This window comes from Pipra filicauda, unplaced genomic scaffold (assembly GCF_003945595.2).
Source record: "Pipra filicauda isolate LSUMZ 115617 unplaced genomic scaffold, ASM394559v2 scaffold435_size564288_pilon, whole genome shotgun sequence".
Lineage (NCBI taxonomy): Eukaryota > Metazoa > Chordata > Aves > Passeriformes > Pipridae > Pipra > Pipra filicauda.
Genome location: NW_024104571.1, coordinates 1 through 69047, shown reverse-complemented (window position 1 = coordinate 69047; position 69047 = coordinate 1). Strand labels below are relative to the sequence as shown.

The 69047-nt window shown below is 51.9% G+C and overlaps 2 protein-coding genes across 5 annotated transcripts; both read left to right on the top strand.

Annotated features, from left to right (window-relative positions):
* The first annotated feature begins 27840 nt into the window (after positions 1-27840).
* On the top strand, positions 27841-57512 carry KIZ (kizuna centrosomal protein). Of its 4 annotated transcripts, none has more exons than XM_039385786.1 (13): positions 27841-28374; positions 30886-30907; positions 31467-31529; positions 32108-32261; positions 34186-34278; positions 36262-36345; positions 37513-37846; positions 38329-38545; positions 42904-43033; positions 43660-43819; positions 48756-48855; positions 55623-55666; positions 57264-57512. In XM_039385786.1, exons 1-13 carry the CDS (start codon positions 28032-28034, stop codon positions 57365-57367), a joined length of 1848 nt encoding a protein of 615 aa, XP_039241720.1. In that variant the 5' UTR covers positions 27841-28031; the 3' UTR covers positions 57368-57512. The 4 variants fall into 4 exon arrangements, with proteins under 4 accessions (XP_039241720.1, XP_039241719.1, XP_039241721.1 ...); XM_039385785.1 differs by having other exon boundaries at positions 32108-32264; XM_039385787.1 differs by lacking the exon at positions 36262-36345 and having other exon boundaries at positions 27843-28374; positions 32108-32264.
* Positions 57513-60806: 3294 nt separating this feature from the next.
* XRN2 (5'-3' exoribonuclease 2) lies at positions 60807-69040 on the top strand. The gene is made up of 8 exons (XM_039385791.1): positions 60807-60933; positions 65577-65704; positions 65789-65900; positions 66377-66488; positions 67244-67302; positions 67382-67471; positions 68572-68644; positions 68747-69040. Exons 1-8 carry the CDS (start codon positions 60859-60861, stop codon positions 68830-68832), a joined length of 735 nt encoding a protein of 244 aa, XP_039241725.1. The 5' UTR covers positions 60807-60858; the 3' UTR covers positions 68833-69040.
* The last annotated feature ends 7 nt before the right edge of the window (positions 69041-69047 follow it).

The following is a 69047-nucleotide window of genomic DNA, read 5'->3' as shown; positions in this document are numbered from 1 at the left end:
CCAGGCAGTCGTTGGTTCTGCAGGTCAGGGATGAATTTCCCTGCAGAGCCTGGGAGCAGCTCTCCCTGGGCAGGTGTGTGAGCACCTGTCCTTGTGCTTCCCTGAGCAACAGCCTGCGCGGGGGAAAAGTGTCAGGGGGCATTATTCCCTGGAGCTACCCCAGGAGAGGTACTGTTTTCCTAAAATGAGATTTTTTTTTTTCTCCCCTCTGTTACAGTGAGTGGCTCCAGGTGTCAACTGAGCAAACTCAGGATCAGCTGCAGCTCTTCCAGAGTGCGTGTCCACGTGCAGAATATTCCGGAACAGGTATTTCACTTTAAATTCATGCCCCGTCTTATTCCAGAATATTTTCCCTGTGTAGAGGAGCACTTGGCTGGGGTCTCTGCTTGCTGCCGTACTAGTGATAAGATGGATTGGCTGATCTAATAGGTCTTTTCAATCTCTGATTTTGAAAGCTAAGATTGGGAAATTAATTTCAGAAAGGTCAAAACAGAGCAAGGCTATCCTGCCGCTGTGTGATGGATCCTATTTTTTTTTAAATCTGCCTATTGAAGGAAAGGTTAGTTATTCAGCATCCTGCAAAAGAAAGAAATAAATAAAGCGAGCCGAGGAACACAAAAGTGTATAGATCTGCTGACCCATCCGCAATCTTCAGTTAATGAAAACGCCGGGAGCGGGAGCGCTGAGAGCCTGCCGAGCTGGGGGGCACCGACCCCGCGGGGATGCTCCCCCCATTCCCGCCCGGCATTCCCGCCCCGCCCCGCACGCCGCGCGTGTCCGCCGCTGCCCAGGGGGCTCCGGAGCGGCTCCCGCGGTGGCCCGAGCGTGGGAGGTCTGCTCTGCTCCCACCCCGGCCCGGGGGGGCTGGGGGGTCAAGGGCAGTTTGTGGAAGCGCCGAGTAAATCCCGGTGGTGTTAAGGAAAAGTCCAGCCCGAGGCACCGAGGGGGAGGAGAGGGGCGGCAGCGTCGCTCCGGGATGGTCATGGGGAGGTCTGGGGAGTCGTACCGTGGGTTGGGGGAAAGCTGGTCGTGGTTTGCTGGGAAAAGAAACAGAAAACTCGGAGGAAGAGGGGACAAATAATGAAAACAAAGGCTTCACGTAGGTATTTCCCTGCTTTTCATTTCTTCTGTTCCAATGCACAAGCCCAACAGTAAAATGGAAGGTAAATTGCTCCAGTCATTTTAAAAAACAGGGAATCAGGGAGAGCAAAGGGGGGAATCACTTCTTAATTAAAAAGAAAATAGATTTCTTTTGTTTGTTTACTTTTTTTTTGCCTCTCCACCTGGTATATTCAGTAACCTGCCGAGCTGCCCTTCCTCTTTTCCCTTCTCTTATTACAGATCAATATGTTGAATTTTGGGAAGTGGGGAGAAATCAATTGGTTTAGGTAGCACTGATTAAACCCCTGCCCTGCCCTGCCAGTGCCGGGGATATTGTGCCATTCCTGGAGTCTGACACACGGGGAGAGTCCTGGACTAAACCAGGAGGCTGCTGTGCCTGGGATTGCTGTGCAGCCCCACATCCCAGTGGGATACTGTTGGGAAAAGCCAGGGGCTGTTGCAGGGAGGGTTGGTGTGTGGGACAGGCCAAGTGAACTGCAGCCAGTCCAGAACTCATGGAGCACCTTTCCTTGTTCTGTTAAGGACAGAATTCCTCGTGAGCACTAACTTGGGTCTCCAAGGAATTCCGCTGAATGCTCTGGAGGTAGGATCCTGACTGGAATACCTAGCCACAGCAATGTTAATTAACACACTCATCTTGGATTTAATTCACCCTTGAACCTGTATGAGTCAATCTCACTTTACAGTTCCCTCTTTACGGAGAAATACTAAGCCTGTATGGATCTGGGGCTGTTCCGTGTGGAAGCGTGCTTCCCAGCCATTCCTGAAGCTCTCCACTTCTTGCTTCTCCTGTTGCTTTCTGCAGTCAGTTATACAAAACCAAAACAGGAAAAATGGGCAAAACAAATATCTCCAGTTGAGGATTATGCTCACAAGTTCAGTAATAAATAGCAATTATTAGTCAATATATACAAACAGCTGAATTATTTTAACACATCAGGCCACACTGGAGATAAAGGATAACTTGGGAAATGGATTGTTGCATTTATCATTCTGAACAGAAGATACCAAGGAAAATGCTGGAGCACAGAAACACATCTGGCTCCTTGGCAGGGTTATCTTTTCCCAGTAAAGATCCCGAGCAGGTTTGACCGGACACCAGAGCACCCCATAAATCAGATTGAGCTCCCCACAGCAAGGGCTGGGGAAGCTGCCAGGTGTCACTTAACCTGTCCTTTCTGAGGCTTCCCTCACTGCTAATTCCAGAAAGATTGGAGCAATTCAAAGGTAAAGAGGTTTCCATACTCGCAAATATGTCCTGCTCCCCAAAGCTGATGCTGGAATTAGGCATGGATTAATCTCCTAGCATCCAGTGGAAAAAATAGGAACTTAAATCTCTGTGAGTAGAAACATAGATATTTTTAGGGTGAATGTTGGCTTAGCTGGAGGAATCCGTGCAGTGGGGGCATGGGGGGCCCGTGGGTGCCGTGTCACACACGTGATGTGACGTGACGTGGGTCCTGGAGTGACCCGGGAGCTGCTGCTGGATCGGGAGCTGCTCCGGCTGCCGGGGGAGGGCCGTGCGTGGGGCCGGGGGGCCCCCGGGGCCGGGGTTTGTTGTCAGTGTGTACACACGGAGCTGCAGCTCAGCAGGCTCTGGGAAAGGCTTTTGTAGGGACGTGTGTGTGGTCCCTCGACACGGAAAAGGCAGTGAAGAGCCACCGGCTCCGGGAGCACCTCCCCATCCCGCAGGGTCCTGCCGTGCAGCGGCTTTCCCGCGGGATGCTGTTACCCCCGGGAGCTGTGGCTTTCCCTCCAAAGCAGGAACTCAGAGGAGGTGCTGCAGGTGGGGGGCAGGAGGCTTTTTTCACAAGAATCAGAGATTCTGGCTCTTTACTGGCACGTAGGTGGGGCTCATTTCTCCCTTGCTACAGAGACAGGGACAGGGCTGCCACAAAGCAGGATTTTCCCAATGTTTTCTGTGCTTTTGCCTTTTTTTCAAGCCCTTATATGACACAGAAGCTGAGCGGCATTCGTGTATCTTGGGATTCCTTCCCGTAACTTCCAGGGAGTTTTTCCCAAGTCCTCACTTTCCTCCCCTATGAAAGTGCACCTTTACCTGCGAGAGGATCCAGGTGTGCCAGACTCAGGCTTAGGGTGACAAAGGCATTTAGGGCTTTGTAGTCCTCTGGTTATTTTTATTCACGTGTTGTGGATTTTTTTCAAATTCAACCCCCGCTTAACCACAGCATCTCTGTAGCAGTTTGAATGTTTTATTATTATTAATGTAATAACTTCACATCAAGTGTGCACTTGCAGCAGATTGGCATGGGAAAACAGTAATTCTTGGTGAGGGTGCACGAGTGAGATGCCACACAGGGCGTAACTCTGTCAGAGGGTGAGCAGCTGTGGGGCACGAGGCCCCTGAGCACTGTCCCTGCCCCAGCACGTGCTGCTCCTCAGGTGCAGCCCCGAGTGACTGTGCCAGCTCCATCGCAGTCCCACACCACCCTCCCAGCTTTCCTGGGTGCTTTGCCCTGGCCGAGGGTCCCAGCCTGGCACTGCTGTGTAAGCTGTGGGTCCTCAACCTCCACAGATCCCGGGAACACCGGGGGAATAGCTCTAAACCCCATTTAAATAGGGAGTGGGAGGGAGGGAGAGGGGAACATTTATTACCATCTAATCCTGCTCAGATTTTCTACACCATATGTCTGAGCAGCAGAACATGTGAAATGTGTACTAATTACTCTGCCTGTGTCATGTGTGTATATTTTATATGCAGTCCCTGACCTTTTTGTTAATAACTTCACATTATATTCATTGACCTGAAACAAATTGAATTCAGTGGCACTCACTCTAGAATTGAATTACATAGTCTTCTTAATTGGTCTCTTATTTAAATGTGGAAAAGTAACAGTTTACCACCTGTAATTATTTTTTTGCTTAAGAAATTCCTGCAGAGAGTGTGCATGTGCGTGTCCGTGTTGGGCTCGTGTCCGGGGGGAATTATCACAGAAACCCCAAGCCCATCTTGTACTGTGGGGTGGAAAAAAACCCAGAAGTTTTGTTCTTCTGAAGCAAAACCACTTGTAAAAGTGTGTGAAAGCCCCAGAACAATCTCTCCTCCTCGGTGGGAAGGGCAGTCCCGGGTGAGCATCTCCGTTCAGCCCCCACGAGCCGGCTGTTCCCCCCCTTTGCCAGGTCCCATCCCAGCTTCTCCATCCAGTCCCGAGCAGGGAGAGCTGAGGTGGGAGTGCAGGAGGTGCTCTGGGAGTGCCGACCCAGCCAGGGCCTCTCCCGCCGCGCAGGAGAGCGGAGAGCGCGGGGCTGGAACCTCCGCTTCGCTTCTATCCTTCCAAGGCCCAGTTAATTGCCGGAGCCGGAGGAGGAGACTTACTCTTTACTTACTATATTTAACTTAAAAATGCAAATGTTATTAGTGTCCCGATCAGTGATAAGAGTGCCTTTGTGCCAGGCTTTAACCTCCATTAGGGGGGATTAGGAGAACGTATCCACATTGGCATTTTCCAAGTGTCACTGTGACAGCACTTGCTGCACAAATGCCTGGCTGTCACACTGAGGTTTATCACCAGGTTTTTTCCTGCGAATGCAGACTAATAAGCCCAGAAATTACAATTGCCTCCCTGCCGAATCTGTGATAGGCGGAAATAATGATATCAGTGCCCTGCTAATCTCCTGCCTCCGCGCTTGGCACCAGCCTATTGAGTCACCTGTCATACGCCGCTTTGATGAGGCGAATTCAATCTCTCAGCTATAATGACAATGGAGCCATTTTAATGTTTGGAAATGATTATGTGAAGGTTTCTCTTTGCTCTGTCTTGGCAAGCAAACCAGGTCAGCGTTCCGGCTGTGTCTCCTGCCGCCGCTAACGACTTGGAAGGAGCCGGGCTGTATTAAGTGAATATGCCAAGTTATTAGAAAGGAGACACTGAAGGCAGAGGGAGGGGGGGCCGAGATTCTTTTTATTTCCTTTTCCACAGCAAAGCACGAGCCTGAGAAGATGCTTCATACACGTGAGCATCTCGCCCACGCCCACGGTGCCCGCCGGGGTGTGAGGGCTCTGCGTGCCGGCCACCGCAGCCACCTGCCCCCAGATCCACTCGGGAATCGCTGGGTCTGCACAACGGGCTGCAGGCAGCTCACTGAGCAAACCAAGAGCCCAAACCTGTTCCAAGGCAGGGCCAGTCCTTCCAGCCTGCTCGAGTGTTGGGAAGGGGCTGGTGGGGAGCTGCACGCCGGAGCCTGGCTGGGCGCTGAGGGAGAGGATCTCATGCACCTGATTCCTGCAGGGGTGTCGGTTTCAGTTCACTTTGCTGTAAACAAACTGATTCATTTGTTGAAACCAGGTGACACTCCAGCCTTTAAACTGCAGCTGAAACGCTTGGTTTGTTTATTTGTATGTAAAAGGGAAATAACTACATTTCCTCACACTGCCAGAGGCCCCAGATTCATGGAGGAAGGCACCTCCGGGATGAATGAGGGCTTAAGTCGTCTTGGAGAAGTGCAGGGTCTGTCAGTGCCCACAGCTGGAATTCCATAGGCTGTGTACGTTTTGGGGGCTCTCCGTGCTGCCAGGGCTGCTGGCTGGATGGCCTCCCAAGGTGCTGTGGGATGTGTGTGACGTGGCCATGGCCCAGTCCTGCAGACAGGCACGAGTCCCTGCTGGAAGTGATGCTCCTCGGGCAGTTCCCATCGCCACTGCCCCGTGGGAGCCTCTGGCACTGAGGTGTGGTACCCTCGGGGAGGGAGAGGGGAATTCCTCACCCTCCCTCTTGCCCTCCCTGCCGGGGCATGAGTATTTATTGACTTGACACTAATTTTCTGAAGTCTTGACCAACCCTTTGCTGAGGGAGGGACAAAGCAGCGGAATTTCAGATGTCAAGCTTTTATTAGTGCGAGTGTTGGAGGGCACCCCTGGATGGGTGTTCCGGGCTGCCGTCGTTCCGGCTCTCCAGCGGGTGGGAAGCAATTGTGGGGCTGGAGAGAGAGAATAGAGCAGAAGCCAATTGACCCAGCGGTGCAGGAAGTACCACTGAGCCCATTTCACCGAGGGCCCTCTGGAAGAAATCTTTTTTATTAGAGATGAGTGCTGGAATTATTTCAAGGAAGTGATTATCTATCTAATAATTGTACCCACATGAGTGAGTGCCACGGATGAAATTAAGGCAGCAGATTTGGAGATGGGCTGAGCAGGCGATGATGCCGACACGCAGGGCTGTCACCTGGCACCTGTGCTGAGGGATGCTCGTGGCAGGAGCTCGGCTCTGCGCGGTCACTCCGGTGGGATGGGTTGGGTGGCGGGACACACGCCTGGATGTCTGTGTTGGGTTTCGGGTACAGCCTCGCCGGGCCTGGCTCGGGGCTGGCATCGCCCCTCTCCTCCGGGCAGCCTCGTGCCTGCGTGGCAGGGGGCTGGGTGCCACCCCCCCACGCACCCCCACGTCTCCCCTAATTAAGGCAGCCAATCTAATTAGGGCGGCGTGGGGTGCAGCCGCCCCGTGGGGGCGCATCAAAGCCGGCGTGGGGCGCGAGCGCGGGCAGCGCAATTACCCAAGTTAAGAAAACATCCCTGTAATTAGCGAGGCAACTCTAAGCACAAGGAATGGAAATTAGTCACAGCGCAATAAATTAGTCGGTGCATATATTATGTGCCGGGAGCGCCCCGGGGGCCTCCTGTTTGCAAGGCTTTGGTTTGCAGCCCCATGCCTCTCAATAAAGCATTCATCCCTAGGTGATTATGTGCCAGCAAAAGGAGTTTTTAACTGAATTACAAATTTTCTTTTCTAATTCTTTTGTAGGCAGAATTGGGATCCCTCACTTTTTTCTCTCTTTTTCATTTTTATTTTTTTTTTTTGAAGGTCCGGGGAGCAAAGCCACTTCCCTCCCCCTTCAGCTAATAATTAATTTTCAGCTTTTCAGGGTGCTTCAAGACCCTGCATTGTTTGCTTTAATTAGGAGCGGTAGTTAAGGAACTATTTCAAAATCCCTCCCCAATTTTGAACTATTTTAGCTGTCGTTTCTTTCCTGGGGGAAGAAAAGGGGAGGGCAAAGCAGGAAATTGGACTGTAGCAGCACATAACATTTGCATCAAAATAATACAGCCGGCAACAGAAAATCACAATCACATCACTCAGAAGGAAGGAACAGAATACAAATTAAAGGAATAATGTAAATTTTTTGCCATTAAGCTTCAATGACCATTTGAAATGGTGCAAGGCACAAAGGTTTTGATGAGCATCATCCAGTTTGATTATTCATACTTGTGCTTCTGCTTGAATTAAAGTAGGAGTGCTAGAGCCTGTTAGAGCAAAATATTTGAATTGGTAGTGAACTCTCACCTTTACTTGCATCCATTTACTTTTCAAATGAATACCAGATAAGTTAGTGCATTTTATAATCGGCCTGTTTTCCAGTGAGTGCTGTCATTACATACCAATTTCTTTTAGAAGTGCTTCCTAAGAAACATTAAATACTTACAAATAAGGATCTGTCGATCACTGGCAGCAGCCCTCTCTGAGCAGTGCTGGGTGATGCAGGCAGGCTGTGTGTCCTCCCTTCCAGGGCTGTGTGTGTGACTTCTCCGACCTGGCGTGCGGCTGCCAACGGTGTCCGACCCCGCTCGCGAGCTCCAGGCTCCGCTTCCCGCTGGAATCCGCTTCCCACCGGGCACCCGGCCCCTTTGCCAACACCCTGCCTGGCCAGCGCCTGCCCTGGCCTTGCTGCTTTGCAGGAGTGATGTGATTTCCTCCCCTACTCCACTCGTGTCACCACCCTCTCTGACAAAACTGCCCAGGTGTTTGTGTGCCAGGAACTGAGGAGGTACAGCAGGATTTTGAAATGGAGGACGTTGATTAATGGCCTCAAAACTTGCAGTTGGTTTGGATATTAGGAAAAATTTCTTCCCCAGAAGGGCTGCCAGGCATTGGAACAGGGTGCCTGGGGTAGTGGTGGAGTCATCATTCCTGGAGGGATTTCACAGATGTGTAAATGTGGCACTTGGGGACTTGTGTTAGTGGTTGCCTTGGCAGTGCTGGGGGAACGGATGGACTCGATGGTCTTAGAGGGCTTTTCCAACCTAAATGATTCCATTAAAAAAGAAAAGCCAAAAGGCAGCCTCAAAGTCACCACACAGAATGCCAAAAGGGTTTGAGTTGGAAGGACCTAAAAGTCCACCTTGTTCCACCCCCTGCCACAGACAGGGACACCTTCTGCTAGATCAGGTTGCTCCAAACCCCGTCCAACCTGGCCTTTGACACTTCCAGGGATGGGGCAGCCACAGCTTCTCTGGGCAGCCTGATCTGCTAAATAGTAATTAGGTTATTCCTAATGAGCAATGAGCTGGTGATGCCACTCCTTCAACTCCATCCGCTTGGAGATGTCAGCAGAGCTCCTGCCCCTCCGAGGGTTGGCAAACACCCGCTGCTGGAGCAGCCGGAGCTGCGGGATCCCTCACCCTGCCCCACTCGGGAGCTCTATAAAATGCCTTTTATTAAAATGAGGGGGGGGAATCAATGCAACTACACATCAAAACCGAGCAAACCTCCGGTTTAGCAATTCCCAAGCAATCCCTCAGGAGCCAATGAAGGCCGGGTTATTTAAATGAGAAAGGCCGGGGATGAATGCCTGCCTTTGTCAGGGCGCTTCCCCAAGGTGATCTGGGTTAAACCCGTGCTCTCAGGGTTAATTATCAGCTGCTTTTCTTTTAAAAATGTTTTTTTCCTTATTGACACAGGAGAGTTGATTTATGTAATATCCATCATAATTCCCAGATTTCTGTAGATTACAAGGTTATCCCCATGCCCTGCTCTGCTGGTGGAGGAACATGGGCTCCACACCGGCCTCCCATCCTGCTCTGAGGGGAGAGCCGGGTCCGGCCACCACCACTCACCCTCCTGCTCCCTGGCCCTCCTTCATTAGGGATAATTAATACATGGTGCTCTGGGGTGCAGTTAGAACCAAATAAAACAAAAGAGCAGTATGGAAAAGCGCAGCCCTGCTCTTTCCTTCTGCTTTCTCCCCCTCTCTGCCTTTCCAGCCCCCCAGGGGTGGTTTCTGGGGACCACCAGCCCCAGCCCAGCAGGAGCCCAGACCTGCTGCCCCTCTCCCGTTCTCCCCAAAGGTGGAGGTCATGTTTGGGATCGCATTTGGGGTCACGGCCCTGCACATGAGCCTGGAGGTGCCACGGGGTCGCTCCTGTCCCCACCAGTAGTTTAATAAACCAGAAGGAGAGCCCAGATTGGAATCCAGCTCTCCAAGCAGGTCTTCCAAGCCTGAACACCCCGGTCCTGGAGACTGGGAGGGATGTCTACCCCCGCCCAGCCCTCAACAGAGGCAGAGCAAGGCTCTGACCCCTCTGATCCCAAGGTTTGAGATGCCCCAGTAGTGTCCAGGAGGTTTCCCGGTGCCTGGGCACAGGGAAAAGGAGTAGGGCAGTGCTGGCAGGCGAGGGCAGGCACACACAGCTCCTGGCACCCGCAGTGCCAGGGCCTTCGGGAAGGAGCATTTCCTTGGGCTTGGCTGCTCCACCCTTCTCATCCCTCCACACTTGTTTGTCTTCCTCCCAGCCTTGGGTTTTCGGTGCTTCCTCCCTGCCCAGTGCTTCAAAGCTCCGCTGTCTTTCCGGGCACTTCACCACGTCCCTGTTCTCCGCGGGCTCTCCAAAGGCGCTGGGCGGGCACTGGCCTGCGTGTGGGCAGCCCCGGGTTTATGGACACGCCGAGCGCTGCTGCCGCAAACCGCTGCTTTCAGGGATCATTCCACTCGACTGGCTGAGAAGAAAACTGCTCGGATAGAAGCTATGTCATAATAGTTGGAACTGGATAACGACGCCCCGCCGCCGGAGCTGATTTATTCTCCCGTGCCAGCGCGGGGAATTGGTCTCCACCAAAGCAGAAAATGGAGCCGGCTCTTCAGGAGGGTTTAAAATCAAGCGGCTCTGGAGTCACCACCTGATTATCTCAGTAACCTTTCTGCAGCCAAACCATTCCCTTTCGTTCTGGGCGATGCAAAGCAGATATCCCACAGGATCAAACCGGAGCTCTGTCCCCCCCACTGAAGTCTAACTTTGGTTGTCAGCTCCCCACAGCGGCACCGCTGGGGCTGGGAAGGTGCCGGTGCCTCGCAGAGCAGCCCAGGGGGAAAGTGGAGAAGTTTAAGAGCAGCAGCCCAAGCGATGATGAGAGGAATGGCAAATGTTCTGGATTTACTCAGAAATCAAGAACATCTGCCTAGGTTTGCTTTGGAAAGGGAGACATGAGGGGCTGCTTGAGAGTGGCATTCCCGCCGGGCAGGGTGTGCCGGTGACCTGCCGCTCAGCGCTGCAGGGACATGGGGCTGCCACGCTGGCACTCCAGCCTGGCCAGCACCTCTGGGGGCTGACACCCCTGGGAAGGGCTCTGGGCAGTCCAGGGAATTGGTTTAACTCTGCGTCTCCAGTTTGGTTTTCCAGAGGAGCAGATGAAGCCATCGCACAACCGGCCGGGCCACGGAGCCTGCAGCAGGTCCTGCTGGTGATTCCTGGCAGTGTCCTGGCTGGAGGCTGTTGGAAAAGTGGCATTTGGCCATGATCCAGCTCCAACTCACCCGGATGCTGAAGCAGTCCTGAAGCAAGTTCTCTGCTGCTCCCTTTTCCCAGCACACTCTGCGCAGCTGGAGGTGGCTCGTGTGATAAATGGACAAGGTTCAAAAATACAACTCCTCTGAACTTTTTAACCTTACACGAAAGGGAGGAATTCTAAGAGCAGTGGATAAAATTCAATTAACTGAGATGACAGAAAATAATCTACTAAGCGCGTACATCAGGCAATTGGAAGCTTTCATACCTTTCAAAAAGGAAATAACCTATTTCTTTCCTTGTTATCTAATGACACAGGAGTTTATTTCTCTGGAAGCAGTTACAAATCTACCTAATGGGGCCTAAATGCTGTTGCCAGGCAATTAGGGGTTTATTGTGTGGCTAAATCTTTCATTTCCATGGCGGTGATTGTGGTGACAGGGGAGCTGCCCCTCGGCCCTGCGTGTGCCTGTACCTGCTTCTTTGGGCAACCTGTGCCAGGGCCTCACCCCCCTCACAGGCAAGGATTTCTTCCATATACCTAACCCGAATTTCCCCTCTGTCAGTTTGAAGCCATTCCCCCTCGTCCTGTCACTACAGTTCCTGATGAAGGGTCCCTCTCCAGCTTCCTTCAGATCCTGGAAGGCTGCTGAAGTCTCCTCTGAAGGCTGAACAGCCTCAACTGTCTCAGCCTGGAGGAACTGAGGAACTTTCTCCTGTGGGAATGTGTGGTTTGAGTCCCCTCATTGTGCCAGCCTGCTGATAAAGGCGTGTTGGGGTTTGCACTGTGCTGGTAATTTTCCTTTTGGTGTGTTTGCTGCCATGACTTATTTGGTGTCTGATCCATGAGTTATCCCATTTCTCTGAGCTGATTTTAAATGTTCCTGCGCAGTCTTTCTACAGCCTGGGCAGCTTTTGGTTATGAATGAGCGCAGAGACACACGCAGGGGTATTATTTATATAAAATATATAAGCAGGAGGAATCTTCATAAATCACAGACTGCTATTATCCTGGGGTTCATGACAGCCATATCTTTTTTTTTCCCCAGAAACCCAGAATACATTAAACACCCTGAGCCTTGGAAAGGGACCTTTCAAACCTGTACAATTGCTCTATTTATCCCATTCCTAGAGCAGGCAGCATTTAATATCTGAAGTCTGTTCTATACAAATCAATCTTAGAAGTAAGATTTAAGCCAGAATTTATTGAGGGAAGCTCCTGTATCTGCCTGGAGGGGTATTGTGGTTTATGACCCAAGGAATAGGGTGGTTAATCCTGGAGGGAGAGCCTTTGGAAAGCTGTTTTACATCGGGCTCTGCTGGCGATCTCGGGCCTGTTTTGGGTAATATTGGCATGTGTGTGGGCAAGGCTGTGCCTGGAGCAGGATGCTGCAGGGGGATGAGAGCTGGGATGCTGTGGAAGGGCCTGGATGCTGCAGGAGCATCACTGCCCTGCAGTAGCACCTCACTAGATCATTCCAGAAGGCCCCTGCTCGGGCTGCACTAATCAATAGCTGTGCCCAACAGTTTACTACAGCGTTTAATTAAACAAATTTACCTTTTGAGGGAAAATCCATCGCAAGCAATTTGGGTCCTGGTGTATCACAGCCTTTTTTGAGGTTACTAGTGCTTTTAACCACTGTCTAAAGTGCAGGCGGTGTTAATTAGCATATTTAGGATTAAGTAGATTTAGCATGCAGTAATCATTCCCTAATTCAGTAAGAACTATCTCTGGTGAATAGTGGACATTAATGACAGTTGCAAGAGCTTAGATATTACATAATCACTAATTACATTCTGCACAATTAGCGGAGACTCCTCAGTGTGAATGGCTAATGGCTGATTTGTGTCAGCAGCCTGTTCTGGCTGTACAGAAATATAAACAGTCTGCATAATGTTCCGAGGGAATTAGCATAGGGAAGGGGGTATTCCATGGAGCTGGGAGGCCAGGAGGAGGGCTGATGGATGGGGTGAGCCCAAGGACAGGGCAGGTGTCTGGACACACCCCTGCCCTTCCTCACCAAGGACCTGGCAGTGCTGCCTTGTGCTTTGGGGCTCTCTCGGCTCTCACCGGGTGGGTGGAGGGTAAATCTGGCACCGAGGGGCCTCTGAGGGAGTCTGGGGTGTTTATTGACTGCTGAGCCAAGGGGTGTGGGACCCTAATCTCCTTGGAGACCTCGGGCTCTGTGCTTGGGGGAGCAGCCGGGAACAACACACAGCCTGCCCGGGCAGGAATAGGGACCGACAGACCTGGAAGTGCTGGCTGGTTTGTCTGGGGTTTTTTTTCCACTATTATTTGAAAATACATTCAGCACACAGCCACATTCAGCATTTCCTCGCCTTTAACCATTTTCTAAAAGGATGAAAAAGTAAAAAAGACTGAATTTTGTTTTTCCCCATCGTGTGTGCCAAAGCTGCCCCTTGTGGAGAGGGCCTTCCTTGGGCAAACCCTACAGAGGTTTGGGCAACAGAGGTTTGGGCAGGCAGGAGAATCAGTCCTTGCTCCACTGATTTTTAGTGATGTTTGGATCAGGACCACGGTTCCTTATAATTCACGCTCCCACGTTTGTTGTGTGATTAAAATGAGGAATAGTGGTATTAAGCGGAGGGAATTGTTTTGGACAAATCCCAGGCTGGAGACCAGCACTGGGCCCCTATACCTTGAGGTATTGGGTATTTTAAATTAAGATTGCATGTGGTTTTAAAAGGCATTGTCAGAGCAAAAGCAATTTAACAAAAGGCAATGTATCTGACGGCGACTCTCCTGTCTGCCAAGTGCTCTTCTCCGCGAGCGCATTGTGGGGACGCAGATTACATCTCCTGAATATTTTTGTCTGTTGCTCGGTTCATTTTCATAATAATAACTCGCATCCGTCTCCATCCTTTCATGTTGAAGGGTTGCAAACTATTACACAAACAGACCCGCTCCTGATGCAGCCACCTCGAGGGGACAGCCGGCGGCTGCGGCTGCGGGGAGCGGCTGCCCCGGGGGGATGCTGAGCCCAGTGGCCTCTGGGCGGGGGGCCCAGGGGGTTCTGGGGACCCCCATCTGCAGCACCCCCCACCCTGTACCAGCAGCACGTACCTGCCAGCGTGTGGCTATTGGGGAAGCCGAGAGCGGGCGATCCCCGTCCTGCCTGCACATGGGGGGACCCACAGCAGGGCACAGGTTGCCCAGAGGAGCTGTGGCTGCCCCATCCCTGGAACTGTCCAAGGCCAGGTTGGACAGGGCTTGGAGCAACCTGGGATAGTGGGCGTTCCTCTCCATGGCAGGGGGTTGGACCAAGGTGATCTTGAAACTCCCTTCCAACGCAAACCCTGCTGGGATTCTGGGATTCTGTGTCCCGACAGCAACATCTCGAAGTCCTGGGAACCCCTGTGAGGCTGCTGGGCTGCCTCTGCCCCAGCACACGAGTGGCTCTGCTCAGTTCCACACCACCAGGCAGGAAGGACTTTGAAAGGGTTTATAACATTTGTAATGTTGTTTCCCACCAGCTGGGATGGCAGAGCATTCCCAGTCAGGCCTGAAAATATTGGCCTTTGAGTGCCCTGTGTAGAACTCTGTATTTTTACCTCAGTGGGGCCGGTAGCCGGGCTGATGTGAGTTAGGGCCGCCCTGGAAGCAGTGCTGGGGCTGAGGGCAGCAGGATTCCTGCCCCATGTGCCAGGGAAGAGCAGTTCAATGGGGCAGCTGCAGTATGCAGAGCGTCATGTTTAGCTATGGATTCCTCAAACCCCAGTTTTCAGTGTCAGTGATGGTGTTTCCTGGTGTTCTGACCCAGCCCAGCACAGTGTGTGCTGTGCCCTCCCTGCCACTGGCCATCAGAGCCTCCTCCAGGACTGACGCTGGGGGGCTGCACATGAGCCGCAGGCCCTGGCGTGGGGCAGCATTTCCCTAAGTGCTGTTTGTGGAGGCAGGTGCTATTCCTTACATTATCGCCAGGACATTTAAATCTCCCTGATTGGCATTGTTGTCTCAAAGACGGTGTTTTTCCTGCTGAGAAACTGCATTAGATCGGCAAACGGAGCTCATTTCCATTCACTCAGCAGTCTCTCTAGAAATGACATGCAGTGCTTGAAACTGTTTATTTCCAAATTCAGGCCTCCTCCGCATCAGTCATCAGCTTCAATTACCAGTTTTCCGGAGCCGAGCCATCAGGCAGTCTGACACGAGGGTCCAACCTAATTCCCACCTTCTCCAAAGTCAAGAGCATAATGTGCAGATGAAAAGGTGGAAAATAGCCTGGACTTCATTAGCATGCAGAGCCCGGCTGTTCATTTGCTTGCTGCGAATGGAAGTTCTGACACTCGGCGCCTTCTGCAATATGAGAAAAGTCCTCTTCAGAGTATATGATGTCCTCACCAGCCAGCAAAGGTCATCAAAAAGGCAGGCGCTGACCTTGCTCCCTGCTCTTCATGACTAGTTTATTGATTCCAGGAACACCTCATTACATGCCGGATCAACATATTATTGCCATGTTCAGCGGCTGAATTGTTTACAAGTGTCTTTATAACCAGCAGAAAGCCTTCCGGATGATGCATGACTACACTCATTTGGATGTGACCTGCCAATTAGATGTTATCCGATACGGTGCCGTGTGTCTTGATCCCTGACCGGGCCCGCTGCCCTGCATCGGCACGGGCCCATTTACTACTTCTTTCTAACGGCTCTTTGGGAAAGTGTCCATTAGCCTGTCAGTCTGTAAATATTTTATTTTTGTACCTCGGCGCCGCCGGCGCTCCCGCTCCGTCATTTGCTATGCATGAGGTTCATAATCAGCCGGGGACGGGGGGTGTTTTATGGCGGCGGCTGATAACCCACCCCATTTGCAGTCAGCGTGCGCGGCCAGCGCTCCCGAGCCGCGTGCCGGCCCGGCACACACACCCCGCATATTTTATCCAGGTGCCCGCACCGCCAGGCTGCTGATTTATCAGCAGGGGGAAGGCAGGAGTGAACCCCCCCCTCCCCAGCCTGCCTTCCCCTGCCTCTAAAGGCCAAATAACTTACCACCCAGCACTTCCCCCTTCCCCGTCCTCTGGGTGGTTTCGTTCCCCCCTGTTAATGCATGGCCCGGTTCCTCATCCCGGCCCGCGGCCGGGCAGCTCGGGGCATTTACACGTGTGGGGACACGAGAATTTCACAAATAAATCACACGGCACGACTGCTATTTTAATCTCTCATTACAGACACTTCTGGGGCTCCATAAACCAGAGAGAGGCACGGCAACTCGACGGGCGAGTCTGTAAAGAGGCATCTCGGTGCCAAAAAGTGGTACTGGGAAAGTGCCTTCGAGGCACCCGTTGGCACAGGCGGGATTTGCCTCTTCCTGCCTCAGGGTACATCACCCTGAGATGACAAAGGGAACCCCGGGTGTGGCTGAGGTGGCAGTGCCAGGATTTCCGTGGGGTTCGAGGCCCAGCGAATGCAGGCGCACGTAGAGCTGTGCCCAGAGCTCTGCAAACATTAATTAAACTACCCAACACTGCTTGGCAAGTGTCAGTGCTGAAATCCTCGTGCTGGGGTTCAATCCAGGGACCAAAGGGGCTTAAGGGCTTCCAGGGTGAGCCATCAGCACCGATGATCTCCAGTGTCCTGCACTGCAAAGCCAGCGTTGCATCTCCCTGATCTCCAAACTTGCCGTGCCAGGCCAGGCTCCGTGAGCCCTGAGCCACAGGAACGTGTGAAGAGCACCCGTGCTGGGTGCTTTCTGGTTCCCTCCTTACAACATGGAGCATTCAGGCACCAGGGCTGGAAAAGGGGGATTTGCATTCCTTAAAGCAGCACATTTACCTTCCAAAATAAAACCTGGGTTTGTGTGTAATTAGAGCTGGGGCAAAACACGGTCTCAGTCTGAACAGCCACAGGCTCCAGAGACAGCACAGTGCATTGATCTCAGTTTTGGAAAGGAGGAAAAAAAGCCTCCATTTCCTGGCAAATCCATGGGTCTGGGCAGCCCTGGAGCTGCTGATGTTGAATATTCAGGGGGCTGATTCACCATGGTGACTGTGGGCCTTACCCTGGCACCAGCGCTGCAGCCAGGTAACAGTGTGCCCCAGCACAGGCTGGCACAGCAGCAGTTGAGTCTGTGAGATCTCCCCCTGGGGGCTGGGATCTCCCTCCCCCAGCAGAGGTACCAGGTCTTGGCCTGTCCCACAGCACTGTGCTGAGCCCGGCATTATTTATGCTGTGATAAGGCTGCAGTGGTTTATCAAGCCCCAGACATCTGTCCAAATTTGGCACCTGATCCCTTCACTTCTGTTTACGGCCCTATTTCTGGATTCCTGCTCATGGTGTAAATTCTCTCTTTAAATGGGAGAGAAAAATCAGCTCTTTATGACAGCAAACATGAAAGTTGCGTGATTATGGAGAGGAGCATTAACCTTTCCTTTAGCCTGGAGAACTTCATAATCTTTTTAAAATCAACTTTCTATTAATTTTAGAGTGATGCTTAATGCCTGAAGGGAGTGAGGAGCCATGGCATCTCCAGGGGAACTCTTGGCAACTGTAATTTAAGGTCAGGCCTGGGGTGCTGTGGGAGCCACGATCCTGCCCTGCTGTCCTGCCCCACTGCCCAGGGCAAGTGGCACCAGGAGGGGCCACAGCCCCCCCATTTTGGTGGCCTCACCAGGAGGCTCCTTAGCAGAAAAATTAGGTGGTCACTGCATTTATTCATGGCACCCAGTGTGCAAATTTAATTTTCCTTCTCGTTGCACTCCAACAGAGTAATTGGGCAGGGCAGGGCAGGAACAAAGGACAAGGTCAGTCACTTGTCTGGCAAATGGAATTACACGTCGCTCCGAGGAGAGGTTTGGAAACCACATTCCCTGGCTGTGTCCCACCAATGTAAAAGTCAGAAGAGATGGGTAAGGCAGGAGAGGTGCTGGGCAGCCCCCTGTGTTCGTAAGGGTTTGGGTTGTTTGGAGCTTAGTGATGGTGCCGACGGGGTTGAGTGTATCTGGATGAGAACTGGGGCAGGTGGCCTGGTGGGAGGCTGCTCTGGACCCTCAGCCAGGGTGGAGAGACAGCCAAATACTCTGTAAGCAGCTGAGAGAAGTCTCACAGTCACCAGCTCTTGTTATGGGGGACTTCAACTTACCAAGTGTCAGATGGAAATAGGGAACAGCAGAGAGGAGACAGTCCATGAGGTTCCTGGAGTGTGTGAAAGAGAAATTTCTGACTCGGGGGGCTGAGGAGAGACCTTATGGCTCTCTGCAGCTACCTGAGAGGAGGGTGTAGCCAGGTGGGGCCGGTCCCTTCTCCCAGGTAACACATGACAGGACAAGAGAAAATGGACTCAAATTGTGCCAGGGGAAGTTTAGTTTGGATATTTGGGAAAATTTCTTCACAGAAAGGGCTGTCCAGCCCTGGCACAGCTGCCCAGGGCAGTGGTGGATCCCCATCCCTGGAGGGATTTAACAGCTCTGTGGATGTGGTACCTGGGGACATGGGTTAGTGGTAACCTTGGCAGTGCTGGGGGGAACTGTTGGACTCGATGATCTTAGAGGGATTTTCCAACCTTGACAATTCCATGATTCCGTGTTTGCAGTGCGCTGGCTCCGATTAGTCCTGGGGCAGGAGGAGAGCCAGGGCTTCCAGGAGAACCCGTCCCCTTTCCAGGCGGTCGTGTAGGGAATGAGGCAGCTGGGGGGCTGTAAATCCTGCCCCCAGCAGGGGTGATTCCTCCCTGCTCGCAGGGCACTGGCACTGGCCACAAACCCCCCCGGGATCCCTGGGATCCCCGAGATCCCCGGAGCGGGGGCACAGCCTGGCCCCACAGCACACACCGACCTCTCCCAAGGGGGGCTGCGGCCCCTCCTACCCGGGGGGGCTTTATTAATTACTGGTAATTAGTTATTTTACATATTGCCACTGCTGGGGGTTTGTTGCAGGGAGCTGCTGATATTTCAGGGATAAGGAGGGTGAGTGTGTGCCGTGCAGCTGAATCCAGGACAGGCTCCAAAGCCCCGGCCGCCGGCACAGCCCTCGCGAGTGTTTCCAAACTGAATAGTCATTGGGTTGGCAGATAATTCAGAAACTATTTGTATGAGCTGTTTATCAAATTATTAACTGCACAGATGTTGTTTGGTTGAAGAGCAGCTGAACCTTCTCTCTGCCAGCCGTGGAGACAAAGGTCTGCAGGAATAATTGGAGATGTGCATGGAATATTAAATTAATTTACTGCTCTTAATTCTTATGCAAATCCTGACCTCTGATAGAGCCTATCAATTACCCTGCACACAGGGAAAAGAAAGGAGAACAGTTTCTTTCTTTTCTTTTCCCCCCTCTCCTTTTTTTCCCGTTGTTCTCCAGTTTGGGGTTTTGTTTCTTTTTTTCTTTCTCCCTTTTGAAAGGGAACTTGGGAAAGGAAATATTTGGGGCAGGAAAAAAAGCCATTTATTTGTGGGAGAAGCAAAGGGCTGGGATTATTTAATTGAATCTCCTGGTTGCAGCGATGTCCCCCGGGGAGTCCGGGTGCAGTCTTTAAGACTGGGGTGGCTCAGGGAAGGCCTGGGAATGGAGGCCAGAGCTGGGCTGGAATAGCTCCACACACTTCCCTAGGAGGGGCTGGAGGGGCCCAGCTCTGCCAGCACCGTGTTGGGCTGCAGTGGGACAGGACTGGAGGCCCAGGTTGATCCCGAGTGGGTTTTGGTGGGATTGGGGGCAGGAAGGGTCCAGCTGGGGGTTCGGGTGGGTTATTGGGAAGGGCTTCCTGCTGCTGGGAGCTGGGCTGGTTCTGCCGGTAATTACCAGGGAAGAAGAAAGGGAATTTGTTGTCACATCTATTGTGAGGTGCCAGGTAAAATGAAGCAGGATTTAATTGGTCCTCATTAAACAGAGCTGGTTTTCTCATACGGAGAAAGGCCTCGTGCGGGCAGCGTTTAATTGGGGTTGTGTGCGCGCTGCTCAGCCAGCGCTTAAAGGAGCACTCCGGGCCCTGTTCTTTCATCGGGGTTTCTAATAAGGGTAAATAAATAGGATGAATAATGCCATGGGTCTCTCCCTCGACCCCTGCAGCACAGCGCTGTTCCCCCCGAGCCGCTCCCCGATATCCGTGGATCCAACACAAGTGGGATCCCTCGGCAAGCAGCACCCGGCACAGCCCCGTGGGCTCCCTTAGCATGGGAAAAGGGGAGCAAAACCCCCAGTTCCACCACCACGGAGCAGTCTGGCGGGGCTGGGATGGGGAATTCCTTGGTTAGTGACTGTCAGAGAATGGGGATGGGGCCCGGGGGGAGGGCAGGAGGGGAAAGAAGGGAAGGAAAAGAAAGGAGGGAAAAGAAAACGATTTTTTTTCCTTTTTCTTTTTCTTTTTTTTTTCTTTCCCCGACCTGTAAATCCCGGGAAGCGCTGGGAGACTGCACTCCCCCTCCCACGCAGCCCACTCGGGTAATTTCATTTATCCCACAAATCTAATTAGCAATCCGTGGTTGACATTAATACGGATCTAATGAGGCCGGCGATGACCAGATTTGCGGGTGAGCGCTGACAGAGCCTTAAAGGCACATCGCGCCCTGGCATCGGCGGGACCCGGGCGGGGGAAGAGCTGCTTTAGAGGGGGGAAAAAATGAGGACGGGAAAAAAAAAAAAAAAAAGGAAAGAAAGGAAAAAAAAAAAAAAGGAAAGGCCGAGGGAGGGGGAGAAAAACATGAAGAAAACCCCCGCGGGTCAGGCTTGGCTTATTAAGGGAGCTGGAGCTTTGCTGGGCGCAGCTTATCCGACAGCATCGGGCCTCCGTCCTGGCTTATCCCGAAATACTGTTCTTCAAAGGAGAAAAAGGAGGGGGGGAAATAAAGGGGGGAAAAAAAAGGAAAGAAAGAAGAAGCCAGAGCCCACGGAGTCGCTGTGCAATTTATTCCGAGGGGTGGCTGTTGAGAAGGCGGCAATTTGCGGCGGCCGGGGGTTATTTAGTGCGATATGAAATCAAATGATCCTATTGCTCAAATAACAGTGTCTGGGAGGAGAAGCGAGCCCGCTCCAAAGGTAATTGTCTCCAGATGATATTCCCATTATCCCCCAATCCCGACCTAAACGCTGCCAGCGCCGGGCTGGAATCGATACGGGGGGGGGACCGGGGGGGTCCCGGGGCCGGGGGGAAGCATCCCCGGCACTGACTCCCCTCGGGAAGGGCGGCAGGGCTTTGGGAAGCTCCTAATTCCCCGTGGCTGCCGTCTGTCCGTGCCTCGGCGGGAGCGGCCAACGCCGGCGGGGGAGCCGAGCCCGGAGCCAGGTAAGGGGACCCTGAGGGAGCGGGGAGACGAACGCGGCCCCCTCGCTGCCCCCCGGGCACCGCTCACGGGCGGACCGTGCTGCCTCGCTGCCCCCGGCCCGGCCCGGCGGGTCCGTGTCCCCCGGTGGGACCCCCGCACTCCCGGCTCCAGCCCCGCCGCGCTCGGGCACTGCCGCGGGCACTGCTGGGGGTCCGCCCCGTGGCCCGGGAAGAGCCGCTGGAAGAGCAGCCGGATCCGCCCGGAGCGGGGGTTCGGCACCCCCCCCACGCTGCTGCGGCTTCACTGTAAACCCTCGGCTGGGGACGGAGCGGCGGCCCCGCCGGCCGCGGCGCTGCCCGGCGATAACATCGCCGGAATTCAGCGTCTGGAGGGAGGAGACGGGGGAGAATCCAGGGGGACGGAAGGCGGTGAGCGGGAGGGGGCGAGGCCAGCGGCACGTACCTGGGGTCGCCCCCGGGGCGGGGGGTCCGGGCTCGGTGCGTGGCCGCTGCGGCAGCGGGGACCGAGCGCTCCGGGCGCTCCCCAAATTCCATCGGTGCATCCCCCGCGTCTCCCGTGGCGGGACGGGCTCCCCCGGGCATCCCCCTCCGGCCGCCCGGAGCTGGGGCTTTTTGCCTTTCTTTGCCAGCCCTTCGCTCGGGCGGGCAGCGCGTCCCCCGCTCTTCGGGCACAGAGGATAAATGTGCTCCTGCAAAAGAAATAATGCGAGTATTGACGGAGCGAGACTCGGGGCTGGTGTGTCGGGAGAGTCCCGGCTGGTGCAGCCTCTGTGTTCTCCGGGGGCTGGAGCTTGCCCTGGCCAGGTAACAGCGGGAGTTATTGTGCTGAACGAAGGGGGGACTCCGGGGGGCGGCAGGAGGAGAATGCTCGAGGTCAGATGCCCCCCCGCAGGGTCAGATCCTGATAGGAACAGGGCACAGAGCACCCTGCAGGCCACTGGGAGAGGCTGGTATGGTGTGTGTGTGTCTGAAAATGGGCAAAACATTTGGGACCCGAACCCCATCAGTGAGCCCCAACCTCTGCCCGCCTGTGTGTCCACCCCATACGAGTCTTGCCTCGCAGGTACATCAGAAATGCATTTTTGAGCACTGTCAAAATGCACTGTTGGAGGGTTTTTCCGTCTGTACTCAAGCCTTTTTGCCAGGCTTGTACTGAAGAGAGCAAAGGGCCCCAGGGGTGCCAAGCTCTGAGCAGACACTGCTTAATTAATGGAATAGTCTTGTGCCTTTCTCCTGCTTTTTTCGAACAAATGAACGGTTTTTATGTGTGGATCCTTTCATTCACCACCAGAACAATCCTCTGCACAGGAGGAAAATGCTTAAATAAGTCACAGCAAAGATGGGAAGCGAAAAACACCACGTCCACTGGCAACTGGATTTCCCAGAACTCGAGGATTTGGGGAGGCAGCGTGTGGGCATTGCCCCGGGGGAGCCCTGGGCTGGCTCCGCAGGCAGTGCTTGCTCAGAGAGCAGCCAGTTCCCCCAGCCCTTCAGTGCCAGGGAGGAGCTTGGGGTCCCCACGGCCGAGCTCGGGGCACCGCGTTCATCCTCCCCCTTCGGCCCTTCGGCTGAGCTGCTCCCTTCCGTTTCCCAGAGTCGCTGTGGACCTGCAGGGGTTTGTGCTGAAATACAGATATCTTGAAGAGGCTTTGAGGATTTTGGTTTGAGGTAGCGAGGGGTTCTCCAGGGACTCTGTGTTTGCCAGTGTGTCCCGAGCCGCCGGATCCTGTTTCCTGGCCCCACGCAGCACCAACCGCACGGCTTGCCCAAGTGCTTCCCTTTGTTTCAAACCCTTGGAGCCTGGAGCACTTGTTGAACCTGACAAGTGCATCGAAGTGGCTGACAATTAGGAAATAAACAAATATCATTTGAGGCATTTTGGAGCAGAATCCAGTGTTACATAGACGGGCTCATTGCTGTCGTTATCATATTGAATATTAGCCATAGTTGTGATGTTTGTGCTGCTCAGCAGCGTTCCCGGCACAGCAAACACCACATTATCTCGCTGTGCAAAGGCTTCATTAATCAAGCCAGACAATAGGCCAGACACATCCCTTTGAGCCCAGCGTTGGGATCCTCCAGGCTTTTCACCTTGTCCGAATGCCTCGTCCCTGCCAACGCAGGCAGCAGCTCTTCAGAACCACTCGCTCAAAACTGCAGGGCTGAAAGGGAAACGTTACCTAGTTCAGCTAAAAGAATTCCCCAGTTATTTTATATTTTCCCTTTAATTTTTCATGACTTGTAGAAGCAAAACTTTTTCAGTCTTTCAGTCAGTGCGGGAGATGAATCCGCTCATTTGTTAAAATGCTAATGAAAGAGCCTGATAGATCTGTGTCCTTTAAAGCAGCAGCAGCAGCAGCAGCAGCAGCAGCAGCAGCAGCAGCAGCAGCAGCGTTCAGACCGAGCAAGATGGAGTGGCCTGGCCAGGCCGTGGCCTCGCTGGCAGGAGCTGGGGAGCGGCCGGTGGCGGGAATAGCGTGGCCGTGAAGGTGCCATCCTTCAAAAAGAGGATCCTGGCAAAAACGTGGCTTAATGCAGGGCACTGCGTGGCCAAGGCGAGGTAGGGTGTTGTGTGCCAGGAACGAGTGTGGGTGCAGAGTGTCCCCTTTCCCTCACTGCAGCACCACGAAGGCGCAGCCGCGTCCCTCGGGCACGGAGCTGGCAGCGGCACACTCGGGCACGGTTTGAGCCTCCAGAGGGATATTCTCCATCCCAGATCTGTAAGGAAGGGGTTAACTCGTGGTGCCTGTGGCAGGCTCTGCCTTGTGCCAGGCTGTGGCACCTCAAGCTGCAGCTGAGAGGGACCCTGTCCCTCCTGCCATGGGACCCCAACGGGCACTCGTGGCATTGAGCGTGGCCCTGGATTAGAGAGCCATTTCTCCTGCCCTCTGCTTGGTTACTGCAGGCCTGAAAGAGACATTCTGTAATGAGCCAAAATAGTCTTTCTTGCACAGAAATACAGCAAAACTGATTCAGCTTGAGGAACAGAAGTTGGAGGAGCGGTGGCACACAGTGCTCTGGGGTGTGAGGCACAGATGCTTTCAGATAAGATGGCAATTGAGACCTTTGTCTGTGACGGGTTTGGTTCAAATTCAGCCTCTGGGCTCACACCTCAGTTCAGTTTAGTTCTCAACTTAGTTCTCGTTTCTCCAGGAACGGGGAAGTGCAACATAGTCAATCTCCTCTTTCCTCTTCAGACAGCAGCAGACACTTAAACTAGGACAGGGTAAGTCCTCACATCTGCTTGGACACAGGAGTGACTGAATTACTGAGGAAGCAGAGAGACCTGAAATCTCCTTGACATCCTCTCTGGATGCTTGGCCTTGGAACAGCCTCAGTCGGGCAATACCTGCTCCCTTCTGCTCGTGGAGCCTCCTGTGCCACGCGGGAGACTGGAAAAGCACTTGGAAATGGCTGAAGAGGAGGGATGCTTCCTGGCAAATGGTCTCTAAACCAGGTCCTTTCCTGTGCTGTGGCTTTCCTGGGGCTCACGAACAACACGGAGCCGTAAACAATGATATGTGCTCATATCTCAATCCTCCAGGATTAATTCAAAATCCATGCACAATGACGTGCCTGAAGGCTTTTCAATTATGTCACTAGGCTTTGGCTAGGGCCCTGACATTTTTAATAAACATTATATAGCTTTAAGTGCTGCAGTCTCCAGGTTTTTGTTTAATCAGCCGTTGGGTTCTGCATTCCAGGTTCCTGCTGGAGGAACTCGTGTCGCCCGCCCCGTCACAGCAGATCCCACCCGCTGCAGCGGACACTGCGTGTGCTCTTGGTGCATCAGAAAGGAGGAATAACAGCTTTCAAGGGACTGTAACATTTAATAAAAACATCTTATTACATTTAAACGTATTAAAATGTAAACATTACATTCAACACGTTAATTACTGTTTCCAGGCATGGCCACTGAGAGCTGGATCCTCTCAACTGCTCTGCTGAGATTGGTCTCTGCTGTTACTGCTCTCTGATTACTGGTGTGTTATTAGTGCTCTGCATTTGGGACTTGAGGCATTAACAAAAAGGATTTCTAAGGGCATTATGTAAATTTTGTGTATGTTTTGACAAAGCTACCAGGGCCTGTGCTATGGGTCTAATTGAGAAAAAGAAAAGCAGATGTATTCAGCTGTGCCGTGACTTTTCTGGGTCCAAGGGGCTTCCCCTCCCTTCCCTGGCTCTCGAGCAGAGGCTGGGGCAGACTGTGCAGATGCACTGCTCAGGAAAATCAGCAAATCCCACGCCGGGGACCCCTGGTAGATGAGAGGCCGAGGGAGAGACAGGGGGATGATGTGGCACCTGGGGAGGAAAAGCCTGGAGGAGATAAGCAGGGCAGGAAAAGCTCTGGCAGGGACCTTTCCTTCTCTCTCTCCCATCCCTTTTTTCCCCCTGCAGGTGAGCACCCTGTGGTGCTCAGCTCCATGAGGTGAATCCCGCACCTTTCGGGATACGGCTACACCCCGGAGGAGAGCAGGATGCTGAAGGACACGTGGCTGCCTCCCTAAATTAAACAGAGTGTGAAGCTGTTAAGATTAGTGCACATCAATCCCTGCGCTTGAATCAAGAGATGCTTTGGTTTGGCAGCTACTGGGGACAAAAACCACCATTTCATTCAAAGTGTATTTAATGCGACAGAAGGAGGCAGATTCCTTTGACAGTTTTACAGCTCTTATCAGATTACATCAAAATTAAATTAAAACAATCTAAAAGAAGTGTGAAGTACTGCAGGGAGAACACAAACAAAACACTCCTCTTTGTAGGCTTTCAGGGACAGGGACCACGTTCCTTATCGGGGAAGGGAGGAATAAGATTATTCTTGAGTCAATTATGAGCCTGTCTGTGGGATCAGCGGCCACAGTGAGCACTGAGACATGAACAGAGTGGGAAATACAGCCAGGGAACCAGGCTAAGGCTCCTTATTTCCTTAATTTTTGTTAAATAAACAGCAGGGGTTGAGTTGTTCTTTCCTGACAACACCCTCCAGCCTCTCACAGCGAAAAAACCTCCCAGGTTTGGGACAGCCCAGGAGACAAACAACCCCAGTGGGTCAGGGATCAGCCCTTTTCCACCAAAACCTGGAATCACCGTTTGGGGATAAGGTTTTCAGTGTGTTGATGCAACCTGTGTTCAGCATTTTAGACGGCGCTGGAAGCGCTTGGAGGTTTTGTACTACTTTAGGTATTATTTTAGCAAGCACAAATATTTTCAAAAGCAGTTGAGTCTCCCAGAACCAAACCTGGTGTGTGGCTGGGACAGGCTGAAGGAAGTCAGAGTCTTTCCTGGCTTTGAAAAATAACAGAACTGTGGTGTGGGGCAGTGTTTTCTTGTGCAGCCTCTGACAGTTTCAGCCCCGACACACAGCGACACGTTAAAACCCGTGTCAGTCCCACAGAGCACATTTCATGGCTGATACTCTGAAATAATAAATAAAAATGAAATAATAAAAATAAAAAAAATAAACAGTAAGTTTTTTGTGTCTCCCCTTTGTGTCAAAGGGGAGAGTGTTTGTTTTGATGTAGATAATCAGCAATGAGAAGCCTTCTGGAGGGGGAAAAAGCAATTTTAACTATGAGGCAACCATGAAAACCTTTTTATTCATATTTTATCTACCCCTGGGACTAAGGAAGAACCTTGTGCTGGACCAAGGCTCCAGGGAATTCGTAGCCCTACAAGTGGCTCTCTGAGGGCAGAGATGTCGTGTCCACGGCTGAGATGCCAGAGCTCCATGTATTTGTAAAGGAAAGGACAAGCTGTGGGGGGCTGTGGTTGTAAGGTCGGGATCTGGGGGGAAAATGCCCAGCTTTGGAAATTCAGGCAAGCTCAGGGCCAGATTTCACCTGTGGGCTCTTGTGAAGGTGTGAGATCTCCCCAAAACACATCTTGGCTTTCAGTAAACAAAGGACTGAGTGAACAGTGTGTCCTTTACGATGGGAATTCAATACCTAAAAAAGGCTCCCAGATCTGCAAATCCATTGCCTGGTGATCCCTGGAGTAGGAAAGTTCTGACCTGAGCCCAAGCCTTCCACATCTTGCTGAGCCTGTTATTTATACGGATACACAGAGGCTGAGCCAGGCTAATCTGAGGGCTGCTGAGTCCCGCTCCCTGCATTCCACACAGCTCTTTACTCTGAATTTAAGTCTGGTGGAGCTGAGTTGGTAGCCGAGGGTGTTGGAAAACCCAAGGAGTGCTGCTGGATAAGCAAAACCCGGCCGAGGAACCCCCCAGGTCCAGCCCAGGCCCTCAGGCAGCGCCTGCAGCTCCAGCTGACGCTTTCATGGGGCTGTTGTTGGCCAGAAGTTCTAACGAAGGATAATTATGATGATGATCTCGCACTAATTGTACACTGATTGCTGTTCTAATTACGCTTAAGCATTTCATTGCTCTCCGCAATTTCGTCTATTGATGTAGCATTTCTCCCTAATTTCAATTACTCCCGCGGTATTCAGACTTTATTGGGGCACTGGAATTCAAGCGCTAATTTGGCAACTTCCTTTCAAAGGGATTGAAGTTTTTATCTGGAAATGAAAGATGAGGTTTTTGTTTTCATTCCCAGCTGGAGATGAGAACACTGGGGGGGGTTGTCGGGGCTGGAGGTGTGTCTGTGGCTTCTCCCACATGGATTTTGGTGAGGTGACATCACCAGAGGGACACGATGGCACTCCAGAGGATGAGGAATCAGGGTTTTTTCGTGAAAAATGCAGCATACAATAAACTCAGGGAAATCAGCTGCTAGAGGGGGGCCGTGTTACTGTAACTGTTGACCAGCTCCCGGTTATTTTTGGAATTGGCGCTTTGCAAAGTCCCTATTTCCCCATTTTCCAGGGGCACAGATCCCTGCCTCGCCCCAGGTCTCCTCCAGCACCAGGCCGGAGGCTTGTTTGGGCCCCACAGCCCCGCGAACAGCAACACGTGAGGTGGCAGGTGATCCTGACACCGGGATGTGACACCGGGATGTGACACCGGGATGTGACACCGGGATCGGACAGAGCTGGAACGGGCACTGTACATCCCGACAGTCCCCGAACCTGCGCCGGCTCCCCTGCTCCAGCAACACTCTCTGACCGGTTCGAAACCACCCAGGGCTTCAAAAAATGCCATGAAAGCTTTAAAAACGCCATAAAAGCTTAAACACGCCCCAAGGGGCTTTAAAGCGCCCGTCTCCATGGCAACCTCGGGGGCGGCACTTCCGGCGTCTCGCGCGGGGCACGGCGGGAGCGGCACGTGGGCACCGGCGGAAACGGACCGGCAACACCGGGAACACCGGGAACACCGGGAGCACCGGGAACACCGGCAACACCGGCTACCACCGGCACCCTGGAGCGCTGGGGCCGCCGGCGGGACCGCCAGCCCCGGCACCGGCTCCCGGCACCACCGGGCACCGCCCGCGCTGGCACCACCGGCCGTCCCCGGGACCGACCCACCGGCACCGCCGGGCACCGGGACCCCCGGGACCTCTGGGACCCCCGGGACCCCCGGGACCCCCGGCTCCGCAGCCTCCGCGACAGGTGAGCGGCCCCGCGCGAGTCGGAACGTTGTGTTTCCAGCGCAGGTGAATCCGCGAAGGAGAATCCAGCGCCCCGGCTGCGCCGCGTCCCGTCCCGTCCCCGGGGGAGGGGGTGCCGGGGGTACCCGGGGCGCCCGCAGGGCGCGGCCGAGGCTCCGCTGGCGTTCACAGGGGCTCTGGTTCACTTCAGCAAACCACGCCGATAAACGCCCTCCCGGTGCCGAGCGGGCCCGGGCAGAGGTTCTCCTGCCGTGCCTCTCTCGTCTCGGAGCACCTGGACGGTGTTTCTGGGCGCCGCAGGGGGTGCGGGCTCAGGGAAAGGCGCCTGTCCGTGGGGATGGGGCTCAGAGCCCCTCGGAGCTCCGCGGTGCTCCGGCAGTGCCCGGGGGCTGCTCCGGTCGCAGCGTGCTCCGCCCGGGGGAACCCCTTGGGATCGCTCCTGGCTTACAGGTAGTGTTCTGTCTCGCAGGAGGCTGGTGCTGGGGCTCAGACATCGGCATTGCTGTTATTTCTGACACCGCCCGGGCCCTGAGGATCCGAACTTGCAGGTGGCTCGTGTTTCTACAGGGCTGCTGTGCATCGCTTCCCTAATAATCCTGTTGTGGTTGGACTGCCCTGAGACTCGGGCAAAACCCGTAACTGGACCTTAAAGTACACTGCAGACACTGTTTGGTGTGTTACAGTTCCTAGTACTGGCACTTTGTCCGCTCTGAACACAGAAGTGCTGCACGCTCAGGGCACTGTGCAGGGGGGTGGGATCCCTGTGCTGTGCAGAATCATGAAGGATTAGTTCTGAAGAGCCTGAAGTGACGAGGGAATTGGGGCAGGGAGTTTCTCTCCCGTGTTCATTGCACCCCCGACCCTGTTGGGGTTGCTCAGCACTTACTCTGCTGATTACTCAGCACTTACTCCTGGGCAGCTGCAGTGAGGAGGGCAGGGTTTGAGTGGTGTGGGCATGGAGTAAATGAATTATGCAGTGAAGTGCAGCACTTAACTCCCTGAGTAACTTGGTAATTAGAGTAACTGGGCAATTAGCTCAGCTGTGGCAGCCAGGCGGGTGCCTCAGGTGCTTCGGGTGCTCCAGGATTTGCAGGGAATGTGCACAAATGCTGAGGTGTCCTAAGCACAGAGTGGGAACCGTGTGGGGCTGTTCCATTCAGGAATGGAACCTGCTGGTGTCAGCTGTGTGAGGAAGAAGCTGCCAGACAGGCCCCCTCCCACCCTGCTGGGGCTGGCTGAGGCTCCGGGCTGGCGAGGTGGGTGAGCTCCATGCTCATTTGGTGTCAGACTGGTGCAGGAAAACCAACTGTGACAGTGACATTTCCCACCTGCACGGGCAGGTTGTGGTGCCCACGGGTTGGGCAGCTTTCCATGGACTTATCTCACCAGTGGCTGGAGCACTGCTGCTCCCACACTGTGGATATGCAGCTGGAGCACAGCTGGGACCTCAACCGCTGGGGCACCTCAGTCCTGCTGGTTTAAGTGGGAGGTGAGGGGTCAAAGTTGCTGCAGAACAATGCCTGGGGGATGGCAGAGGTTAGAGAGGGCTTGTGGCTGGCCAGGGAATTGAATTCTGCTCCCAAATCCCAAACTGACACTCTCTCTGTAGACTGAAGACTCAGGGTTGTTTGAAAATGAGCAGCCTGGATCCTTACAGAGCTGTGCCAGTGCCACGCTGGGCACCTGGAGGGACCCTCTGATGCCTGGAGGGGGCTTGTAAGGCTGTGTCTGCCCTCCAGGAGCCCTTCCTGGTGCATTCCTGTGCTGCCTAAATGGCTGCTGCAGGCAGGAGTGGGATGCTGAAAAAGCTGGCTGGCAGGAGAGAACAGGCATTAGGGAGCTGAGGAACGTGCTGTGCCAGCTGTGGGATGGGAGGGTGGGAAGCAGGATGGGAGCCAGTGGCAGTTCTCACCCCTCGGCCTCCCCGTTCATCAGGGTATCTGTGTTCTCCACTGGGGCAGCAAAATGATTTCAGGAAGTGTAAAAACAAGCTGTTGAGGTCTGTGTTTGCCTGGCTGTCCGTGGTGAAAGAGGAAATTGCAGGGATGAGATCCCAGGTGGAGTGTGGCTCTTAAACTGTGTACATGACATGAAACCCTAATCGCCTTCCAGGCGGTGGCAGGATCAGGTGGGTAAAATGGACGCCTTGATGTCTCACGTGGAGCAGCAGGAAGGGGTTTTCCTGCCTTTCCTCTGCACAGGGAGGCTGGGAGGAGATGTGTTTGTGTGTAGGGAGAGCCCAAATCTGTGCCCAGATGTATGGAGATGTGATCTCCTGCATGTGCCCCATCGTTCCCACACCCTTTCTGCCTGTTCACAACTGGTTGCTATTTTTTAAGAAGAACTTGGGTTTTGGCTTTGCTCGTGGCAGGGTTTGTAATGGGATCTGCTGGAAGTCTCTGCCTTAGCTCTTGGTTATTTTATGTTTTTTTGTTCGTGGGATGGTTGCTCCTCCTCAAGTGCAATTTGCAACTATTAAATAACAGCAGCTTTGCTCTGGTCCCAAAAACAGCTTCCCTTTGGAATGGCTTTAGGTGAGGTGTTTGTGTTTCAGCATGTGACTGTCCCCACAGCCTGTGCCCTGATTTGAAGTCCAATAAAATACTTGGCTGGCACATGGGGTCTGTGATCCAGTGAAGAGCTGGCCGGATTTGGAAGTGTTTTAAGGTGTTGACCTGTCCCTGTGAGAGGTTCTGGGGTGTTGTCCTGGGAACAAGTCCAGCCAAGTATTCCTGCATGGAAAGGGGTCTGCTGTGGGATTGTGTGGGGGAGAAAAGGAGGGGTGAGCTCAAGAACTGCCTTCCCTGTGGCTGGGCAGGGTCTCTGGCTGTTCAGTGGGTCCTGTGTGCATGTTCAGGCCTCTTTTCCCTTTACAGCAACCCCGTTCCAGTGAGGAACAAGGAGGGAAGTGAAAGCTTTGAGGTGCCTGCTTTGTGCTGAGCTGGGCTGGCAGATCGTGTGTGACTCCCGGCAGAGCTGAGCTCTCTGCTCACCAGGGGCTGTGCTCTGCAAAACGCTTCACTTCTGGCATTCTGGACACTTTAAACAGTGAAATATTTTTATCTTACTCTGTGTTTGTTTGTTTTCTTGCAGTGAAGCCAAAAGGCTGGAATTAGAAAGGCAGCTGATGGAATACACAATGGCTGATCCATACCTGTAAGCCTGTTTAAAAGCTCCTTGGATGTTATTTTATTTTAAAAAGGTGTCCCTGGCTCCCGTTTCCCCGTGTTGGCAGGAAGGCTGTGTGGCTGCCCTGGAACCAGATAAGGGAATGGGCCTGGCCAAAGGGGAATGTGGTTTGTAGGTGGGTGAGAACTGGTTCTGATGGATTTTTCAGTGCCTGTTTTGGTGGCACTGTGGATTTAGGCAGCTGTGAGACCTCAGGCTCAGTGTGGCTGCTCGTGTGACTCCCGGAACACGTTCCTCTGTGGGCAGCTTTCATTGGGATTCAGTGCGACATGAGAACATAACCCGTGTAAAACACACATACAAGAGGTTTTTTTAATGCTTTTGCCCTTTTGAACACCAAAGCCCCTGTGTGAATCTGCAGGGAAGTGGCACATATATGTGTGTATATATATATATATATATATATATATGCAGGAGAATGTGTGTTTTTGGAGCCCTGGGGGCAACTCCCCTGTCAGTGCTGTCGCGTGTGAGGAAAAGCGGTTGCAACAGGTGCCTTTGTTTTATTGTCACGCTTTCTAAGTGCAGCTCCTGTTTCCCTGTAGGATGCAGGTGAAGTCCCTGGAGCTGCAGAAGCACCTGGCAGCAGTATCCGAGCGGCAGCAGTGGGCGCTGCGGCGGAACCAGTCCTACCGCCGGGAATTCCGCCGGCTGCAGGAGCACATGGACACCACAGGTTTGGAGATGATCCGCAAGATGGAAGTAACTTTCTATAAGACCTGCTGCATTCATTGGTGTTTGCTGTTGTTGTACTAGCAAGGAGATTTCTGCACGTGCAGGTGCTCGGGGCGAGCTGGCTCAGGATCCCCGTTTCGGGTTATAGAACGGGGGGCATCTGAAGCACCTCAGACTGCTAAAAATAAAGTCAAGCCCTGAGGACTTTTTAAAAATTATTATTACGTTGTCTTGCTATTCCCCAGCAAACAATCTGGGATGTTGCAAAGTGGTATCGTATGGTGGTGACTTCAGATTTTTAAAAACGAAGCTGTGACTTGTGCTCTCGCCACTAATGCACAGAGCTGGGGTTTTGGGGAAGCACAGTCTGGGAGGGGAGTGAGCAGTGGCATCCTTCAGAAACATTTGGCTGTGTTTATTCCTCACACAACTGTCACCCGGGTAGTGCCTGTTTGGATCTTTTCCTGGCTGCAGTGAACCCAGAGCTCAGACTGTCTGTGGAGAGGGTGTGGTTCCCCTCACTCTGATTTTTAGTTGTTACTTGAAGCAGAGCAGGAGGAGGGGTGTGCCATGGTCCCAGCTTTCCCCTGCTGTTTTCCAGGATTTGTTTTTTTTCTCAGCAGCCCCAGTGCACACCAGTTTGACCAGAGGCAGGTTGTGGTGGTTCTGACACCCTGGGTGTGAGTCCCAGTCGTGCCAGGGGTCGATCTGCACGTGGGGTTTTTGTTCAGTCCTTCCATTTTGATGTTTCCGTGCCATCCATTTTATCTTTGCCAAGTTACAGTTATTTTTCTGAGCTGCTGAACAAATGACATCTCCTCCATGCTAGTTATGAAAAGCAGAAGAGTTATGGAGCATGTAATCATTTAATCTATCGTGGGAGTACACAGACAGAAATTATTACTGTTTTCTCTTCTTTTTTTTTCCATAGAGAATGCCCTTTAGGAGTGCTTTATCACAACTCTGGGCACATTTATTATGTGGCTGTAGCTCACAAAACTTCTTTTGTTTCTGAAAGATGCACTTTTGTTCCCTGTGTTTGTCTGCAGTTCGGTCAGTAATTTTTAGGAGTACAAATAAATTCACTTAAGCTTTCAGGAAAATTCAGGAGTTACATTTGAGCTTCTTCTGAGCATCCCTAATTGTCACGTGGTGAGGTTTTGTTTGTTAAAATTCCATGTTTACAGTTTCCCGAGCAGCCTCTTACCTGGGAACTGAACGCACCACTGGAGCAAAGGGCAGAGCTGGGGGAAGTTAATTGTGTTAAGGATTTGTTTTCATGCCTGTCACCTGCTGCAGAATAGGTGCTGAAGTGCTTTCAAGGCCGCCCTGACACGTTTGTTGGGGTTTGCAATTAGGAACAGACAGGATTAATTGCGGGTGCTGCCCGTGCTGTGCCGAGCCCTGCTCCCGGCGCGTTACTGCTGCTCCATTAAACCCTGCATGGGCAGAGCCAGGCCTGGGGGAGCAAACACTGCATGCAAAACATGCAAACATGCAAAAACCTGCCCTGCATTCTCCCTCTAAGGGCTCAGCCAGCTGTGGGGTGGTGTGTGACAAACACGTCCCAAAGCTGGTTTCACCCCACGGCAGCCGAGTCGCTGTCTGGGGACAGCAGCAGTGACTCAGTGTCACAGATGATGGCTGGGATGCCATAAATTCGAGTCAACAAGTTAACTGCTGTTCCGTGGGATTCTAAATTGCAAATGAATAAATGTGTGTGAAAGCCCTGCAGCAGACTGTGCACAGGCCACGCTGCTTGGCCGGGGGAGCAGAGAAATGAGGAGAAAATGGGATCTCTGGCTTTTTAAATGTAGTCTGAGTGAAAAAGGCTGCGAGGGCTTTACATTTAAAGGTACACAGGTTGCAAAGTAATATCTGTTGGTTTGTATGTGTGGGGGGTGGATTTTGGCCTCCAGTTTTGTGTGACGGATTTGTTCCCATTTAGGCATGGTATGGAAGGGAAATTAAAAGCCTGTTATCCCTTCAAGAGGGCAGCTTGTCAGCAGGAGGTGACAAGGAGGAAGGATCCAGCGAGCAGGTAATGGGGGGGAATGGGCTTTTTTCCAGGGCTGTGCAGCCTTTCCGTGGGGATTTCAGTCCTGGCGTGTGCAGTGTGAAATGGTGTTCAGCGCCTGAGTGAAGGAGAATCACCTGGGTAAAAAGTGCAATTATTTCAACCAAAGAGCTGGAATTAAAAAAAAAAAACAAACAACCCTGATTGTTTCTGCACGTCTTGTTGGGTTTTCTAATTCCTGTGCTGGATAGTGTGAAAATGGTCGTGGCCAAGGGGGAGTGTTCCTAACGAGGGGTATTTGTGGAAATGCAGTGGCGGAGCCGTGCGGTGTGCTTATAATTTTGTGTGTTTTGACCTTTCCTCAGAAGAAGCAGAAGGAGATTGCATATCTAAGGAACGGACAAAAAGACTGACAAGGAATACTTAAAATATCTGCTGCCATATATCTGCAGTAATGCAGGCTCCTAATCCCTCCTCCTATCTCCATATAAATGATACAGTTCAAGACCAGAGCCGCTTCCTCCACTGAAAGCGGCAAAGCCCTTTTAGATGAAATGTCTAAAAAACCATCTGGTAATAACTGGGAGCGTGCTGGCAAGAGTAGTCACTTGTGACTGTGTGTGGGAGCCCCTCAGCCAGGCGGCGCCGGCACGGGCAGGACGGGAGCGTCTCTCCATGTCTCTCCATCCCGCCGAGGAGCCGGCGGCGCCGCGTCCCTCAGGCTGCAGCATTCATTAAGGGGAGCTTACTGGGCTGAAAGCTGGGAACAGATGATAACGGGATATGATTTTCATATTTAATGCATTCCTTGGAAGAGTGTGTGTGTGCTGCAGATTGATAGAAGAATCAACTGCTACTTTGCTAAAAGACTTTCTAGTTTGCCCTATAGCTACCGATGGAATCATTCAGCCAAGAAATTAACTTTTTCCCCTTTTACCTGCTTTATGTATCTGCTAAGCAGGCTGCTGGCTGCCAGGGAATGTTATTATGCAGTTAAATGTTTGGTATTTAAGACTCTTATCAGAAAAGAAACAGAGGCCACACTATTTTGTTTTTATAGTAGGAGGAAGGTTTTTGCTTTCCTTTCTTCAGTGCATTAGCAGTCGTTAATCTGAGTTTATAGGAAGTTTTCCCCATAGATTAAAAAGTTAAAAACCTTGAATTTAGAGCATTCTTTAAACTGTAATATACAAAGCAATGAACCCGAGCAGCCTTGACCTATATAGGCCAGGCCTCCAGCAGGGTGGGAATGGCGGTTGGAACTGGGAGCTGTGGGGAAAGACGAGTTTATTTTGGAATGCTGGGTTGCTCAGTTAAAGCAGGTGGTGTGGGAGATGAGATTTCTAACCTATGGAAAAGTTGACATCGGTACTAGAACGTCAAAGGCTCATGCTGTGACTTGGGATATCCAGGATATGGATCACGGAACTGGTTTCATTTACCAGCACTGGAATTCCTTCAGGCAGGTTGGGATCCAGGGACTGTGTGATGAGCCCATCAGTGGCACATCCTGGGGACTAAGGACAATCCTAGAAACGGTCTTCCAGTGATGGTCAGTATCCCAATGGCCTGAATGCCCCCAGGAATACCTGGACATCTTTGAGATGGGGGCTATGCACCCTTTTGGGGTCCCAGTTTTTGTGGGAGTCCTTAAGCTCAGAAGTCCCGCACTGAGGAGGTCCATCCTGGCTGGCAGAGCTCCTGAAACCTTTGTGCTATGAAGTCTGGCGTCTTCAACTTGCAGGCACTTCCTTGAAGCCTCCTGAAGATGTTGGACTCCTGCAGGCTGGCACTGCTGTGTCTGTTGGCTGTGGGCACCTCCCAGGAAAACCTTGAGCCCCCTTTCCCTGGGAAAGGGGTGTTCCCAGGTGAAGGAGTGCCTGGCAGGGACAGGCCTCTCACTGGACCTGCCCTCCAGAGCTCTCACCTGGTTGTCTGCTGCCAGGGGACACTGGGCCCTTCTGTCAGCCCTAGTGGAATGGCTTTTCTTGTCTCTGTTCTCCTCAGAACACTCTGATGACAACCAGAGCGATGGGGTTTGTCCCTGGAGGATGGTGGGAGCCTGCCCTCCAAACCAGGCGAGGACTGAAGGTGTGTGTTTGTGCAGAGACTTTGTTCAGCTCCCAGCTGGGGTGACCTGAAGTTCAGCCATTTGGTGACTGCTCTGGGCAAGACACCTCCAGGTTTGCTCTGTTCTGATGGTAAAAGCAGTGCCTGGACCAACATAATCTGTCACATTTCTGCTTTGAGAATGCAAAGGTGCTGAAGGGATGACTATTTCTCTGCAATCCAAGAGAAGCTCGTTAGGGATGTGTCTGCTGTGACTCTGCCAAGAGCTTGTGCCTGTTTGAATTCCATTTGTTTTGGAACACTGCATCCAGGAGCTGCCAAAGCCATGCAGGACTGGCAGGAGGCATTTGAAAGCATCAACTAATTAATTAGGAGGAACCTGAGAGCAGTGGTGATGGAATAAGCTGTGAACTTAATCTGAGTAGCAAACCTTTGCTTCTCCTTAAAATAACTTCATGGCTTTTTGTTCTGCTTCTTGTTACGTGGAATTTGAGCTTTTTTTAAGGAACCTTGGTCACAGACCAGACAAGATGCCTTTGTCTCCTTTCAGCTGGGCTCGGCAGCTGACTTTGTGTGGGAGGGAGAGGTCAGGCAGTGAAAGAGAGGGGAGAGGTGTGGAGGTGACTGTAAATTGTCCTGCTGGGATTTGGGGCTGGAAAGGAAGCCCTGCTCAGTGTGAACAATGGCATTACGATGGCTAATTTTGGCTTTGCATAAACTGGTGGTGACCCTGCAGTAGTGGTGGTGGCAGTAGCCACTCCTCCTGAATTGTCCTGATTGAGTAGGTTTGCAAAGGAAAAAAGGCAAGTACTAAAACACTGGGATTTAGCAGCAGAGTGGTTGTACTCCTGGACCTGGGTTTTTTGTGCAAGTTCAACAGTTCTTGGAGGAAAGTGCCATTGGAAATGTGTCTGGTCGGTGCCCCAGGAGGGAAAGGGAATGGTGTGAGCTGAGGAGCTGCCCTTCCTCTGTGCTGTGGTCTAGCAGCCAGGCAAGAGCAGAAGGCCCTCATTTTCACACTGGGATGCATGGAATGCCTGCCAAGGGATTGTGTAATATTAATGCCGTGGCAAACACTTGAATGCTGTGGTAGTTCTCTCTCCAGAAAGCAGTATGCCATCCTCCAGAAGCTCCCCTTGCAGCAGGCTCCCCATGTGTGTCCTTCAGCCATGTCCCACTGTGTTTCAGGTGCCACAGGCTGGAGGACGGGCAGGAATTGGCACCGAGGCAGCCGTGCCAAGAGAACGGTTCCATCCAGCCACAGCCTTCCTGGGCTGCCCCACCCCAGCTGTCTCGGCCCCGGGAGGTTTGGGAACGCAGCAGGAGCCCCCCCAGCCCCCATTCCCTGAGGGATGTGGTGCCCAGAGCCGGAGCAGCGCTGCTGGAGAGACCGAGGGGTCCCTGGAGGGAGCACACGGGGACCTGGCTGCCAGCGAGGAAGGCTCTGAGCAGCTCCTCTCCTCAGCTCCTGACCCCACACCAGCCACCCCCGAGGAGGGACAGCTGCAGGGAGGTGTTCCAGGTACGGCAGCAGGAGCAGGCAGTGAACTGCAGGGTGTGGCAGCCTCAGGGCGTGTGTTCTGCTGCAAGGTTTGAACACTGGGAACAGTCTTGGGGTGCACTCCTTTCCCCTGAGAAAAGCTTTTTCCAGCTTCTCTGTTTGATTGTTCCTCCAGAGCTGATTGGGTCTGGTAGCTGGTCTCTGTGCCAGGGTGGTTTTTGAGGAGTGCCACGTTTGTTCCCAAACCCCAAAGGCTGGAGCCTCCCCAGACTCCCCCTTGTGAGAGGAGTGTGGAAGGACACAGGGCTGTGGGCAGGGAAACCCACAGCCAAGGGAAGCAGAAGGATGGCTGGATGCTCACACACACGTGTGAAGGGACAGGGCTGAACAAAAAGTGTGGGTAACCTGGGTTTCATTTCCTACGCTAGGATACAGTCCTTGGTCCTGCTGACGTTTTGGGAAGAATAATGAATTCCTCTTTTTTTTTTTATTTATTATGACAGGATCAAAGTCTGTGCTGAGTAACTGGTGGGCTGGCCCGGAGGAGAGCAGTGCAGAGCTCCTGGTGTCCAGCAGTGCCGAGGAGGGGGCGACCCCCGGCACTGCCAGCGTGGAGCAGGAGCCGGACGGGGATGCCCAGGCTGGGGAGGGCTCCCCACTGCCCCCACTGAGCCCTACCCTGGCACAGCAGGAGCCCTGGGACAGCTCAGCACCACACAGGTATGGCCTTCCCTGCTTTCTCTCTGCTCCAGAGGCTGCGGGTCAGCCACGCTGCTCAGGGCACTACAGCCCAAAGCCCTCACCTGTCCTGTGGGACCTTGGACCTGTGCTGGGGGTTCAGTGGCTTCAGGTACCTCCCTCGGGTCCGAGCTGGCCGAGTGAAGGGTGTTTGTTGTTAAAATGCAATAGCTGTTCTTCAAATGTACACAGATCTTACCCCAGTGGCTCTGGATGGCAAGTACCTGTCACTCACTGAACAGCCTGTTTTGTGTGGACCAGAACTGCCAGCTGGTTCAACCTTTTGGCCATTTGTCTGGAAATAGAAAAGGAGGGAGAACAAGGGCAGTGCAGTGCAGCCCCATGTCCTCTGGTGCCGTGTGACAGTGTGGGGCTGTGTGGCCAAGGACTGCAGTGCCACAGCAGCGCCTGTGACATCCAGCACAGCCGGATTGTCGGCCTTGCAACGCCCTCATGAGACAGGGAAGTGCATCCCCATCCCAGCAGGGCAGTGCCCACCCAGAGATGGTCCCTGGGGCTGGCCCAGGTCCCTCCTCGTGTCCTTTGCCAACCACTGGCACCCCTTCCCAGGTCCCCACTGGGGTTTCAGTGGGACATCAGGCAGCGACCACACACAGAGGAAACCAGTGCTTTTACCCCTGGAGAACAGGGGTAAAGTGCTCCTGGGGAACCAGTTCTCCTCTTCTGCCACTTGGCTGAGTTTTTCCATCCTGGTTGTTCGCAGCTCTCAAACCTGCTCAGTGCTTCTGTTCCCCCAGCATTCCCGGTCCGTGGTGTCGGTGCTGACGTCAGGGTTAGTTGGAGCGTTAATAGGTGACAGCTGAGCAGAAACAGGCACTCCTGTAACTTTATCAGCTCACATTTGCATCGGGCCGTTGCTCGCTATGGAAACATCGCCTAATTTACATGTAAATAGCTTTTCCCCAGTGTTTCCTTTGTATCACACCTGTTAATCACGGCGGGGCCGGGGGAGTGCCGGTCCCTGCCGGGGCAGGGGGAGCTGAGCACCGGCAGTTCAACCTGGTGTTCTGTCCCTGGCCAGGCCTGGCTGTGCCGAGGCTGGGGAGACGTGCAGGGAAATCACACACGAGCTGAAACCACGGCAGGGAGGGTCCCTCCCCGTGATGCCGAGCTGAAAGCTGCCCTTCCTCAAGGCCGGGGGAAGTGGGGTCACCACTGCTGGCTGTTTCTGCAGCAAAGATGCGGGTTTTGATTTGTTTTACCTGAAAATTGAAAGGCACATAAGCTGGCAGGAGAGGAGGATCTTGTGGAGGGAGGAGCAGTAGTTCCCTTGTTGTCCTTCTGGCCGGGTGGGCTTTCCAAGGCACCCAAAATTCGGTGTGTACCCTCGAGCCTTGCAAAATAATCACTGAGCTAAAGAACTTGTGGAAAGGCTTCCGAGTGATCAGTGCATGAATGTCAGTTGTACAAGTTGCACACACTATGAGAATGCAGCTTTCTTTGGTCAGAGTGTATCATGCCATGGACTCACAACAGCAATAATTCCAGCCCCTGTGGTGTTCTCTTGCCAAATTCCTACTCCGGCTGCAGAAATGTGCTGACATTATACCAAGCTCTGGGTATTTGCTGTCTGAAGTCAAAATCTCTGTAACCTGGGCTCTCCCACTGCAGCAGTGTTGTCGCTGTGGCATCCAGAGGAAGCACTGTTCCCTCTCCTGGAGCACTGGGGCTGTTTGTGCACTTTTGGGGAATTATCTGAAATGAGTGCAAGGGATGGCCTTGAAAGGAGCAGAGACCATGGCTGACTGCAGAGGCAAAACAAAATCCTTGTTGTGTGCCAGGAAGTCACAAGTTTTCATCTTTGGAGCAAATGCCTCTCCTGTCTTACTGCAGAGATGCCAGTCTCTGTTTTTTAAAGAGTTTTGGGTTTTTTTCCCCCATGGTTAAAAGTTGGGAGGTCACGTGTTAGCTCTGGATGAGTTCAGCCTCATTTCCAGGTGCCTTCCCCAGCTAAAGGAGTGGTTACCCTGACATCTGGATGTTTTCACAAGCAGACCCACGTGAGCCTGGGCTTTGTTTTCTGGTGATCAGCCTCCACCATGTGGGGGCTCGTTGGGCTTGTGAAGGCACCAGGACTGCCCTCCCGACAGCCCCAGCCCTCGGTCGGAGCTGCTGATCCGAGGGGAAAGGCTCCGTGTCCTCTTACCATTCCTTGCAGCACCCAGCCCTTTCTTTGAGCCTTAAACCCGGGGGGGAGAGAGGCTGGGGGAGAGGGTCTCTGAGAATTAGTGCAGAGAAAGATGATGACTATTTTAAGGCCTGTGCTGAGGGGGTGGAAAAAGGCAGAGCTTATGCCAGTGCTGCTTCAGCTGCATTGAGGGGGACTTAGCACAGATGGATTGTGCATTACAAAATGTAACACATAATTCAAGCTGTCAGCTTAATCAGACTGTTTCCAGGAAGCAACCTGTAAAAGAGAAGGACCTCTTGTTTGCTGACCTCTGATCCGTAGCCTGCTGCAGATTGTCATACATTTTGTTTTTCTTTATGTTGGTGTCCCTTCCTTCCCCTTCCCTTTTTATTATTGTATCCCTCTCGAGTGGCACCCTGGAAGGACCACCCAGCGGGAGGAAAACAATGGGAAACGAGCCTGCCGCTGGAATACAGGGTTTGTAAGGCTGGGGGAAAAGAGAAAGCACTGTTTAACTGCCTATGTGATCTCCCGGGTATTGTTTTGCTTATTAAATGTCTAGGAAACTCGACCAAAGGCACGGCAGCTCCCACTTAATTGTTCACTGTTGCCCAACACTGCGAGGGAAAGCACAGCTTTGGGTACAGCTCAGCCCGAGGGCGAAAACGCTGCAGGTTTTTGTGCTCGGAGCTGCTCAGCCGGGGCACTGCCAGCCGGGGTTAACTGTGGAAACGTGGCAGCTCCTGCACACGGAGCAGAGAAATTAAACTCCCTCCTGCCCCAGCTGGGGTGTTCTTCGCTGGTGGAGACCTGGGCTGGGAGCCCCACAAAGCGGCAGCCGGGGCCCTGAATAGCCATTTACACCCCTGGTCCGGGATTAGCCGCCGCATTGTTTCAGTGGTTAAGTCCTCATTTGCATCATTATAGAGGTGCAGCCTCATCAAAACCCCTCTGAGGTCCCCGGGCTGTCCCCATACCTGTAGGTGGTCAGATTTGTTTCGATTGTGGAGGTGAAGGAATTAAACTGCTCGGCACAGGGGTAATTTCCATGTGGCATCTCAGCCCAAGGGCTGATTTTTGCTGGTTTGTTTGCTCGAGTGTTTGGGGTTTTTTTTTCCCTTCCTACACAGCTCGGGCAGTGTGGTTTTGCTGTTTGCTTTGAAAAGCTCAGACGAGGGTGTTTTTTTTTTTTCCAAGGGCTGCAACGGGAATGTATTTACAATACCTGTGCACTTCGGGTGGCTCCAAGCCCTGTTTGTCTATCCTGGGATGCTGGCAGGGCATCCCGGCCCTCCGGAGGCAGGGAAACACAGTAACTCCAGAGACTTCTCAGCCAGTCACTCCTGCGATCTGCAGCGCGAGTCTCTGGACAGGGAACATGATTTCGAGAAGCAATTCTATTTTTCTACGAGGCAGGAGATGCACGTGGCCTTTAAAAACAGCAAAAGTGCGTTTGGTTTGTTTGGTTGGTTTTTTTCCCGGTGCATATGGCACAAGGACAAGCAAGAATTAGTTGGGTTTTTTTCAGTCTCTTTAACGCAGGAACGAGAACAATTTCCATTCTGTCTTGCTTAGCTCCCGTCTAGACCTTCCTCCCGTCGCAGGCTCCGCAGTGCTCAAGTGCTGGCAGGATCGGGGCACTCGTGAGCCTGAAGGAGGGGCTCTCTGCCGATACCTGGCTCTCCTGCCGAGGCTGATACGCCTGCCGGCACTAATACCTTGTTGTGTCTCCTGAATGGTTTCTTAGGGACAAACACTTGTGGAGTTAATTGGAATTCACTCCTCTGTGAAACTTCACTGGAGCAACTGGAAAAACAAACATCTTTGGCAAACAAGGTTGCAGCGCTGAGATTTTCTAGGTTAAAAGAGGAGCCAGGGGCAGTGGGTGCTCAGCTGTGCCCTGTGGAGTGAGGCCTCAGGGATGAGATAGGGATGCAGGAAAGGTGAGGCGTGTCTGGATCCTGAGCCTCAGGACAGGGACAGACACCGTGACAATGGTGACCCCGGCCCAGCTTCCTCACGTCTGCAGAAGTCACAAGTGGCTTCTTACAGTTTCCACTCTGAGCATTTTCAAAGTAAAAAGTGGTAATCAATGACAAACGTGTGATGGCTTTTCCCACCCCCTTGTCCAGACCAAGGAGTCTCACGCGTGGGGTGTCCCGCTGACGGTGCTGGCTTTGTTCCTCAGGGACACGGTTGTGCTGCAGAGTCACCTGAGCCACCATTCCCTGGTCCTGGAGCAGCACCGGGCTCGGGCCCCGGAGGGAGCAGCAGAGATGTCTGACGACCTGCTGGCTTTGGAGGCACAGGACAGCCAGGTGGGCACCCGCACCTTAGAATATGTAATTTTGCCTTTTTTTGGCCCATGGCGGTGACTTCTTTCTCTGAGGGCTTTAGGGTGTTCTGGGAGCCCCACTGGGTGGTGGTGTGCACAGCTGGGCTGCAGGGGAAGGTGCAGAAAGGGGCCTTTGAGCTCTTGATGTACAAATGGAGCTGTTGAGTCCGTCAGCACCTCTGGTCTGAGGCAGGTTGGTGATGACCAGCAGCAGGTCCAGCTTCCTCGTCTCTGATCACTGAACCACGTCTGTCTTCTGTTCTAACTCACTGTCACATCGGTGAGGAGGGAGCAGACGCAGGACAATAAAACGTTTTGGCTAGAAATCAGTTACAGATCAGTTAGGAAACCTGGAGTTCTCTGAGGTTCCTCCTCAGCACCAGAGGCTCATGGTGTTGTTAAACAGCTGTTTACTGAACGCTGAGTTGGAGCAAAACATCGAGTAGATTTCACAGACTCAAGTCCGTGTTTTGTGTCCCAAAACAAAGGCCAGAGGAACACCCTGCAAGTAGGGTAATTTAACACCTAACAGAAACACGCTGGGAACGTCGGGGAGCACTCCAGGTGGAGAATAACGGGCTGTGGCTATTCTTGTTTTCAATGCTGCAGGCTCTGCCGGTGCTGAGAGAGGCCCTTCCAGGAGAGCGTGGGGATGGGTCACCTGTCCAGGGTGAAGAGTCGTCCTGCAGTCTGCCATCGATCCCGACAGACGGCGGGGAAGGGGAGCAGGCGGAACGCGCTGCCCGGCTCACCGGCACGGGAGAACCAGGTAACGGTGTCCCAGGGCTGGCCCCGTCCCCAGGTTCCTGCTCGGGACATGGGTGTGTTCTGCCCAAATCCATATGGGGCTGTGCCATAGCCACTGGCAAATTAGTGTGGATTTGTAATAGATTTGGGGGATTTTCCTAAATATCTCAGTATCGCTTGTCATTCTGGTTACTTCCCAAAATTAGTGATACCTGTGGTGGTGGGACTTTCTTCAGGAGTTAAAAAGCCAAGCCCTGTGGTGTGTGCACAAGATCTGTGGGTGTGCACATGTTTACAAAGCATCTCCTGTTTAGAAACTGGAGGATGTATTTGCTGCCTTTTGTTACTAAGCCAGACTGCAGAAGGACTTACCAAAACCAGAAGGGTTCATGGAGGGGGAAGTGTGCACAGCTATTTCCCAGCTCAGGAGGTGAAGGTGTCTGGGAATCCAGTTAATTTCTGTGGCTAAGGAAGGAATACATCGGTGCAGTGAGGGCAGCTCACTCGCTCTGCCCTCGGAGCATCCCTTCCATCCCAGGCTGGGCACAGTTAGGCTGCCGTGCTCTTTACACAGCAAATGCAAACACACTGCTTCAGGTCTCCTAAATTCATGCAACTGTTATTTGCAGAGGTGGCACAGACTTTGATTTAGGCTGATTGCCACGGTGGGTGTGATCCCCTCTGCTGCCGCTGGACAGGAGCGCAGCTTTGCCGCGGGTTTGTTGTTTCCCAAATCCCGTCGGGTCTCCAGTTCTTTAAGATGTTTGGTTGGCTGGGCCTTGTCTGGGGAAGCTACAGAGAGGCAGGGCGGCTGTGGCACGAGGTGAGTTCCCAGTAATGGATAGTTTAGATCAATAAAGAAGAGATAACAAAAGTGAGAAATTAAAGGGAGTGGGGCTCAAAAGCAAACAAACCGGGTCTGATCGCCGCGCTTTGAAAGGGTTTCATTACGGCGCGTTCACATCCAGGAGTCACAAGCTCGTGTGAAGATGAGAGCAGGGAAGAAAGCTCAGTGGAAAAGATTCCCATTACAGGTGGGAGGGGTGGCTGCATATTAACCTTGAGCCCAGCATCCAGCCTGATTATCCAGCCTGATAACCGTGGTGGTTCGGTGCTGCGGGGCCGCTCACAGGGGGTACATTCGGCTGCTGCACACGGAGCGCAGAGAGGAAAGGTCAGATCAGACAGTCCAGCTCACACTGGCACAAACCAAGGTGGAGAGCAACGGGGCCTGTTTGGTTCCTTGTAGTCCTGTTGCACACTCAGCCCGTGTGGATATCCGGCCGTCGAGCCTTTCGGGGCCGGGATGGGTGTTACGGGGTCAGTCTCTGTGGGGAAGATCCAGTAATTATTGGGCAAACCACACGTGTTCCTGGTTTGATTCTCTCCTCGAGGAGTTGACTGGAGTTGTTAGAACAAGTGTGGGGCAGAGCCCTGCTGGTGGGAGCTGTGCCTGTGCCAGCCAGGAGCTGTGGCTGTGCCTCCTGTACCAAAACTGCCTGAGAGCATGAATTCTGGGCAAAAAGGCTTTACCCTGCTCTGTCCCCCTGCCCAGCTCCCTCACGCTGTGGTGTTTGGCCACAAAGGTGCTGGTGCAGGCGTGTCCTCAGCTGCTCCTGCAGCCCTTGCTAGGGCTCCCTCCAGCCAGCACCATCACTGATATTCCCAAGGAGAATTCCGGCTCCCAGGTTTGGATCTCTGTAGCTGCCAAGGGGTTTGGTTTGCTTCTCCCCACCCTGAGTTTTATGACTTGCCAGTCCTGGTTTTAGCCACTGAGTGTGTCAGGGAATTCTCTGTTGCAGATTTTCCTGCCAGGGACCCTGGGGGGCTGTTCCATGTCAGTCAGGCAAGAGCCACGTCCTGGTGATCATCCCCCTTCCCGATCTCTCCCAACTCTCTCACAGAACAGACATGCAAACACAAATGCTTCCTATGTGTAAAAATGGCAATAAACCCCTTAACCAAACCCAGTAACTGCAGTTTACATCCATCCCTTCCGAGGGTGCTGTGTTGGCTGTTCTGCAGCCACGTTGTCCCCAGGAACGAGGCTTCTCACCCCTCACTTGAAAGCCGAGTTGCTCCTTTCAGACACGATTCATCTTCAGCCCATGATCTTCTCCAGGCTCCTTGTTGTGCTCCCTCTCCTCCCTGCCAGCCAGCTGCTCTTTCCTTTTTATCATCATTATTTGCTGTGGCCCCAGAGCTCTGAAGTTTTCTGTGCCTAAAATAGAAGCAGTGGCTTTTGGGCTGGAACAACTCGTTCCAGGGTTTTAGTTGAACTGACACTTGATGTCCATCCATATAAGATTATTTTGCTGTGCGACTTTTTCTGTGCTTAAGGGATACAAATTTTGGGGTGGGTTTTTTGGTGGTTTTTTTTTCAGTATTTGCTGAGTTCTTGAAGCTTTGGTTTGAAACACCAGAAGCCTTTTGAGGCTTTGGGGTCCGATGGACTTTGCTGTGGGAGCCGTGTGGACGCGCTTCCGAGCGGTCTTTGGGATGGCACTTTAGGAATGCTTCTGGGCTTTTGGTTTATTAAAAAGAGAACCAAAATATTTATTTAATATTCTGCAACTATTCCTGAAGTATTTGTGTTGGCTCTTTAATGCCTGTGGGGGAGGAAGGAGGTGGCTGTAGGGAAAGGGATTTGGGGTGTGGGATGTCCCTCAGAGACAGCCTGGGCTGGGACCTGGAGCTCCTCTGCACAGAGGCTTGGGCAGGGATCTGCCGAGCACTTCCCACCCGGAGCAGGACACGGGAGCTCTGAACACCCCTGTCTGTGGTCAGCTGGGGGCGTGGGTTTGTTCCTAGAGCCCTGTCCGGAGCCCCTGGAAGGCTGTGCAGGGATAACTGGCTTTAAAAGGATCATATCTGGTGCACGGTCTCGCCCAGAGAGGAGCTGGGCTGATAACAGCCACCTCCTTTGATACCAGGTTATGTGAGGATACAGGGGGATATCTGGGCTCCTTCTCATCTCCTCCGAGGACGCTTTGTTTTTTATCAGGGAAGACGCGCAAAAGAAATTGTTCAGCTCTTTGGCTGTTCCTGAGGTAGGTGAATAACGTGAGATTAAAAAGGATAAAAATCCATTATTTCTTGTTTTGCTGGATGGCTGCTTAAGAGTCTCATTTATGAGTAGGAAATTGCTGATTTTATTGAAGGGGCAGGCTTGTTAAATCTTTAACAAAACCAGATTCTCTCTCTCTCTCTCTCCCCCCTTCATTTGTGTCTCTGATTTGAACAGACATTAAGGCTATGCAGGATTTGAATAAAAATGGTGTAACTGCTCCACTCATTGGGCTTTGCTTTCCCAACGGCCTGTGTGTCACCTTCCAGCTCCCCTCCAGGTGTAAAATATCCAATATAGGAACAAGGAGGAAAAGCCCTCTGAAGAAGAAATAAATTAGCCCTTCTTTATATACCCTAGGGGAACATGAAAGAGCACCAACCCGATCCTGCTTCCCTTTCCAGGCCACCTTTAATGAGCCAATAATCCTGCCAGCGCTCTGCCCACGCCCACGCCTCCTTCCCCATGGGCTCCTCCTTTGAGCTGGAGGCTCAAAGGTTCCCAGGCTCCTCTTGGAGTGCACTAATAAAGGCATTAATAAGTCTCACCCAACTTTTCCCTTCGTTTGATATCTTCCATTCGCTGTGAGGGAGGAAGTTCCTCCCTGTGCCACTGGCCGTGGCTGCTGGGGCTGCCAGAGCTGCCCTGGGACAGCACCAGGCTGGATGCTGGGCTTAAATCAGGCTGGGGGACACCCTCCAGGAGGGGGTGTTTGACACTGAAGTTCCTAAAAGACCCCAGAGGCTTTTTAGAGTTGTGAATTCTGGGTGGAAACTCTTCCATCTTTAAGCAGAGGCAGCAGCTTCTGAAGGCATCCTCAGTGGATTGCCTGAGTCCACTGGGCAGCCCAGAGCCTCCTGGTGGGAGGGAAACACTGTACTGTGGAGGACTGTTTATAAGAACATTTATCCCTCGATTTAATTGAAAGGATGAGGACATATCTGTTGGTGTTTGACTGCAGGCGCAGTGGTCAGGGTGAGGAGGGTGGAGGAGCTCGTTCCTCTGTGCATGAGCACGGCTGTGTTCCCAGGAAATCCAGCAACCTGGAGATCTACCTTTCCCATTTCCAGGCAGACAGGGGCAGATATGCAAAGTAGCCTTTTTAAAGTGGGATTTGTGCTTGAGCATCGTGTGCTTTGGAAACAAATATAAAGATGAGCAATTGTCTGACTCCAGTGAATGAACCCATTTGCTTCTGCCTTTTTATTTTAAATAGATCTTTACAGAATGGAAATGAGATCCACAGAGCAGGGGGGAAAAGGGAAGAAAGGAAAGTGTGGATCAAAGGCTTTGAAATAGTTGTTTGGTTTGCCCTTTAAGTCATAAAAATCCCAAGTCACGTCTAATCCAATTTTTATTGAATTTATTTATTTATTATTGTCTAATAATTTGTCTAATTCAAGAGAATGATTGAAAACACTGAGACATCAAATAATATTGAAAGAACTGTAACATTTCAAAATAATCTACGTTTAAGGGGAAGGAGAAAAGAAATAACCTTGCTTCTGATTAAAGTAAATGGGAACTTGGGGATTAAAAAAAAAAAGAAAAGTAAAAATACTCCAGAAATCCTTTAAGCTTTGCTTAGAGTTGCCATGATCCAAAACAGTTCTGAAGAGAAGCTCCGTGCTTGCTCCTTTTTCTGAAACGAGGCAAAAGGTGTGTAAAACTTTCCCAGTTTGGAAGAAATCCCCATCCCAGCCTAATTGCTGGGGAGGGAGTGCTGTTTCCCTGCTTTGAGCTGATTTCCACTCCCCCAGGAGCAGACCCTCTGGAGGCAGCTGCCATTGCTGCTGCTCTGCTCACACCTTGGAAAACCAGAGCTGCACTGCTGCGGTGGGATCTGGCTGTTGGGATTGGGGTGTTCACAGCTCCTGTTTTTCCTGCCCAGGTCGGGATATGGACAATGACAGCTCCAAAGCCAGTGACAGCCGGGAGGCACCTCTGGAAACCAGCTCTTCGTCGGATGGAATAGTCCTTCCCTTCTCCAGGTAAGGGCATTGGGTCTGTGACACTGGAAATGCTTCCACAGCACGAGAAACACTGACAGGAAATCACCAAAGCTCCCGTCATTTTTTTTTTTTTTTTAATTGTTGGTGGGTTTTTTTCACTTGAACCTGGGTTGAAGTTTGTGTTTCTGTTCACGTAACAACACGGGGAGTCTGAACACCTCAGGAACTGTCTGTGCCAAAGCCAGGTGTGGTCTGGCAGCTGCTGTTCCTCATTTAAGGCTCAGTTGACACCTCGGTGAACCCCAGCTGAGCATGTCCAGCTGCTTTCAGGAGCAGGACGGGGAGGATCAGGAGAGGGGCAGCCAGGGAGCCAAGTGTGCCAGCACTGAGGAGGTGGGGTTCTCCTCTGCGTGTCTGAGGTGTAAACCAGGTGTAACTGGTGCTGCCCGTGGGCTCAGGGGGGTTATATTTGATACTGGCCGTTTAGAACGTGCCTTTCTGGTTTCCAGCAGAGGGTGTTAATTCACCTGAGGGGTGCAGGGTGTGCTGGTTTTATTAAAAAAGGAGAGAAAAGGTGGTTCGTGTGTTTTAACCTTTGGCTCCATGGGCAGTGCTGTTGGATGCTCCCTGTGCTCATCACTGGCGTGCTCGGGAAGCAGCAGAAAATGAGGATAATGCAGCCAGCTCCTGGAATGCTGGCCAGGCTTTTGGTCCTTCCCTGCCCCTTTGGAGCAGCCCAGCACATGGGTGCTGTGGCTCCAGCTGGAAAACCACCGGTGGGGACACTGGGGGAGGGACTGCAGGGCCTTCAGGCAGGTTATGAACTCCTCCCTCCTCCATGTCCATGACATGGAGCTTCCTGGAGGGTTTTTTAGGTTGCTGTGGGTGAGGCCAGTTCCACTTCTGCACTTGGTGTTAGGATGACAGTGTTTCTAGAATTCAAGCCCAGTAAATACAGGCTGTAACCAAGTATCAATGAATGGCGTTCCTGCTTTTGTGTGGGATTAGTTCTTACTGTCTCAGATTCAAGTTTTTTCTCCTCTTTTAGATTTTTTTGGGACTATGAGAATGGTGTTCCTCATGCTATGAAATGCAAGGGTGCTCCTATAGCTGAGTTTTGGAAGTGTTAAATGTTAGCCCTTCCCTGAAGCCTAGAACAGCAGGAGGAGCAGGATCAGGCCCTGAGAACTTGCTTAAAGGATCACTGAATCTGAATAAAATGCGTAATTTAAAATGAAATATTTCTTATTTAAAAAAAAAAAAATCCTCTGCAAGCTTCATCTCCACTGCTGCTGCACTGCTGGCTAATGGTGCCTCCACCACGTCTGACTCGATCAGATGCTGTTTGGGTTTTTTGCTTTTTTTTTTTCTCCTCCAAATTCCTGTTAGTGGTAGATTTCAAATCGTTCCCTCTGCCCTATAATTTCAGGCCTTTCAGTGCTCGGCGGCAGCACACGTCGTGCACCGATAGGTGATGATGCTGCCTTGAAAAAAACCCATAATAAATCTCTTACAGTGGCTTAGAGTTGGCTTTTCTAAATGACTCAAAGCCAGCGCAGCCTTCCCGGCGCAGGGTTTGGGAACAGCCCCTTGCCTTTGGACGCCCAGCCCCGGCTCCCTGGAGCCAGAGGGTGAACGAAGGAGGGAGGAAGAGGGAGAGATGTTTGCAGCCAGGCCGTGCCGCGGTTCCTGGGCTCCCCTGCAGCCACTCCTCGGGCTTTATTGCTTTCACAAGTGGTCTCAAACCCACTACTTGAGAATAAACATCCCTGCGAGCTCGGCCGTGGCACTTTATAAATTCTCCTTTGCCGCGTTTTGTCACTGAGCTGATGAGTGACCCCGGCGCAGACCCCGCCGGACCGGAATAAAAACCGTGGCTCCTCTGATGTCCCCCAGACAATAATTATCATGTGCCAGTTAAGCCCAAACTACAGCTGAGGGATTTTACTTTAAAGCGGAGGCTCGGGCGCAAAAATGCATTTATAGCTCTTTGTCTGGCACCTCATTATGTGTGGGCCTGATTCATTAAGTAATTGGTTTGCAGTTGTTTACATGAGTATTAAGGCTTTCTATTCAGCAGCCTTTGAGATACACATTGTGCAAATGTTGCATGTTATGAATGCGGAATGAGGGGCCGGGGCCCGGCCCTATTGGCTAAACACTGCGCGCTGTTGAAAAGCAAGAGAAAGACATTGGGTGCTGCTTTGCATAGCAATGACTTTCTTAATAAGCTTTACAGATTGATACACACAAGCTATAAAAGATGCAAAGAGATACTCTTAGCACATTTATCCATGCTCGTTTCACTATTATGGGCCTGGAGAAGGGAAGAATTGAGGGCTTTCATACTCGGGTTTTCAGTGCGTGTCTTCAGTGCATGAGACTTAATAGAATCCGATGTTTATTGTATTATAAATCATGGGGAAGTAGGCAGATCTGCAACAGTTTATTATTAAAGATTCTTTCAATGTAAATCTTTTTCTGCCATTGTATTTCCTACAGCAAAATCATTTTGTGGTTGAGTGGGGATGAAAGGCATAATGTACGACGGAGTGAGTCTTAATAGGAAACTGCTCTCCGAGTAAAGACCACTTGTTCCCTTTTGTTCGGCGGTGCATGCCAGAGCTTCCTCTCCTCCCGCAAACGCCGCCGGCTCTACCTCCGCCGCGGGCGCTGCTCGTCCCTGGCCCCCTCCGCCTCACCGGGGGATGTTCCCCGCACAGACGCACCTTTGGTGGGCAGCGCGGGCGCGTTTCACGGGGCAGAGGCGTCACAGCCCGCGCTCCCGGGGGGAGAAGGCATCAGAAGTCAGGGCCGAGCCGGGGCCGAGCGCGGGCGGGCGGCCAGCGATGTGTGTGGCATTCCGGGGGCTGTAGCGATGGATGCGGCCAGTGGAGGTCACTCGTTTTCTGGGAATTCCCCGTTCCGGACGCGAGCGGTTTTTTATTTTCCTTCGGCTCGTTTGGGCTGTCTCGTTTCAAAATAATCTGGAGATTAAAGATGCGTTATCAGCCGAGAACCAAAGCGGGGTTTGGATTTGTCGGGACACCAACGCGGTGTAAAGTGTTGTAAACTTTGATTAATCTGCTCAAGGACTCCGGGGGGGTCTCTGAAGGCTGGTTTTTAGCTCCTTTTTAGCCGAAAGGAGCCGTTTTACCCAACACAGATGTAGTGACATGCAAATAGAAGCTGGCAGAGTCTAATTCATCTCTTAATTACTCTCTGGGCGATGTCTAACGTGGCCCCGTTGGCTTTGGCCATCGGGGGGCACTCGGGCTCTGTGCATCCCCCGCCTCCCCCCTGCCCAAACCAATCCTGGCTCGGAAATCTCTGCTCGTCTCCGAGGAGAGTTCCCAGAGGTTTGGGGCTGGGAGTGCTCAGGAGACGCACAAGTGCATTTCTCCTGGAAATACAGAGAAAGTGGCACTGTGTGGGTCTGGATTCCTGAGAGGTGCACCCCGAATCCAGCCAGGATCTGATTGTTTCATCCCCCCGAGGTACTCTGTTGTCAAATGGCTTCCGTAAGAAGCTGACTGAGAATTCCAGCCCGATTTTCCACTGTCACAGCTGTTTCTGTGAGCTTTGTTTCCTCCCCCTGAGCACCCAGCTGTTGCAGAGGCAGCGATGTTGTGGTGGCGATGCCCTGCCAGGTTTGTGGGGAGAGGCACCAACATCTGCCTGCTGAGGACAGAAGGAATAGTGAATTTTTTGGCAGTGCCCCTGCTCTCCTGCACAGCTCCCTCGCAGCGCTGTGATGTGTCTTTGTGTTAGTGGGGTTTTCTGTTTCAGCCTGGTGGATCTAAACAGAGAATGGTCTCAGATGCAGCTCGATAGAAATCTCTGTGTCCTAAAATAAAGGTCATGCTGCTTACAGTGTAATTACTGAAATTCAATGTTATTACTCCAATTCCGGTGTGATGAATGGACTTTTGAGTCTACACTGACTCTGTGAATGTGTGTAGTATATGGACTGTATATATTTGGCTTTCCAGGGCGGGGAAATCTCTTGGCATTTGGGATTTCCCAAGTTGTTTTGTTGTCTTTTTCACTTGACACTAAAAAATAGAGGTTCAACAGGTGCTCTAGCAAAAAGGTAATCAGGTCAAAGTAAAAATTTTCTGCTGTTTTCCAGCAAGCCCCCTCAATTAACGTGGCTCTTGTTGTCCTGGTATTTTCCTCTTAATATTAATTTTCCGTATGGAGGAAAAAAATATTTTCTTGGAGCTTTTTAATTTCTTACTGTTGCAGCATCTTCAATACAAAAAAAAAAAAGCCTGTTTCATCAGAGAAATGGAGAGATTAAAAGGCCCTTTGAAGTGAAACTGGTTTGGGTTTTTTCTTTGTTAGGGCCTGGGCTGAGTTTGGAATTATTTTAGGGGAGAAGCAAGTGCGTAGATGGCTCTGGGAGGGTCAGGCCGGGGGATTAGTCGGGGCGGTGGAAGGGGCCTTGCTGCCTTTGCACCCCGGACGTTCCCGGCGGGGTCTGCAGTCATTGTGTGCTCCCTGCTCACTGCAGCTGCATCTCACAGCTTCACCCGGCACTCCAGCCCTAATTCCAGGATTTACTCCCTGTTCCCCAGCCCCTGGCAGCGTTTTCCAGCCTTGGTTTGGGGGAGCTGCCATTTCCCGTCTGGCCTCTCCGACGTCCTCGCTCCGTTTGCCGTATCCCCGCGGCATTTCCCTGCGCCGGCGGCTCCTTGCTGGCTCCCTGCTCCCTGTCTCCCTCTCTGGGGATGGCTGTGTCGTGCCAGCACCCGGCTCTGGGCTGTCTGGGGACACCTGTCTCCCCCCCTCCCCTGTCTTTCTCTTTGGGGGAAGCTGGCTTGGCAGCGGGAAGGTCTCCAGACCTTCCTACAGCCATGGTGGTCCTTCTCCATGAGACCACCAGCCTTTGGCCGTGCCTGGAGGACCAAATTCTGCAGCCTTGGGTGGTCCTGCACTGGTGGTCCCTTGGTGGTCCTTGGCAGGGTGTCGGTGTTGGGCCCAAATCACTGACCCACCGGTGTTTGTTCTAGGATTGAAGCATGGAGAGAAGTGGGACAAAAAGTCCCTCCTGGGGACCTCCTGGCATGGCTGAATAACAGAACCCCCTGCTCCCTTCCCAGCAGCGTGGCCGGAGGGGAAGCAGTGGCTGCTGCTGCTACCTGAGCTCCTGCTCAGCCACTGGGAGCTGAAATGGTTCCCGTGCCGGCTGCCCCAGGAGGCACCTCACCAGCTGGAGCTCTGCAACAAGTGGCTTTTTGCTCCACACCCAGGGGAGAACAGCACAGCCCCTTCAGCACATGGAGCACCTCCTGGGGAATGCTGAGGGTCGGGAGATCTCACCCAAGGGAGCAAGAGTTTGGGGTGTTCAGTGTATTCCAGAGGCTCTGGCTTCAAATGCTCGCTGGGAATTCTGTTGAGGGAACATCTCTGAAGGAGAAGTTGGGCTGTGAGGCAGTGTGGGGTTTGGCTTGGAATGAAAGGGAAAGGCACTGGGATGGTGTGCTCAGGGAATGTTGGAGAAACATTTGGAGCCCGACATTTTATAGTTTCTTACTGAATACATTAATAATTAGTGGTATCACTGTGAGTACTTCACTGGTGCTGCCACTTGGTTGCCATCTTAGTGGAACCTGGGCTGGGTTTAATGTTCTGGGAATTTCTGTCCACAAAGAGGGAGCCTGTGTGCCAATGGCATTCATAGCCTGAGGAGAAGGAATGGGATTGGAACAGCGTGAGCTTTCTCTGGGTTAAAAGGAAGAGTGGCTGCACCCTGGTAGCTGCAATGTATGAAACTCCCTGCTTTCTGTGTGGCTTTCCAGCTGCAATCCCAAATTCTGACTACCAGGGAGTAACACAAGCAAGGAATCATCCCTGCTTTTTTTTCGTCTCCTTCACAGATGCCTCCACAATGTTGAAATGTTTTTAACTCCCCTCTTTAAGGACTTCTGTATCGGCTGCCAGGTTTTTCCATGAAACACAGCAAATGGCAGGACATTTCAGAGAGCTGACTGAGTCCTGTTGTGGCCGTGGCCACAGCTTCCAGCTGCACCTTGACATTGGCTTGCATTTCACTGCTTGGCCCAGTGATGGCCCAAATATCTTCTATTTGATCTTCCTTATTAAAATCAGCTGAAGGTTTATTTTTAGGGCTTCTTGCAGGGCCGTTGCTGTAACAGTTAATTCTCCCCCATCGTTGCCCCCCGTGTGATTATTCCACAGCCCCAACACAATGCACGCGCTGCACACAAAAGATCAAAATGATTCCAGCTTGTTTGAGAGATTCAAAAGGGCCTGTGATGCTCCAGACACAAGAGCAGCCATTTACCAGAGCAGGCTCGGGCTGCACACACATCAAGGTAGATCAAAGGCAGCGGAGATTGCACATTTCCATGGGGCCGGGGGACAGCCGGGAATCGGGAATCGCGGGTCCGCAGGAGCGTCCGGGGAGGAAGGGAAGGAAGGAAGTGCAGGAGCAGCACTGGGGTGCTTTCATTTTTGTTTGGATTTTGTCTTTACATACTTTGTGTGCTCTGGAAGGCTGCAAAAGCTCGACAGGGCCCTGCTCCTTTGTACCTGGATTCAGTGCCGGTGTAGATCAGTGCTGTTACCTGGGAATGACTCCAGGAACAACTGCACCAGTGTTCCTGCTGCATGTGGATTTCTCCACCTTTTAGGTGAAGAAACCCTTGATAAAATAGTTATTTTAAAAAAAAAAGGAGTTACAAAACTTACTGATATTTTTTTAAAACCATCTCACAGTATTTTTTAAAAAGTCACTTTTAATCTGTGACATTGTGCTGATTATTTGAAATCTTTTACAGGACCGAGACACGGAAGGAGAAAGTAACTGCCATAAAATCCAAAGGTAAGAGACAAGCGTTACACTACTGAAAATCAGTGTCTTGTGTAATTTATACTGTAAAAACCCTCCCACAACTATGTTATGACCTGTATAAAATATGGAGACAGGAAAGAGTGGAATTGCCCTGTCTCAACATAGGAGCCAGCAGGAAGCTGAAGAGAACAAATTCTAGGACAGAGAGGAGGTGTTTGTGGTGCAGGTGGTGTGGAAGGAGTCAAGATCTTTGCAGGGTTTAGTCAAATGACTGTGAACTGCAAGTGGAGGAAACCCAGAGAAGGAGAAACCTGAGGTTTCCTTGGTTTTCCCACAGCAGGGCCACAGCAGGACATGGGTGCAGCTGGATGGTTTTGTCCATTGCCCAGCTGGTTTTGTTCTGAATTGGTGTGTGGACCCTGCATGTTTTCACTCTCCAGCATTCCAATTCTCCCTTTTACCCACCCCAAGGCCCTCAGGGGCCTGCAGACACCTCTAGCTGAGCCTCCTGCCAGCGAGGCAGCGCTGGGAGCCCTTTGCCTGGAGCCTTGCTCCAGGTGCTTGGCAGTCTGGAATGGCGCAGTCCCAGAGGCGTGGCACTGCACCGAGGTACGGATGCCATCAGCAGTGGCTGCTTTGGTGCCACTTGAAAGGCTCTCACATCCCCAGCCCCGTTCCTGGAGCCATTCCACACGGGAGTGAGTGCGGGGCTCACTCTGATGTTCCCGGCGGAGCACAGCCCTGCAGCCCAGGGGGCCGGGATGGAGGATGAAAGATGCAGCTGCTGCATTTGTAGATAAGGTGTTCGTGGAGCTGGTGCCGTCAGAGGCCTTAGCAGGGCCTCAGACACGAGCTGCAGTGTGTGTGTGAGCGTGACAGCCTTCCGCCCTCCGCCGCCTCCATCCCCGGGCCTCATTCCAGGCATCGCAGCTCCCACACTGCCTTTGGAGAGCCAGCAGCCTCTGGAATGGTTGGGAACAGAGAGCACAGCTCTGTCAGCCACTGCAGCCTTGACTTCAGGTGCCACACTTCCCACTGTGTTTTATCCCCGGGTCAAATGAATTTACATATTGAGAAATCTCTCAGGCGCTCTGAATTGCAGGGGGGTTCTGTTGATGTCAGGGAAAGGGTTTGCCAGTTCCCAGAGCTGTCAGTTAAAGCCATGTCTTCTGTGGAGACCAGGCCTGCCCGGGTCTGATCTGATCTCCAAGTGGTGGTTTTTCGCTTGTGACGTCACTGCCATGTTTGTGCCAACTCTGTGATGTCATGGCCCGCTGGTGACTTCACCGCGGGGTCAAGTAGCAGCGGGAGAAAGGGGAAGAGAATAGACAAAGCTGCAATTCAGGCAGCAGCTGGTCAAGTAAATTGGTTGGAGTGGAAATGTTCTGCCCAGCTACCTTGAGGCACAATGGAGTGGGAGTGCTGAATGAAGCCGCTGTCTGGGCACAGCCGCTCTGCCCCGGGCACCGTGCGGGGCCGGACGCACAACCTGGGCTGGGGGCTTCAGACTGCTCCTCCTCCGTCAGCCACGGGGCCTGGGGAGAGCTGCCCAGCGGTCGTGCCTGTGACAGAGGGCACCCCCGTGGAAAGGGTTTTACTGCTGTGGTTTCTGTGTCCTCCCCCGCAGCGTTCTGGGGCGAATCCGACGACAGCAGCTCCGAGCTCGAGGCCGCCCTGCGCCCGCAGACCCACAGCGCCCAGTCAGACGACTTCGATGACTTCTATGCTTGAGGTTCCCTGCTGGCTTCTGGGGAGAAGCAGAAGCGTTGTTTCAGAGCCCACTCACCCTCACAGTGAGTGTGCTGTGGGCTGAAGCACTGCTCGTCACTTTACGGGCAAAGGAAATGTAAATACCAAATAAACATCACGGGTCCTACACGCTGTACGTGTGCTCTCTCTGACCTGCTCTGACAGTAACCCTGCCCCCTGAGAACCCCCTCCTGAGGCTTGTCTGCATTCCACTGTTTGGACTCCAGAGCTAGACGTGGTTTGGAAAGCAGCAGACGAGCATTGTGGGTACGCAGACAGGCACTGCTGGGGCGGGCTGGCTTGTTTGATCTTTATCTTCTTCTGCAACAGATCAAGAAGAAGAAATGCATAAAATGTCCATTTGTAATTCAGCACATTTTGGAAGAGAGCAGCATTTACATGTGTAGAGCCCCAGTGCTTTCCTGCTTTTCCCTGCTTTGTGAAATCTGTGCTGGTGCTGCTGTGTGGACATCACAGTAATTGGATGACTCTAGGAGCTTCATGCATTTTTAATTTCCTTCTTTTCATTCCTTTTATCTAAAATTAAGTTCATTAAACATGAGATTTTCTTTCGAAGGGAGACATATTAAAAAAAAAGCTGTTCATCATGATGACAAGTTCAAAAGCAGAAACCAGCACCCCAATTAAACTGTGCTGCGCCGCAGCCCCACGTCTGCCACAGCCACCAATCTCCACACCCTGTCCCTCAAAAACAACTTAAAAATGGTAACAACATTGAATTGGATAAAAACACTTGGGCTGAGAGCTCAACAGTTTGAAATAATGGCTCACAGAAGGCTTGGAAATGAGCAGAAACCCTTGGTGCAGCTGGCTGCTGTGGGTTACAGTCCAGCATTGGTGAGGGTGCAGCCTGGAATGTTCTGGGATTTGGGAAATCAGCTGCACCAAGGATGGAGCCGGGTGAGTCCGGATGAGGTTTTTCCTTGTGCACTGCAGCGTCGCCTGGGAGAGCTGAATCACGTCTGAACCCAGCACGCGAGGGCCGGGGTGTCATCACCCCTCACTGCCTTTTCCTTATCATCCCTAATTCCTGGTAACTCACTCTGGATAGTCCTACCCATCTGCAGATGTAAGCTCCCCAGTATCCCAGCACAGACAGGCTGTGGTACGGGATGGCTCAGGCACTGTCAGCCCAAGGTTCAGCTGGAAAAGTCTCTCCAGCAGCCCGTGCTGCCATGTGACGTTGCCTCGGATCCGTGGTGTCTGTGCAGCTTTAAGCTCTTCCTGAGCGATTCCCGGCTGCTGATGTCAGCCCACTGTACATCTGCTGGCATGACACCAGCCTGTGGGGTTTCCATCCCTCAGTCCGGCTCAGCCCCCGACGTGTGGCCCGTGACAGGTGACGGATGGCTGCGGGAGCCGAGCGCGGGCAATCTCTGCCTCTCGGTGTCGGAGCGATAGCCGAGTTCCTCCGCAGCAGCAGCATTTGTGATGCTCTTATTGTGCACAGGCTCGTTACATGCAAAACATCCTGCCAGTCAACTCTGCTCCGCTCCTTCACGGCTGTCACGCCGCAGCCGGGGATGATGGCAGGTGACGGTGACGGACAGGGGGACTGGAATCAATACAGCCCGGGCAGATTTCCATCGGCACGCCACTCATCCCTGGAAAACACCCTAATGGGAAGCCTTCCCTGCTCCTGTTCGCGGTGACACGGCGCTCCGTGCGCTTCTCAGGGACACGCAGTTCGGAGGTGGGACCCGGGCTCGTGCCCCGGCGTGGCTGCTGGTGCTTAGACCAACTTTTCAAGGAATTGTTTGTTGCAGCATTAATTATTCCAGCACTTGTTTACCCAAGTAATTATAAGATAAGACGATCGCGTTTCATTTGCGTCCCGCCAGCCTTCTGTTTTTCTTTGGCATTATCAGAAAAACAACTGATTGCCCATCAATACAAACGAAGTGTTAATGCTAAGCTGCCCGCACGAAATTCCAGGAGGAGAAACACTACAATAGGAAGCTTCAATCAGGGAACTGTTTTGTAAGGAACAGATAAAGGACAATCTTTAGCTGATACCACAGGTGTGGTGCCACTACAAAGTTGCCGGGGAAATTTATTCAAGTCACAGATTTTATTGAGAGGAACGACAACAGAAAACGGCTTAACAACAGCCAAGTGAGGATAAGAATAATGAGAGACACAATATTGGGTTAATTTGTTCTACAGAGAATTAGCCCAGTACCAAGGTTCCCCTCCGCTCCCCAAATTGGCGGCATTGACTCAACAAGCACTGCTGAGATTTTGTTATTTTTGTTAATGATTCCCGGGCTGCTTTTCCCTGTCCTCGCCCCTGTCCCTGCCCTCCTGACGGAGCTGCCGTGCGGCAGCGGGACACGGCGGAGCGCAGAATCCTGCCTCGTGTTAATCCCGTTTAATTCCCGAATGTTTAATTCCATTCCGGCGCCGTCAAACAGCCACAAATTAATAGTATTTGCTTATGCCACGGGCAGAGCGAGGGGATGAGGGCTCTTTGCCTCGTGCCGCCGTCGTGGATCACATGGAGCCATTTCACACCGGCTGCGTCTGGAAACGTCCCCTTCAGAGGGGACAGAGCGGCCGTGCCCTGAATCGCTTTTGGTCTTGCAAAATGTGGAATATGTCAAGATTATTTTAGGATGTTCTTTGTTGTTTGATCTTTGTATACTTTCAGGCCTGATCAGCAAGAAAGGAGACCTGGTCAGTGGGACAGGCAGCAGCTGCATCCCTCAGCCAAGGGCATCCAGGAACTGACAAGTTTTAGGGACACAGTAAATCAAGATGTTAATGTCTGTCTATGTATGCATTATTGACTTGGTGAAATACTCAAGGTCTGTGTATCCTACAGCTGAACTGTGTTCACTGTAATACTAAAAATGATGCCTGCAGGTCGAAGAAGACCCTGCACAGGTGAAAAGGACGCAGGGAAGTTGATGTAACTTGCGTAACTTGCATGAAAATTACTGATCAATCCTAGTAGAGGGGCTGTGATTGGGAAGTTACTGACTCCGGCTTTCCGTGTATAAATAACGGCACATTTGTGGAATGCACCGAGCACTCAGGGTTGGGCAGCGCTGAAATAAATCACCGATGTCTCTGCCATGTATCGTTACTGGCTCGTTGGGCAACCCTGCCGTGTGCCACCGCCCGAACCACCCCACGGCGGCAGCCCGCGCTTGGCTTTTATTAGCAAGGAGCTAACGGAGGCTGTTTTTCCTGATAAACTGCCTGTTTAGGGCTGTGGGGCAGCAGCTCCCCGCCGGCTCCCTCCCGCCGCCATGGCGGTGCCCTCAGCCCGCACCCAAGATGGCGGCGGCGCGGCCGCGGCCCCGCCCCCTTCCCGCCGTGCCCCGCGCGCCCCCGCCCCTTCCCGCCGTGCCCCGCGCGCCCTCGACCCCGGAAGTGCCGGCGGAGCCGCCGCTCCCGATCCCAGCCCAGCTCCCGGTCACGATCCCAGCCCCGCTCCCGGCCCCGCCATGGGGGTCCCGGCCTTCTTCCGCTGGCTCAGCCGCAAGTACCCCTCCATCATCGTCAACTGCGTCGAGGAGAAGGTGAGCCGCCCTTCGCACCACCGCCCGCCGCGCCGCGGGCCCCTGGCGCTCCGCGGGGTCGGCTGGGCCGCAGCGCTGAGCTCCCCCCCCCCACCCTTCCCCCGGGGCCGCTTGTTTATGTTCGCTCGGTTTTATTTGTTTGTTTGGGGAGGGGTTCGGCGGTTCCGGTTCGGTTCGGGGAGGCTGTGGCGGGGGGTGGTTTGGGGTGGGTTTTTTTTTGGGGGGGCTTTCGGTGCCGGTGGAAGCGGCCCCGGCGCAGGGGGAGGCACCGTCAGGTTCACTCCACGTGCGCCGCTGGAGCACCGCGCACATGGAGCGGCGGGAGCGGGCACCGGGGGACAGCGGGGATGGACGGGCACCTGGAGCAGGGAACCGGCTTTCTCCCACGATTTCCCGGTCTCCAGCCCGTTCCCCGGGATCCCAGCCCTTCCCGGCGCGGTGGGCTCTGCCTCTGTGCAGCCCCGGGCAGGAAAAGCGGGATCTATGGCAGCGTTTTTGGGTTGAGCAGGGAACAGTGGCGGTGCTTTTCTTGTGTGTTGTTCCTAGTTCCTGCTTTCCACAGCTTTTTTTTTTTTTTCTGGGGAATTAGGAGCTGCAGCGAGCTCCGGGACTTGCTGGAAACGCAAGTGCAGCTGCCTGTCTTGGGAAGAGGGAGGAAATGCAAGGGAAATGGTTAAAAACAGTTTGAGGGTCTGGGAGCGTCTCAGTTTCCCCGAGACCTCCCTGTTGGCAGCAACATAAGTGCCAGGGTCCTGCTGGGGGTGTGGGATCGGGAGAGGGGATGCCAGAACACGGGGGAGGGCAGGAATGGGACACTGGAGGAGAAACTGGGCTGTCCCTTGGAGCTGCAGGGGGTTCGTGGGAGATCAGAGATCCCCACTGTGCACATGGCAGTCTGCCTCCTGGGGCTCTCAGCCTCCCGAATAACTCGCAGCTGGGTCATTTCCAGGTCTTACTCATTATTTTATCAGTCTTTTATTTCACATCTTAATTGTTCTGCAGCTTCCTGCTTTACCCTGGTGCTTTATTTTTGGAATACCCCCACGAACCCAGGGCATCACGCTGCATCCAGGACTCAGAACAAGTCTGGGCTTGTGCTCTGTAACTTCGAGCAGCCTCAGGAGTTTTTGTCTCACTGCTGGTGTTTTCTCTGTGCCGGAGAAACCCCTCCTGCCCGAACACAGAGCTGATTTTTCCAAAGGCACGCTGTAAAATCTGGCTTTCCGTGGCAGCAGGAGGTGGTTTTGGCGAAGGCTCAGCCCCAGCCTTGCTGCTGGGTCCTGCAGGTGCCCTTCAGGGCAGTAAGGCAGCTGGAATTATGTCTGTTTGCATGTTTTTATTAGGCTGGTTGCTTAGGGCACATCCCTGCAGCCACGGGAACGTTGTGCTGTGCCAAGGGAGGCGGTGGGAGGGGACAGGGAGGATGGAGGGGTCTCCCTTCCTCTGCAGCCTTTGAGTAGCTGCCCCGTGGTGGCTTTTCAGTGCCCTGTTACCCCAGAGCTAACTCAGTGTTTCTGAGCAGACAAACGCTGGAGTTCTCGCTTTCCAAACTGCTTTTCCCGTACGCTTTTCCAGATACTTTGTATTCTCTGTGGCCGTGTTGTGCTGGCTGAGTTCTGCCCTTCCAAACACTGCCTTGGGAAGTTCAGGTCTCTGCTGCTGAGCCTGTGCCTCCTCTGCCTCCTCCTTCCTCGGGAGAGCTGTGCCTCACCCTGGGGAAGCGCCTGGGAAGGGGATGGTGTGGGAGCAAGGTGGAGGAGAGAAGGGAAGAGAGGAATTCTGTGTTGAGGATGCACGTGTGCCCTGCCTGCAGCAGGTTTCCAGGTCGCTTTTAGTGTTCAGTTCCGTGCTTTTCAGGGTGTTTTTGCTTTTCAGATTCAAGCAGTGAAGCAGAGTCAGAGATTTGGTTAAAGCTGTGAGTGACTCTGCTGGTTTTATTGCAGTTGTTGTTTCAGCCTCTCTGGGTGTGAGGTGTGAAGTTTATTTTACCTGTGAATTTTTAACAGGTGGATAATTAAGATCTAAGTGTTTTCCTGGGGAACTATTCTAGAAAAAAAGGTGGGATTGGGGCTTAAAAGTTTCCCTCAATTCTGAGCTGCTGTGAGTTCTGGCTCTGATCTGAGCTGCCATGGCAGCACTGGTGGTTCTGCTGCTGTACCAAACTCCTGGGGGTTGTTATCCCTGAGGGGGTCTGTCCTGAGGGTTGGGGATCCCTCAGTTTAGGGGCTGTCATGGACACGTGCCATGTTCGTGCCTGCTGGAGATCCTGCTGTTTCTGGATAACTCTTTGAGATGTGTCATTTAAAAGCAGCCCCAATTTAAACAGCAAATACACCTGTAACAGTTGGGTGGGCAGGCGATTCACCTTTCTCATCACACTGGTAAACATTTGGATGAATCTCTGTGTAATCAAAGCTGCTCTCCTATTTAGGTAAAACAAAGGTTTGTGCAGATCTGGTTTTACTGATTAGGTCCTTTTTGCTGATCTTTAATATCTGAGCTCGTAACAGCCCAAGTTCTTTCTGTTAAGATGAACGGAAAGGCACAACAGCTCCTGTGGGGCTGAGTTCGAGTTGCAGTAACTGCAGTGGCAGCTGCTGGTCCCTCCCTCTCGGTGCCTTGTTCCTACTCAAGAGCACGTTGCAATTACAGCCAGGATAAATCGTGTTCATTAAGGTTTTTTATATTCAAATCTGGCCATAAATCTGAGAGCAGAGCAGGACAGCAGGGAGAAGCTGTAGTTTGTCTTACTGTAGATGAATTTAAGCTTCTCTCACGATGTAATCAGCTCCGTGTGTGTTTTAGGATTGCCATAAATCTCTCTAATCAGAAATTTTGTATCTGCCGGTAGCTTGTCTCTTTGAAATATTAAAAAGTTGATCCTTGTTCTCTTACCTTGCCAGATTAATCAGATTTAAGAAAAAGAAATAATCTTCTTCTTAAGCTGAGCAGGAAGAATGAGAGGGAGATCTTGAAGATAATAAAAAAATCCAGGAGAGAATATTCTTAATCAAATTGATACGAATTAATAAAGCTGCAACTAAAGTATCATGTTTGAAGATCTGTTTTCAATGGTTTCAAAAGAGGCTGTAGATTAGAAGTGAACAGTTTAGTTATATCACAAGAGATATCGCTGCCAGATACTTAAACCTTCTACAAGGCTGTTACATGAAAAGCCTGTTGGGTTTGTGGGGCTGTGCAGATGGAAAGTGGCTGCTGAAGGCTCTGAACGAGATCACACTTACTGTGCTTTGCCTTGGAGGCTGGAAGTCAGGTCTTGGCAGGGTGAGTTTGTTTTCCATATCACGTGGTCGTAAGCCTTTGATGTCCCCTGAGTCCCGTTCAGCTCGAGCAAGAGGGGGGGGGAGCGGTCAAGTAGAACCCAAGTGTTAAAAAGGTGTGAATTAGCAGAAATTTCTCCTCTTTAAAATAGGGGGGGTTAGTGTTCAGTTATTTAAAAATGACTTCACAGCTTGCCCTGAAAGAATTCCACACACCTGTGGCTGTGAGAAATGCAAATACCAAATGAAGACTTATGTTGCTTTAGAGGATTTCATTTTGGCCTTTTAAGACAAGGATAAATTCAGTCAGTTCACGCCTCAGAACATGCCATTCCTGTTTTAACTTTGCTTTATGCCAGGCTGTTCAAGAGCAAGTATCATTCCACCTTTGTGGGATGTTCCAGCCACAATTTCTCTGGAAATCATGGGGCTTTTCCTTGCTCAGGTCGTGTCTCTTCCGTGCTATTGGGGTTTAATCCGGTGCCTTATGTGTGTGGCTGGAGGTGTTGCCTTGAAAGGGAGAGGGAGTGAGAAGGGAGAGGGACAGGAGAATCAGTGCTAATTGCCTTTTGACCAAACTAACAAAAAAAAAAAAAAACCCAAACCACAAACCCAACAACAACAAAACCCCAAACAAAACAAACAAACCCCAAATTATGGTGAGGAAGCAAAATCCACCGTGGTCGCTGATCCACCTTGTTGAAGACTCCAGTGCTGGGGTAGCCCAGGAACACAGGTGGCTCAGGGGGTTTAGGGTGATGAGAAGTTCACGTGGCATTTCCCATCTGCACTGCGACCCGAGCTCCACGTTCTTGGGGCAGTAGAAAGAGAACCCAGGAAGAGGTGAAGCCTTAGAGGGACGAAGACAATGTCTGGATTTCTGGATTTTATTTAGCACTGCAGATCTATCCACAGGCAGGCTTGGAGGCAGGAGTTGAAGACTTCAGAGCTTTGAGCATCTCAGAGCTTCTGATGGTCGTGAGGAAAGGAAAGATGTAAAGACCCAATGCGGAGGCTTGGCTGGGGGATCCGAAAGGATCTCTCCTTCCTTCTTGTGGAGCAATCAGTGTGCTCCTGGCAGTAAAAGGAGTTGCTGTGGAAACTTCTGTTTTCAGCAGAAATTAACAACTCTGCCATAACTTATTGTAACATTTTCTGGTTGTGCTGGTTCACAAACAGCTTTTTAAAAGAAGGGCTATTTAACAGTGAAAGGTGCAGCTCCAAGTGATCGTGTGGGCGCTTGCTGCTATCTTTTTCTTCTACTGCCACTGGGGGGAAAAAAATAAAAATACTTTTTTGAGTCTGTGCATTCACAACTGCTGGTTACTGGTACTGAAACCTTTGTCCTGACTGCACCCCCAGGCTAAGGAGTGCAATGGAGTCAAGGTTCCCATCGACACCAGCAAGCCCAACCCCAACGAGGTGGAGTTCGATAACCTCTACCTGGACATGAATGGCATCATCCACCCTTGCACGCATCCAGAAGACAAGTAAGGCACTTCTGTCTCTTTACAGTTAGCTTGTCTCTTCAGTGACAGCATTCCAGTCATTGAACTGCATACCCTGTGTTTCAGGCCAGCACCCAAAAACGAAGATGAAATGATGGTGGCGATTTTCGAGTACATCGACAGGATCTTCAACATCGTGAGGCCGAGGAGGCTCCTCTACATGGCCATAGATGGAGTGGTGAGTACTGACACATCTCCTTTCCAGCTGTAAGATCAGGGTAGGTGCCATCAGGTCTCGTGAGATCCTTTGGGAAATGGTGTTCTGAAATGAAAAGCTGTAGGTAAAATAGACTGTTAATTGAATTTTGGTGAGGGTAATCATGAGCTGGCTGATGGAGTCTGCTGCAGCCTGAGCTTTGCTGGAAACTTGTAAAAGACAGTAACACTCTGAGACTACTTCTGCTCCTCCATTCTGTGGCTTTAGGAATAATTTACACCACAAGCTGGAAAGGACCAGAGCAGCTGGTTTGAGCAGCTGCACTTCAGATGGGCAGTGATGGAGTTGTGGTGTGGAATATTTCACAGCCTTCAGGGACCTTTGAGGCTGGAAGCTTGTCTTTCTCCCCACCTGATCCTCATCTCCCCTCGGTACCTAGAGTCATGGAATGGTTTGGTTGGAAAGGACCTTCAAGCCCTTCTCATTCCTTTTTTTAGGCCCCACGTGCCAAGATGAACCAGCAGCGGTCGAGGAGATTCAGAGCGTCGAAGGAGGGCATGGAGGCTGCTGAAGAGAAGCAGAAAATAAGACAAGAAATTCTGGCCAAAGGTGAACCAGTGACTGTTTTGGAGGTTTTCTGATGAGAATCACCTTGTTTTGAAAGATTCAGTAAGGTTTAGAGAAGGGATGTCTCTGCATTGCTGGGAGGAGGAGGGGATAACAAGCCTACAGAAGGCTGGATCAGTGTTCTCCAAAGTTAAGAACTAAGATAAAACAAAATGTCACTTTTTTTTCTTCTTCTGTCTCCTGCCTGAAATGAATTTGTGTTGAGTGCTCTTAATTCCTTTTGAAAATAAATTGAACAGAAGAGCAGGGATAAATGTAGTGAGGAAGCAACCAAAACCCTTATGGAAGGAAGTACACATTTGTAGGGCTCAATGCAAGGAGTGTTGAGGCTTAAAAGCAGGGATCAGATGGAAATACTCCTACACAGGGATAATGAGCTGCGAGCAAGGGTAGTTACTTGACAGTGGAAGCTCTAAATTCAGTGAGGAAACAAAAGTCAGAGCAACTTTCTGAGGGTGATGGTGACATGGCTGGAGTGAAAGGGGAATGTGTAGCAGTGTTTGCTGAAGTCACGTTTGTAGATGTACTGACACCTCAAACTTGGAGATGATATAATGGTAAGAGCTGGTTTAATTTTGGATGTGGGTGTTGGGGTTTTTTTGTTTGTTTTTTTTTTTTAAGAAACTGATTTCAGTGAGTTAATTGTTACCTGGGGAGCCATGTGGGGTTTCATCATGCAGAAATGTTTTAAATGGTCCATGCTGATCTGACTCTGCTCCCTGTTTCTGCTGCTCCAGGTGGCTTTCTCCCTCCAGAAGAAGTGAAGGAGAGATTTGACAGCAACTGCATTACCCCGGTGAGTGACCTGGCACTTCACCCAGCAATTGCCAGCGTCTGAGTGAAGGTTTCATTTATTTCCTTCCCACCCCTTCCAGGGGACGGAGTTCATGGACAATCTGGCGAAATGCCTGCGCTATTACATCGCCGACCGCCTCAACAGCGACCCGGGCTGGAAGAACCTCACCGTGAGTTCCCAGCTTCCTACTTGAGAGAAATGAAGGAGGTGTTTGGGCTGGGCTGGGATCTGATTGAAGAGCAGAAATTTAACAGATTTATCTCTTGGCCTGGCTCTGTGCTTTTATTAATAATGGGCCGACTAGCACGTCCTGCTGTGGCTTCAGAGACCATTTCGTCCTGATAACTCCATCCCCCAGCACCATTTGCTTTGATTTCACTGAAGAGCAAAGAGGAGGTTTGCCAGTAGAAGCCACAATTTGACATAATGGGAGACAGGGCTTTAGGAATACTTTTGCTTCTTTTGGGGGAAGCGTCAAGATACATTGTAGATGTATTTTTTGCACTGTTTCTTTTTTCTAAGTACTCCCTCAGTGGGCTGCATTTTCTCCGTCACTCTAATGATGGATGGCAGGCAATGAAAATAATACATGTCAGCTTGCTTGCCTTTCTGGACTTGGAAATTCTCTCTTCCTCTCCTCAAGCACTCCACTCCCACCGAGTTCTGTTTCTGACAGTCCTGTGTTTGCTCTGTACGAGGGGGCAGAGGATTCAGTTAATGCAGCTGCCTGTGCTATTTGCCATGAGTTGACTGTTCAAGTGGCCTAATTAGAGGGCAGTTGGCTCTGCTTGATTCCCTCCATCAGACCTGGGGTTTTATAAATGCTAATGCTTTATTAAGCTAGTGCTTAATAAATGCTTGTGCTAAGAATTGACGCCAGGGTGAGGAGGGGTCTGCTGTGATCATGTTTCAGGGCACCGATGAGTTGGGAAGGTCCAAAGGGAAGCAGACACGTGTGTGCTTAATCCGTGACTCCTCTAGTGCCTGTTTCATTGCCCTGGCAATTTATCAGGAAACAAAAATATGGCCTGATCACTTCAGTGGGGTTTGAATCAGTATGTCACCTTCATCCTGGAATTGGAGGGGGAAAATGAATGTCTGTTCATTGGTTCCAGGCTCTTAAATAATTTCATTTTGAAATAGTTGAAACTGCAGATTAGAATTTCAAGTGTTCATAAGTCAGGTTCTGTATTCAGTGTATGAACTGCATAAGTTGTTGATTTTTACTGTGGCAGCATTAATTACTGACACAATTGGAATGTGTTGCAGGTTATTTTGTCGGATGCCAGTGCTCCTGGTGAAGGGGAACATAAAATCATGGATTACATTAGGAGACAGAGAGGTAAAATTCAAATAAATGTGGACCTTTTGTTTTAAATTAAGGTATGGCCAGTAATAGTTTATTTTACATGACTTTGACTAAATGTAATTTTCTTTTGTACAGCTCAACCAAATCATGACCCAAACACTCACCACTGTCTGTGTGGGGCTGATGGTGAGTTCTCTCTTGCTAGAAATGTGTCCTGTTAAGCTTCCTTGTGCTGTTCTGGGATTGAATTGGACTGTGTCTCACTTGGGAATGTGTAAATAGTCCGGTGGATTTGTCAGTTTTGGAAAGCTGTGTGTAATGGATGGGGAAGGGTCCAGCCCTGCCCACAGCTCCCTGGGGTTGTCCTGAGGGGGTGGTTTGTGGGTAAAGCACATTGGTGTGTTCAAATCAGTCCAGCAGTTTAATTACCTAGGCA

Excerpts from the sequence above, each read along its gene's own strand:
- KIZ (XM_039385785.1), top strand. The coding sequence starts at position 28,032 with ATGGCAACCTCGGGGGCGGCACTTCCGGCGTCTCGCGCGGGGCACGGC. Across the intron at positions 43,034-43,659 it reads TGGAGGCACAGGACAGCCAG|GCTCTGCCGGTGCTGAGAGA; the intron begins GTGGGCACCCGC and ends TCAATGCTGCAG. Across the intron at positions 48,856-55,622 it reads ATAGTCCTTCCCTTCTCCAG|GACCGAGACACGGAAGGAGA; the intron begins GTAAGGGCATTG and ends AATCTTTTACAG.
- XRN2 (XM_039385791.1), top strand. The coding sequence starts at position 60,859 with ATGGGGGTCCCGGCCTTCTTCCGCTGGCTCAGCCGCAAGTACCCCTCC. Across the intron at positions 65,901-66,376 it reads ACATGGCCATAGATGGAGTG|GCCCCACGTGCCAAGATGAA; the intron begins GTGAGTACTGAC and ends TCCTTTTTTTAG. Across the intron at positions 66,489-67,243 it reads ACAAGAAATTCTGGCCAAAG|GTGGCTTTCTCCCTCCAGAA; the intron begins GTGAACCAGTGA and ends CTGCTGCTCCAG.